Source organism: Equus quagga, chromosome 6, assembly GCF_021613505.1.
Source record: "Equus quagga isolate Etosha38 chromosome 6, UCLA_HA_Equagga_1.0, whole genome shotgun sequence".
In the NCBI taxonomy this organism is placed as follows: domain Eukaryota; kingdom Metazoa; phylum Chordata; class Mammalia; order Perissodactyla; family Equidae; genus Equus; species Equus quagga.
In genome coordinates, this window is record NC_060272.1 from 26,825,436 (window position 1) to 26,897,524 (window position 72,089).

Sequence of the window (72,089 nt, forward strand, 5' to 3'; positions counted from 1 at the left end):
GTAAACTATATCCTAAAAGAAGATAGATAGCAATAAATGTCTCTTTAATGTCAGAGAATAGAAAGTTAGATTGTTCCTCTTGTTTCTACCATAAAAATGTATTTCTTAAAAAGGATAAAAAGTTACATCAGCAAAACATAAGTTTAATATGAATATAAATTAAGTATCAATATAATCTTTAAATTAGATAAGAACATAATATTTTTCCATTTTTGAAAATACAAAAAATGCTTATTATAATCACAGGGGTTGTGACTTAAAAAGGTGATTATTATATAGGTAAAGCTAATACTACTCAGTATTCATGCATCAAAGAATAAGCTGTCATAAAGATGTCATTTTTGCTCATGCTATGTTTTTATGACTCAACTGTTTGTCTTGTTTCGTTTCTTTAAGGACTAACCATTGCTTTTCCCAGCAGGGAGAAGAAAGCCCACCCACTAGGTCCCCTCCAAATTTCACTGATGAGATCTTGGGGCTGTTTACATTAGCCATGCAAATTTGAAAAACCCCAACTGTCTCCTGGTGTTTAATCTCACAACCCAATTTGTTTCTGGGGCTGGTGTGCTTAGCAGCTGTGCTTTGCCTGTCCCAAAGACAAAAGATAAGAAATTAGAACGTTAAAGAATAGGCAAAATACTCCGATATCTTAGACAGATCACTACATTGAAGGAGGTAATTAACGACCCTGAACAGTCACAGCCAACCTATTTTCAGTTATAATTGAAAAGAAAATGTGTGTCTCAGGTATTTTCTGGAACTGGACCATATGTATAACAGTCACTCACAAGCACACTTTGAAAAGTTGGTAATGACAAAATTGTCAACGCAAATAATCCATAACCAATCTATAAATAGAAATTGGGGTGAGTTTATTATGAGCCAGATCTGAGGACTAGCCTGGGGCCTTCCTTCCACTAAGGAAGGAAGGGCACCAAAGAAGTGAAGTATGCAGAGTGCTCATATATCACCTTGGAACAAAGAGCTTACATCACATATGTTAGGAATGTCCCTTTTATAATTGTCAGGGTATGCTTAGCTGGTACAGCAGATCGGTGGTCAGCAGGTCAGTGGTCACAAGGTAAGTGGTGACAAGGTGAGCACAGCAGGTCACTAATTAATCTTTAGTTTAGGGAGAGATGCTTATCCTAAAGGAAATGCCAATATGTGGGAAGTTATATCCCTATCTTTAGGGGCATCATTATTGTCTTTGGGGCATAGTAAATGCTTAAAGCAAATGTATAATGCATGCTCAACAGGCCACATCAGACCCTTTTGGAAAAACAAGGTCAGGCCAAATTAATTTTAAACCAAATGGCTTCCTCATATATGCCTATTTGCCTGTCATTTATTTATCAAAATGTATGTGAGTAAGCAATTTCTCCTTCCCATCAACAATAGCTTTTCTTTACAGTTTATTTAAAAACACCCGTTTCTGGCAGACTTAGGAAAATATGAGTTTGGGTTACAGAATCCTGCTGCTGTTAAAAAAAAAAAGTATATATTTATGTATTTGGGCTCAAAATGTCTCTCAGTTGAGCCATTTCTGAAGAAAAGTGCCTGTAATACTGGTCTCTGAGACTGTGGAGTGTAAATAAAGACCTCAGAAAATAAGTATTTCTGAGGTTTAAATCTGGAAGTGAGCTGGAACTGACCCTGCTATTTCAAGGAAATAAAGGACTTCGAATTTCGGATTCTAGTGTTCCATTCTTCATTTGGCACAGTATTTTTTTGTATATAAAAAGGTTTACTAGCTTAACTATACAAATGTATTAACATTGTCTGTAAGGCCCTTCATAATCTGGCCTTGACCTACTTCTGCCTTTCCTAACCAAATTTTTTTTTTTTAACAGTGACAGACTTCTCAGTGTTTCCTAAAAACATATACTCCTTTGTATCCCTACACCATTATTCATGACAATGATATTGCCTTCACTGCCCTCCCCATTGCTTACCTGTTAAAATCTTACCACAGTTCAAGATCCTTCTCCAATTTCATCAGCTCTTCCAGCCTTCCCCCACCCTAGCAGGTGATATTAATACTTACCTCTTCGCTGCTTTAGCAATAGCATTAATATTAAACTTATCACATAATGTTATGGTTACTCATATAATAATACATTCCCCTCTGAAATAGAAATTCCATAAAGTTGTCTCTGTGTAAAAGTCACTCATGTATCCTCAAGGACTCAACAGTTGAGAATCGAAAGAGTTTTATTTACTGAGTTCTCTATCTGACCACTTCTTTTACCATCAAGAATTAGCTAACATATTCATTTGTGCATTTCAAATTTATAGCACTGCACTTGAAATTCCTTCAAATAATTTTTAAACATATTTTTGAACATATGAATCAGATACAAAGCTTTCTTGAGGCTCATGTTGGAAGTAAGTGGCTTTCGTGGCATGGATGATGACACTTCTCCACCACTTGTCCCCTCTGTAACTTTTCTATTTTAGCAAATGGCCAATATTTTCTTGATTTCAGGAATGGTGCTTGGCGTAAGGTTGCCTTTGAGAGATAAAGTATGCCATCAATGGCCTAATTAATTACGTCCTTTGCAGCAAGGTTCTGCTTACAACTGTCTCCTACATCATGGCACTTCAATACTAACTGAAAATTTAATCAAGCAGGAGCAATGTAGTTTAAGCAGGGTAATGTTTTAGATAAGAGTAAATAGAACTTAAAAAGAAGACAAACACACCATTCTAATTGAAAAAATAAGGTGTCTCTATATTGTTAGAAGGAAATGGAAAAAGCACTCTTGTGAGTTAATGTAGCATACTTACACTTTAAAATGGGAAAAAATAAAAAAGATAAGGCGGCTTTTCACATGAGAGTCTCCTCTACACTTCAAGCATTATCTGTTATGAAATGCTGGGAAGACAAGCTCCTAGAGTACGATTCAGCCTCTTGTGTGTCATCGCTTCCTGGAGATAGATTCTATGTGAAGCCCTAGGAGAAAAATTGCAAAAGGAGCCACAACTTGCTTCCCACTCTTGATGAATTGTTTTTCTTGAACCCATCCTTTCATTCACAACTGATAAATACTCAAGTAAGGCTAGTTTCAAATTACAATAAGATTATTTTTCCTTGGTCACAAAAGGAGGATTACAAGCTCATGAGCCTTTGCACCATTGCAAATATTAAGCTTAGGAATTTAACCCAATGAGTCCCTAAAGTGAAAGGATACACATCTCGATCTGAGTACCTCTGGTCCCTGCCCTCCAAAGAGATTGAGCCCATAAAGTCAATCAAATTTAAGCTGTGCCAGCAAAGACCATGAAAAAAATGTATTCCACCTATTATGCAAATGACATTTATTTACATGTGTTATAATTTATATCTAATTTCTGTCTTTATCTGCTCACGTTCTTTCCATAGCTCATCAATACAGTCTTCCCAAAATGTAAATTACATTATCTAGCTGGTATTTGCATTAAAATTTTAGAAATAAAAGTGCATTACTTTTCATAAGATTAACCCCTCCTAATTGAAATACCATCTCTGAAAAACTAGAAAATGTGTAGTTAATCTATCTTTAAATGTTCCCATGATATCCTACATTTCATGTCTCTAGAGAAAGCTTCAGGGACAATTCCCAAGATACTTTGCAAACTACCCTCTAACTCTGGAAACAATTTATTTGATGAAACTCATCTAGGTTCCTATTAAGCAGCTGGAGACATTCATGACCCAACATTTTTCTCCCTTGAGAAAATTCTCTTTCATATCAGGGGTGACAATGGTTCATAACACTCATTTATTTGGATAAGTGAGACAAAATAGACATCGAAAGCAAAAGACAGGTTCAATTTAGATTCCTCCACTTGCTAGCTTTGGGGATTTGGGGAATTTTTGTTACTTCTCTGTGCCTCAATTGATACCAGGATTAACTACTTTAAAAAAATATTTCATATAAAAAGTGCTTGCTAAAATATTAATACATTCTAAAATAATGTAGTTGTCTAATCTTGGCTTCTGCCCTTTTTCTAGATACCACTAGGAAGATAGTTTTAACTTAAATCTGGAGGTCTGGATACTCTGGTTTTACAGACTCAATTCAGTCATTCAGTAGAAATTAGGGAACTAGAGCGTTCACTGGTTCTACTTTTCCATTGGCTTTAAAATTATACTTTTCAGACATTATTCTCAAAATGTATTCTATTTACAAAACAGATATCCTACCTTCCTAGGTCTTCTGTATACAGTATTAGAGTATTCCCAGACTCCCAAAATTAGCATTACTTTGCAAATTTTGAAAGTGCTTCCTAATGCTGAGGAAATAGCCCAGGCCAGAAAAAAAGTGTTGGTGTCCAGTAACTTTCAGTTTTTCATGGTCACGTGCTTGCTTTTGTACCATATACATCTGAACATTGCTTTACCACGATGGTGACAGAGACTTCAAATGAACTCACCAGTCTTTCTTACAATCTAATCTTGGTTTTCATTCCTATTTCTCAAAATTATGGAATGACAATAGAATTTTCCACCATTTTTATTTATGAAACCCCAGTGACCCTGCTCTCTGCCTGCCTTTCCATTCTCACAGATGTAGGGCTTTTCTCACCTGCAGAGCAATCACACAGGTTGGCCTTACTGTTTCTCTGCCACATTCTTCCCATGGCTTTCTAGGTTGTACATCTGCCAGTTGCCAGACATAATCATGATAAAAATCAAATTATTATCCACACAAAGAGAGGACTCCTTGAAGAAGATATAGCAGAACATACCTTGTTTCCTTTGCCACCTTGCTCCTAACACATTAATAATAGTGTGTCCTCAAGTAGAAATTTCAATCCAGAAGACATAAAAGTTGAAATTCCAATTTCCAAGGACTTCCCTTGCATAGTCTTCCCATAATGTGTGAGACACGTCAATCTTGAGGGCACCACTTGCAAGTTTCCATATGAACACTCCTACCAACCCAGGCCTGGCTCTGCTGCCCTCAGGTTTACACCAGAATCCCGACCGTACCTCTTGTAAGCTCTCTCTGCCTGATACTCCACCTTCCTTTCAGGAAAGTTCAAATCTTTCAACAGGTTGGATTTCATTCTCTGTCTCTGACCTATGTCTTATAAACATTAATAGTGCCCTGGCCTTATTGTTATAAATATTGATGCCAATAAGTGAAATAAGTTAGACAGGGAAAGACAAATGCTGCATGTTCTCACTTATAGTGGAATCTAAAAAAGTTGAACTCATAAAAACAGAAAGTAGGTTGGTGGTTGCCAGGGGCTGGAAGTTGGGGAAAATGGAGAGATGTTGGTCAAAGGGGAGAAATTTTGAATGATAAGATAAATAAGTTCTGGGAATCTTATGTACAGCATGATGATTATGGTTAGTAACACTGTATTGCTTAGTTAAAATTGCTAAGAGAGTAGATCTCAAACATTCTCACCACACAGACAATAATTATGTGAGGTGGTGGATGTCATAACTAACCCTACTGTGGTAATCATTTCACACTACATATGTATACCAAATCATTATGTTGTACACCTTAAATTCACACAACGTTAATTTGTCAATTATGTTGCAATAAAGCAGAAAAACAATGAAAATAAAGACACACGTAAAAAAATATTGATGTCAGTCGCTGTTTTAAGATTTAGATTCAAGAGTCTACAGCTCACAGAGTAGAATTGAAAATGATTCTCTGTTTCTAATAGATTTCCACCAATGAAAACTTTGGCCTTAATTATGTACATTTTTCAAAAACATAGGTTTATTTGTAAAATAAGATTATTTCCAGATCATTGAAGCACCCTTATTGGAAATAACCTCAAACTGCAAACAACCCGAGTATCTATCAACGTAAGAATAGATAAACTAATTGTGATATATCATATAAAGTGGAATACTATTCAGCAATAAAACGAACGCTTTCTGAAGCATGCAAAAAACATAGACGACTCTCAAAAATATAACATGGAGCGAAAGAAATCAGTCACAAAAGAGTATACTCTGAGTGTATCTATTTATAGGAAGTTCTAGAACAGGAAAACTATTCTTCTTAGAAATCAGAATAGTGGTTGCCTGGGGCAGGAGGTCATGATTGACTGAAAGGGGCAAATGGAACTATCTGGGGTTACAGCAGTGTTAACCAATATCTCCATCTGGGTGACATTTTAGTAATGTACACAGGTGCAAAAATTCATAAATCTGTACCCTTACATTTGTGCATTTACAGGATGTAAATTATACATCAACAAAGTACTGATTATTTTATTCTTATAGACAATAAGGTAGAATTCAAAATTGAATAAAGATGATTGCTATTAGCAGGGCTCTCACCCTCCTCTTTAGGAACAATTGATCTCATTTTTGCCCTGAGAGGTGCTGTATCCTTTAACATTCTCCCCAAAGTCGGCAGTAAAATGGAAGAGCCACGATGGTATAAGAACTTGGGACAATTCTAACAAATGGGATTGAGTTTGCCAGGGCACCTTATTTTAGTTTTTCTAGTCATTCTTGTCAAACATTCTTTTCCACTAACTTCAGAGTAAACAAAATTACAAGCTAGTTTTTGACAACTAATTTTAATAACTACGAGAACATTTCAAAATGTATGGAGGTGTGATTGGCAGCACTCTTCCTGCCCCAAATCCGTTCATTCATTCGTCCATTCGTTTATATGCATCAGGTTTATTGAACAAGAATTTGGATTTTTGCTCTTGGAGGACAATCTTTCACCATCTACGGATATTAATAATTATTTTTAAATCACAACATATAGTAATATGCTAGGGAGAGAAAATATTACTAATTCCATCTCATAATAATGGTTTTATTATATGCCTCTTTTTTATGGCAAGAGACAAAATCTTCAGAAATACTGAGCTGGAATCTCCATGGAGATATATTCAAATATTTCATCAAAATATTTTCAGTACTTTCTTTATACAGGCATAGTAATATACATTCTATACCTTCCAATAAAATATAAGTATGACTCATCGTTTTATATATGAAGATAGTAAATTCTAAAATGTTAAATTCAAGAGCTGGGAATAAACATGCTAATATTCATATGTTACTTATTCATTATCTCTATTTCCTTTCCTCTTCTAGTTCTTTTGTTATCTTTGTCAGTCTTAATCAGTTTTAGCCAAAAAATTATTACGGCAAAACTTTCCTGGTATTTTGATTATCTGAATATGGCTGATGCAATTTGGAGTTGATTGACGTGTTCAAAGATGAAACTCAAAAACTGGAGCAGAGCTGTCTCTTTTTAAAAAAATTTCAGATTATTTGAGTATGATTGTCAAATGCAACTTTATGCACTGAGTTGTAAATACCAACTAGTATGATTTTAAAAAATAAATAGTAAAGCTCCAGAGGAAATGTAGCTGCCAGTGATAGAAAGGGCAGATGACCAATTTGAAAGACAATGATGGATGCCTTCCACATTTTGAAAAGAAGCTGTTTATGTACTTAACTATAGTTATGTCTTTTATCTCTAGTCAGCCTGATAACCTATCAATTGGAAGAATACGTAATACTTATTCATAGCGTTAATATGGCTTATTGAGTTTCAGCACTGTGGGATGCTTAGATGTAATCAATCGAGATCACACTTTGTTTTCCTATTTTATAAATGGACTCATCACATTTTTTAAAATTAACATCTTCTGTAAGAAGAATAAGGCTGCAATTGTGTGTGTGTGTGTGCATGTGTGTCTGTGTGAACCCTCAGTAAGGGATGTGTAAAACATTTCCAAATAAATATTCAAATTAGAAGCATTTCAAAACAATGTTGGTTTAGCATGTACTTTGAAGGAAAATTAGGTGCAATGTTCATGAAAGAGAACAGTTCTATGCAGTTTCAAAAAGGTGAAGAAGAGTACCTAAAATGACATTAATAAAGACAGCCGCAATTACCAAAATAGAGAGAAATAATCACTTCAAACTATTTATGAATATCGTTAAAGAGAAGTGAGAAGTCCCACGTACATCAATAGAAATTAAAGTAAGATACGGACAGCGACAGTTCACACAGGAAAGCTACAATTAATCACTTCCTTCTTCTATTTAAAATACTTCAGTAACTCTCCTTGGCTTCATGTTGTTGCCGCTGATAATCCCTCCAATTTTCTCTCTTGTCTCTTTCAAGAGTACCCTTTCCTCTTGTCATTCCAGGCTGTTTATAGTTCTCTAAAGTTCTAGATTATTTTTCTTTTGAGTCAAGATTTATCTTCTGCCTCCTGGAGTCTGCATCTTTCATGTAATCCTTCTTTAGCACTATTGTTGCGTCTATTAACACTTAAAGCATAATTCTAACTATTTACATCTCTGTTTATCCAGAAGAATATAAACTGCCAATTTCAGGAAACATACTCCATTATATCTACAAACTTAGGATCTACTATAAAGTCTGTATATAGTAAATGTTTAATAATATGTTAATTAAAAAATAGCCATTTAAAAGGTTCTGTTTTACAAAAGTCTAGCCAAAGGGAATGGAAGACCTCATTAAAGTAAGAAAATATTCAGAGATATTCATACATTCCTTATTCTTATTATTGAGAGTAAAAAACCCTGCATTCACAATAGATAGCAAACATACATTTTATTTGTGCCTTAAATCTGAACATTATCTTTCAATATTTGAACATCATTCAAAAAATCTAATAAAATTGCACCTTTATAAAAAAAATCTTCAGATGCCTTCATCACCCAACTCTACCCCTAAACAACCTTCTCCAAAATCTTTTATTTATTTATTTTATTTTTGCATCTCCAAAATTTAATCAATTTTAGATATTAACATTAACTTATAATTATGGAATATGTCTCATCATCTTACTGTCTTCCTTCCAATTTTATATCCCAAATTTTGGTTAAATCAAAATTGTGTGATTATCTTATTAGGGCTATAATACTGTTTACTTCTGAACCATGCAGTTTTCCCTTTTTTTATCTTCATTAGTTTTTAATATTTTGTTCTTCCTTAACTTAATATCTGCTCTGTTTTTAACTGCTTAATGCTATGTATTAAATGCATAAGTGAATCATAATCATTGCTATTATGTTGCTTCATCCAGGAAGACATCCCCATCTTCAATTTAATACTGATAATATTGAAATGATCACATTCCTAGATAGGTATGTCTGCCACATCTTCCAAGTTTTGTTAATGCTTGCTTCATTCCACATGGCCGTGTGACTTGAAACTTATTTTTATTCCTTGTGTCATATAGAAGGCTTTCTATTGAAAGTAACAGAAACTCTTTCCAACTGGCTTAAGCAATACTAAAACTTAACAATCCTCATAAGAGGAAATTGCAAAGCTGGGCCGCCATAGCGTTGGTTGCTACAGTGGTAGAGTAGATCATCTTGTTAACAAAAGTGGTTGACATTCACTGATGTCTTTGTCAAGTTTTAGTAATGCTTCCAAATCTTCTGGACTACTCAGACATGAGTTCACAAGAGGCTGGGCTATGAGATACATCATAGCGACAAATACTGTGCTGTGCTCAAAATCATCTCCTCTTTCTGGGTCAAAGCTTTTCTAGTTGGATTATATTATTTTTATTTTCTATTAAAATAATAACTCTTCAAATTTCTCCGTAAAACACTTTTTGATCCCTTACACAGTTTTACCAGAAATACTTAAACTTAGCTGAATCCAAGGGTAATAAAAAAATATAAAACATCTTTGGTTGCATTTGGACTAACTATACCTACCCTTACCTGTGAACATCTTTGAGAAGCATTCTTGTATCTTTTGTCATGAATGAAAAATATTAGAGATGTAATAAATATTTATTAAAAATGGGATGAAAACAAAACTCTCAAATTGAAACAGCTGGCCAATCATTTTCACATGTCTGACAACTCCAGTTCATCCTTCACATACACGCCAGACATTCTGTGCGTGTTGATCATACAGTATCATCGCTTGAACAAACATCCTGTAATTGCTGTGGGCTTAATATATCTAGTAATGTCATCTCAAGATCCTAATAGCTTCTCTCAAAGATCATTTCTACTTTCTTAGAAAGTCAAGAGAACTTCCGATGTGCCATTTATATTACAATGATATATTGCTTTGTGTGATATTTATTTGGGTCTTTTTTTTTTTCTTTCAAACTCAGTTGTAAATTTCCTCAGGTAGGGCAACACATTTTATAAACCTTTGTATTCCCTATGGAATCCAGCACAGTACCTTGCATACATCAAATATTTAATATTTGTTGAATAAATGCATTTTGAGCATGAAAGAATGCAGGCACTATCTAATAAGTAGATAAAGTTTTGGGAAACCACTGACTTTTTAAAATCTTAAAGGTCATATTTCCCTGCACTATTTTTTTGTAATTTATCAATGTTTACTGACATCATACAGCTAATGTGATTTTTGAAAAAGTGGACTATAGCGAACTTCACATGGGAGTTAATTCAAATGTTTTAGGTATCAAGCTATATTGAATGTAAATTAATTTTCTTAGCTTATTTTAATTTAGTGTGAAATAGCTGCACATTTACCAACACTACAACTGTCAATGATTGACAGCCTTTTCTTTTTGGTGCAGTCACATCCTGTGCAGCATCACCTATGGGTTATCAACTTTAGGAATCGTATACTAAAACTACAGAGGCAGATGAAAACATATTAAGTTTATTCTTAGGCTGTATTAATTCGGTTTTATTTTTATGTTTCTTTGTTTTATTGCATGATGTATATGAACTTTTGTTTTATTTTTGGAATCTCCAATTTTTTTGTTGTTTTTCTTTGTGTTTTTGTTTTGTTGTTGTTTTCGTGAAGAAGATTGGCCCTGAGCTAACATCTGTGCCAGTCTGTCTCTATTTTATGTGAGATGCCATCACAGCATGGCTTGATGAGTAGGGCTATGTCCATGCCCGGGATCTGAACCTGCAAACTCTGGGCCTCCGAAGCAGAGTACGAGAACTTAACCACTACACCACTGGGCCGGCTCCAGTTTTTTTTTTTTTTTTATTGAATTAAAATTGACATACAATACCATATTAGTTTCAGGTGTACAACATAGTGACTTGATACTTGTATACATTACAAAATGATCACCATGGTAAATCCAGCCACCACCTGTCTCCATACCAAGTTATTACAGACTTCTACTTATAAAATAAACATATTCTGGAGATGTGCTGTATGGCACAGGGAATATAGTCAATAAAATGAAACTTCGTTTTAATCAATATGACTTCGTCTATGTCTTTCTGATTTAAACCCTGAAATGATTCACGTATCTAAGCTTAGAAGTGCACACTCTTTCCCCCTCCCCCTCTCCTGTCCCCTTCTCCTTTCCTCTCTCTCTCTTCTTATTCCCAGCACTTCAAAAATATAGTACTGGGTAAAAATTTATGTAAAATTGACCCAAATAAAATTAAAGAGATCCACCAAAACTATGGTCAGCCACCACAGAGATTTAGAAATCTAAAGTAAAACCACCTATGACTCCAAGTTATGGGAAGGAGACGCAGTCCAGCATAAGGCACATCTTTGAACATTACACACTACTCATAAGCATACATGCATAATTCTTTTCCGCATATAAATTCTTCCAAAAAAGAATGTGTATATATGTAAAACGAAGCACCTAAGTGAAAATTTAAAAGACCATTAATATAACGTTGAAGATGTGGCATTTGTCTACTTGGTGATTCTAGTCCCATGTCCAGTTCAAAAATTTATTCTACTTTCTGTTATCTATTTTTAAGGCATCCAAACAGATTCTGAATAATAGATACATTGAGAAACAAAATGCTTGTCTTGACAATATGGTGTGTTCTTTTAGAATTCAGCAAATTATTGCCTTCCTTTATAATCACCTAAGAAATACCACTGTACATCCAAGTTTGTGAAATTCTCTGCCTCTTGAAGTCTGCCTGTGCCTTTGCCCCGACATCTGGGAATTCAGTAAAGATGAAAGGGCCTCTTTTGGCACTGGCCTTTGAACAGTGGTGCTAATCCCCTCACTTTGGCTTCAGAGCACTGTGCAGTTTAAGATAATAAGGGCATTCTTTCACATTTTATTGGCAATATTGTCAAAGATCCTGAGGATTTCTATAGTACGTATTACATATATACATATGCAGATAAATTAAATATAGAACTTACAATGCCAAAAAGCCTGTGTCTTCTGAATATAAAGTTTATTATATTCATAGTAATCAGTGACGACTTTTATATTGCTAGCTGTCCTTAAATTTTGTAATAATATTAACAAAGCCTTTGTAATGAATAGAATGTTTGGTGTGACTGAGAGATGTGATTTGACAGAGAGCACTTCTAAATTATGTGACTGGAAAAACCGAACTTGACTCTTTTGATGGGCCATGAATATTAATGATATTTTCATTAAGTAGGACGCTAAATTTTATGTACTTCTAGTAGGTGACACCTGTATGGAATAAACTATAGCAAGTGTTTATAAATTTCTAAAGTCACCATGCATGCTAAATTTTCCAAAAAAATCTCACGAGAGATAATTGAAAATCCTCAAGTTGAAAACATTGCAAGAGTGAAATGGAAGACATCTTTCAAAAATGAAGGTTCCCCTTATAATAATAGAAACTCCTTCTAGTTTAGGAAAAAAAATTGAAAGTTTATGCTGTGATAATTTAGGAGGGTACAAATTCTTTGTTGAAGTGTTTCTCTTTATCACCAATATCACAGATCACATTAGTGTCTACTGTGTGCCTGGTACTGTTTTACATGTTTACATGTTTTACATGAATTGTTCTTATTTAATTTTGCAACATTCCTATTACCACTTTAATTCACATGAAAACATTACGGCTTAGGGAGGCTAGGTAACTGGTCTAATTTCACACAGCCAGTAATAGGACAGGCTGACTCAACACAGAGTGTCCTGGATTCCTTCATAAATCTTAAGTTTTTGACTACTACTCCATATTTCTATGTTTACCCCAGCAACAACCACAATGCCACCCACAGGATAGTTACTAAGGAAATTCTGTTTATATTTTAACTGAACAAAATGGTGAAAATAAAAATTAATCTGCTTAATGTAAAAAAAAAATATGGATAATGTGGGACTGAGCTAGAAGGATGATTTGTAGGTGATTTTAAGCCAGAAAATCTAACAAATAGTCCAGAACTCGAGATTAATTTGGTAATAAATTCCTTCTAAAAATACGGATAAGTTCTTCCTCTCAAAGGTTTACGACCTGAGGTAAAGTTTCTGAGATATTCATACTTAGGTCTGATAATTAGATTGCTTAACACTTAGGATAAATTGAGACTCTTATGGAATGAAGGAAACGAAGAGTGAGTTTTGGTGGGGCGAGGGCAAGAAGTGTTAATTGCACAGATTGTTTCAAGTAAGATGCCACTGTGGGGGACTTTAATCAAATTAATGTAATATTCATATACTCCCCTCCCCTCATTCCTTCTACAAATGTTTAAATATGCCATATTATAAATTTCTTTCAATTTAAATAATCACTAATTCATTTTGGTTTGGCTATATGTATATTATTTACATGTTTTTATAGGTGAAATAGTAGAAATAATTCTACTTCAAATGTTATAGGAAATCATAAAATGAAAATATTTACAATATTTTCAGTTCTTCATCCTGAAATTGCAAACCTTCTTGGACCATCTAATCTAAAGCCTGTATTTTTCATAAAAGGAACAATATGAGACTGGATTACACAACTAACATAGCTAATCAAACTGCATTTGTATTTAGTTAGCACTTTTCATTTGGAAATAAGTCTTCATAATTTTTAGAGCTATAGCCTTATCTGTTTTCTCCTATTCGCAAATTTCTTGCAAAGAGTATACTTAGGAAGAGTCACTCTTTAACCCATTAGAAAATAATTTTGCCCCTAGATTTTCCACCACTGAGTTACCAACTACACTAGTCACCTCTCTATGGCAACATCCAACAGGCACATTTGTTATCATCTTTCTTAGTCTCTCTACAGCATCTGGACACATGTTTACTCACTTCTGCATGACAAACTGCTACCCTGTCCTCTGCAACAGTACCTGCTTTCCTCTTCCTCACTCACTCACAGCTGTTCTTGCCACCTCCCCTTCTTCTACCTGTTTTTTAAATAGTACCATAATTTTTTTTTCTATGCTACATTCTTTCTTCCTAAACTCATATTCATCCAAGGCTTAATTACTACCAATATGTGAATAATTTCCAAATGTTTTTCCCCAAACTGTAGTTGTCCTGGGAGTTCCAGATATCAATATCCAACCACTTAGTCCAGATCTATCTATCTATCTATCTATCTATCTATCTATCTATCTATCTATATGAAAGCGAGGGAGAAAAAGGGAAGAGAGGAAGAGAGGGAAAGAAATTCATATACCATAAAATTCACTCTGTAAAACATAAAAATCAGTGTGGTTCGGTATATTCACAGAGCTGTGCAACTATCACCAGCTAGCACCACTACTTAGATTTATCTATCCAATACCCCCAAAAGAAAACCCATACCCATTTACAGTAACTCCCCTCTCCTTTCCTTTCCTTCAGCTCCAGGAAATTACTACTATGCGTTTTGTCTGTATAGATTTACCTATTCGGGATAGTCTATATAAAAAGAATTACACAATATCTGACTTCTTATATCTGGCTTCTTTCACACAGCACTATGTTTTCAAGAATCACCCATGTGGTTGCATGTATCATTCTTTTTCATGGCTGAATAGTATGCCATTGCACAGATATAGTGCATTTGTTTATCTATCTGTTAATGGCCATTGGAATGTTTTCCTTTTTTACCTACTGTGAATAATGCTAATATAAACACTTGCACAAATTTTGGTGTGTTTTTAGTTCTGTTGGGCATGTACCTAGGAGTGGAATTTCTGAGTCATATGGTAACACTATGTTTAACTTTTTGAGAAATAGCCAAACTATTCTATAAAGCATCCTCACCATTTTATATTCACAGCAGCAATGTATGAGGATTCCAATTTGTCCGCGACTTCACTAACACTTCTTACTTTCTGTTATTTATTATATTCATCCCAGTGGGTGTTATGTGCTCACTCAGTGAGGTTTTAATTGGCATTTTGTAATACCTGATCATGTTCAGCATGTTTTCATGTGCTTACTATCCATTTGTATATCTTCTTTGGAGAAAAATATATTTAAAATCTTTTCCCATTTTTAAATTGGGTAATTTGTCCATATAGTTGAGTTGTATGAGTTCTTTATTTATTCTTGACACTATACTCTTATCAAATATATGATTTTTAAATATTTTCTCGTGTCCTCTGGGTTATCTTTTCACTTTCTTGATAGTGTCCTTTGAAGCCGAGAGTTTTTAACTTTAATAAAGTCCAATTTATCTTTTTCCTTTTTCACTTGTGCGTTTGGTGTCATGTTTAAGAAACCATTGCCTAATCCGAGATGACAAAGACTTTCCTCTATGTTTTCTTCTGAGTTTATACTTTTAGTTCCTATGCTTATTTCTATGACTCATTTTATGTTAATATTTGTATATGGTGTGGATTTGATGTCCAACTGTACATGTGGACCCTGCTATCCTCCCACTATTTGTGAGATACACTTACAAATATCTTACAAAAAAGATACTCTTTCCTCATTGGATATATTTGGCATCCTGTGGAAAATCAATTGGCGTAAATGTAACGGTTTGTTTCTGGACTCTCAATTCTATACTCCTGGTTTGTACATCTTCCCTTATGCCAGTACCACACAGTCTTAATTACTGCAGTTTTTTAGTCAGTTTTAAAGTCTAAAATTGTGAGTCCTCCAACACTGTTCTTCTACGAGATTGTTTGGATTATTCTTGATCCCTTGCATTTCCAAATGAATTAGTTTGCCGTTTCACAATGGATATATATATATTAAATCATCACATTGTACACCTTTAAAAAATCACATTGCACAATCTAAATATATACAATTTTTATTTCTCAATCAAACCTGAATTAAACTAGAAAGAAAAAGCACACCGTAGAATTAGTTTGTCAGTTTCCATAATGAAGCCAGCTGGTAATTTGTTAGGCATTTTTTTTCTACCTATAGATAAATTTGTGGATCATTGCCGTACTAATAGTATTTGTCTTCCAATTCATGAATGTCTGATAGTTTTCCATTTCTTTGAGTCTCCTTTAATTTCTTTCAATGTTTTGTAGTTTTTGGTGTACCAGTCCTATTTCTTTTGTTACATTTATTCCTAAATGTTTTCTTCTTTTCAATGCTATTGTAAATATAATTGTTTTCTGAATTTTGTTTTGACTGTTTATTGTAATGCATAGAAATACAATTGATTTTTTTATATTGATCTGTATCCTACAACCTTGCTCAGTTCATTTCTTAACTTTAATTGTCTTTTGGCAGGGGGAGGGGAGGTGGTGCGTAGATTCTTCAGAATTTTATATACACAATATCATGTCGTCTACAAATAGAAATTGTTTAATTTCTTCCCTTTCAATCCGTATGCCTTTTATTTCTTTTTCTTGCTTAACTGCACTTGTTATACCCTTTAGTACAATGTTTAAAAGAAATGGCGCAACTAGACATCTTGTCTTGTTTCTAATCTTATGGTGAAATCATTCAGTCTTTCCCAGTTAAGTGTACTCTTAACTAAGGATTTTCTTAGATGCTCTTTACCAGGTTGAGGAAAATCTCTTCTATTCTTAGTTTGGTGAATATTTTTATTGTAGAAGAGGTTTCTATTCTGTCAAGTGCTTTTTTCTGCATTTATTGAAATGACAGTGTAGCTTTTGTCTTTTACTCTATTATTATGATGTAATACATTGATAAGTTTTTGGATTTTTTTGTGTGTGTGAGGAAGATTGGCCCTGCGCTAAAATATGTGCCAATCTTCCCCTATTTTGTATGTGGGACACCCCCACAGCATGGCTTGATGAGCAGTGCACAGGTCTGCACCCAGGATCCAAACCCACAAACACCGGGCCACCAAAGTGGAGCACATGAGCTCGACCACCACACCACCAGGCAACCCCAATTTTTGTATTTTGAGCAACTCTTGCATTCCTGAGATGATTGCACTTTGGTCATGATATCTATTCCTCTTTATGTTTTGGTAGGTTTAGTTTGCTAGTATATTGTTGAGCAAATTTGTGTTCCTATGCATAAGGTATATTGGCCCATAATTTTCTTTTCTTATAGTATCTTGGTCTAAAACTGACATCAGAGTAATACTAACTGCATAGAATGTGTTGGGAAATCTTCCCTTCTTCTTTTTTCAGGGGAAGAATTTAAAAAAGATTGATGTTCATTTTTCTTTAAATATTTGGTAGGATTCACCAGTGAAGCCATCTGGTTTTGAGATCTTTCTGGGAAATTTTCTGATTCCTAACTCATCTCTTTAGTTCTTTTTTTTTTTTTTGAGGAAGATTAGCCCTGAACTAACTACTGTCAATCCTCCTCTTTTTGCTGAGGAAGACTGGCCCTGAGCTAACATATATGCCCATCTTCCTCTTCATTATATGTGGGACATACAGCACAGCGTGGCTTTTTCCAAATGGTGCCATGTCTGCACCTGGGATCCGAACTGGCAAAGCCGGGGCTGCCAAGAATCGGAACGTGCGAACTTAACCACTGCACCACCTGGCCAGCCCCTCTTTACTTCTTATAACTTATTTGGATTTTCTATTACTTCTTAAGTCATTTTCAGTAGTTTTCCTCTTCCCAGGATTTTTCCCATTTCCTCTACATTGCCTAATTGGTTGGCATGGACCTATTCATGTATTCCTTTATGATCACTTTTATTTCTACCAGGCAGGTAGTAATGTCCCCTCATTCCTTATTTTAGTAATTTGAGTTTTCTCTTATTTTCTTGGTTAATCTAGCTATTGATTTGTCAATGTTATCTTTTTAAAAATCAACTTTTGGTTTTATTGATTTTCTTTATTGTTTTACTATTCTTTATTTCATTTTTTTCTACTTAAATCTTTATTATTATCCCCAGATTTTTGCAAAGCTTTGGTTGATTTTCAGATTTATGAAAAACTGAATTTTTCACAATTTTTGCCTGTGTTTTCATTACTTTTATGGAGAAGATATTTTTTACAAGTGCTTACTCTGCCATTTTCATTACCTTTTTTTTTCTTAACTGTTAAGATAAGTTAGTATTGCTTTCTTAGAAAACTCATTCCTACCCCTCAGGTTTAAAATAAGTTCTAAGAGTCAACCCTGAGGCTGAATGGTTAAAGTTATGCATGTTCCACTTCTGTGGCCCAGGTTGGTGGGTTTGGATCCTGGGTGCAGACCTACTCCACTCACCAGCCATGCTGTGGATGCATCCCATATGCAAAGTGGAAGAAGACTGGCAGAGATGTTAGCTCAGGGCTAATCTTCCTCAAGCAAACAAAAAAAAGAAGAGGATTGGCAACAGTTGTTAGCTCATGGTGAATCTTTCTCATGAAAATAAAATATAATAAAATAAGTCCTCAAAACATATTCTTCCAGAACTCATAGTAATTATTATGCTCATAATATTTGTAATTAATTGTGGAGTTAAGGCCTAATATCTGTATCTTCCATGGCTATAAGCTAGATAAAGACATTACCTTTCTTGTTCATTGATGTCTTACCGGTATAAGTACAGTGTCATTCATGTAATAGGATGGTAGAAAATATTTTTGAATGAATAAGTAATAGGGTGAATAAATACATTTGAATTTCCTTAAAAGTACATTAGTACGCTCTATTTGAATGGCTATGACACATCAAGAGTTAAAACAACTTGGGATCAATTCAACAAAAATTTACAAAATTGGAAGGATAATTTAAAGATAATACTCAGCATAGGCTAAATCTTGTAGTAGTAACTAACAATCCCAGATCTTAGTGCGTATACAACAATAAAGGGTTTTCTCACCCATGCTAAATGTCCATCGATGTTCAGTAGTCCTGATCCATTTCACCTTCATGTTAGAACTCAGGCTGACAAAGGAGCTGCTATCTTCAACTTTGCTACTGTGTATGGAGGAGGGAAAAAGACAATGCTAACCATGCCTGACCTTAAAGCTACTCTTAGAAATGCCATTGTCACCTCTGCTCACATTTGATTGACAAAGGTAAGTCACATAGGCAATACCAATTCAAGTGGACAGGTGTGCATAATCCTCCAATAAGGAGGGGTACACAAGTCACATGGGCAAGCTGGCTTTCAATAATCTTCTTCAGAGAGGAAGAACAAATATGTATGCAAAATAATATAATCTACCACAATGACATTGGTCCTCACTCTAATGTCAATCATGCTGAACCACACTAGACCTGATCTTGCTATTTTTGAAAGTAGATAAAGAAAATTAAGCTTCACTGGAATTTTGTTTTATGATGGTAGCATGTTAAAAATTGGCCTATATAATGCAAGTTCCATCAGTAGTAATGTTTGATAACAGCTTTAAAGTAGGTATATACACAGTGACTCTACTATATATAAAAACAATTTACTGCACAGATCTGTTCACAGTTCATTAAATAGCTGCTCCAAACTGGTTTGAAACTTTCCAAAGCATGTTTAAGATCTGTAGAATGACACCTTGGATATAAAAGTGAAATAAAATGTTACTTTGACTCCTGACACATCTGGAATGGAAACACATCAATCACCCACAGCCTGAAGTACAAGATAATGTTTAGTGCTGAGAAAGTCTGCTTAAAAATATTGTCTGGGAGGCATATTATGATTTTTTTATTTTTTAAAAAAATTTTCCAAAATTAACATTCACAGAGACCTTACTCAACAACACTTAAAAAAACATCTGTACCCTCTTCCTTAGAGTACATTTTTTACTGCAGTCAGATTAAAAAAAATAGAGTAGGACACACTCTGGACAATAACATAGAATGCTTCATCTATAAATAACAGTTTTTTGTATAAGCATTTTCTAAGCCTCATTTTTCATGTTCTTGGCAAAAGGAAAGAGATCAATCAAAAATTTCTCTTGGATCTTGCATTGTGCTAGGTGATTTGAAGAACACAATTGAAATATATAAAATAGTTCCTGCCCTGGAGAGGATTACAGGTAAAATGGTAATTTAAAGCAAAATTAAACAACTTAGAATAAATAAATTCTAAAAATCATAGTGCAAAATTTTGGTTGGAGATAACAGTTTCAATTCAAATTTCAAAATCTTTCTACTCCAAGCTTAAAGATGGAAAAACAAGCAAAGAGGTTAAATTAAAAAAAAATACACACATATATATAGTAATATATAATATTATATATTATATATTATATGTAATATATAAATATATGTGTATATACACTACATATATGCATATACAAAAAATACCATCAATGAAACACAATAATGGCAAAGACTTTATAGTTTCTGACACTTCAGAAGCTTCTGTTTCATCCTCAGAATTCTAGCAAGCAAGAGGAATAAGCATTTAACTTCCAACTTGAGACAGGAAACCAAAGTAAGAGAATAACTTGAAAATGAATAAAATAGTACATAACAAATTGGATGTACTGAAAGCATGCTTAGAGCAAACTTACATTGCACTAGAAGAAAAACTGAAAAGTAATGAGCTAATGATCAAGTTCAGAAAGTTATAAAAAAAAACAACAGAATAAGGCCATGGAAAGAAGAAAGAGAATAATAAAGATCAGAGCAAAGCACAATGATATCCAACAGAGAGAGACCAAACATAACCCAAAGTTGATGTTTATAAAACGTCAACAAATTTGACTAACCTTAGATTCATTAAGGAGGAAATAAGACACAGATAAAAAATATTAGTAGTAAAAAGAGATATATAATATAGATTTTAATGATATAAAAATTAGGAAGAAGATATGGTGTGTATATTTATGCGAAAAATTTTAAATTAAGAATAATTGTGAATTCTAGAAAATGCATTACTGAAAATTGATTCAAGAGATTAGAGAACCCACATAATTCTAGAACTACTAATGGAAAGAGTGAGTAGGATTTTCTTTTTCCAAAATAGAACACTCCAGGCCCCAAATCCTTGATTAGCCAAATATTCAAAGAATCAATAATTCCAACTTTATGAAAATTATTCCACTGTATGGTAAAGGAGCGAACATTATTCAACTTATTTTAGTAAGCTACTATAAGATTGATACTAGCACATTACAAGAGCCATACATAAGAGTGATAGAATTTCAAAAATAGATTAAAGGATTAAAATCATATAATGACCTCAACACATGCAGAAAAGCAATTGATAAATGTTCCCATCCATTAACAAGGATTCTTAACAAACCAGAAATATTAGATTTCCTTAACTTGATAAACAGAAATCTCAAAACTCTATTGCAAATAGTAAGGTTAGTTATGAAACAATAAAAACATGCTCTTTAAAAAGAGCAATAGATAGGGGCCCGCTATAGTCAATGTTATTCAATATTGTATGCAAGTACTAGTTAAAAGAATAGGTTGGAAGAAAAGAGAAAAGAAGAGATAAAAAGGAAAAGCCAAAAGGGTTGAGAGGGAAAAAATTCTGTCATTATTCCAAGTGATTTTATTGCACTTTGAAAAAGCAAAAACTCCACTGATAATTTATCAGAGTGAACAAGACAATTTCTCAAGATAGTTGAAAAAAAATTCAATATACAAAATTAAGTTGAATTTGTGCATATCAGCAACAGATAAAAATATAATGTACAAAGATACGTAACGTAAAAATATAGCATCTAACAATAATTATAAGAAGAAACGTACAAGCATTTATGAAATGAGCTATGAAACTTTGTCAAAAGATATTAAAGACGTCTGAAATAAATATACAAATATATGATGGTCATGGATTGGAATACAACGTTGTAAAGATATTGAATCTCTCCAAGTGAATCTACTGTGTTGCTGAAATTCCAGTCACAACACAAAAAGTGTCTGTGTATGTAACACTCTATTTGCAGACTCTAAAATTTCTATTAGTATTGAATTTTCAAGGAGCAGCAAAGATCCTATTGGATACAGAAAAGCTTTGTAGACTTATAGAGAATTATCTTAAAGTACTATTAAAGAACTAGACACATAAATGGAATAGATGGCCCAGTAAGTAGACCCACTTTTAAACGCACACTCATAGAAGGATAGATCAGGGCCCCCAACATGGAATATTTGAATAAATTATGCTGGGATCATTGATTATCCATGTCAAAAAGAGAGCGAGAAAGGAAGGGAGAGGAGGGAGGAAGGAACAGAAAAAATCGATCTTGACTTACGCATATCATAAGCAAAAGAAATTCTAAACATATTGATGGGCTACATATGAAAGGTGAATCTATAAAACTTTTAGAAGACAATTTGGTAAACGCATTTATGACTCAAATGTGACACTTTGTGTTTTAAGTAAGATATCAAATGCAAAAAAAAAGTAAAATTTACAAATTTGACTACATTACAAATGAACTACATCTGTTTATCAAAATATATTTGCCACAGAGGTAATATGTAAAATAATAGGATTCAGGACATAAAAAGAATTCCTGTAATTCAACAGGATAGAGGGAAAAAACCTCAGTAGAAACTAGGCAAAAGTAACATACAGAAATTTCACAGGGAGGGGGGAGAAAAATGGCACATATAAATGCAAAAATATATTCTTTCTCCATAGTAATGAGGAAAATAAAAATTAGAATACTTTGAGATACAATTTTACATCCCCACTTGGCAAATATTAAAAAGTCAACACGAGGTTCTGTGAGGATGATTCATCCATTGCTGCCTGGATTGTTCATTGGTTCAACCACTTTGGAAAACAATTTGGTATTCTCCAGTTTGTCGAAAATTTTCATGACCTCTGACCCAGAGATACAATTATTAGATATATTCCTTAAGTGATGCTTTAATCTATGCACAAAGAAAATACAGAACTGCTAACAGTAACTTTGTACCTAAAAGCAAAAAGCTGGAAATAGCCCAAATGTCCATCACAGTAGAATAGATAAATGTTTCGATATATTTGTACAATAGGACAAAGAAGTGAAGCTAAGTGAATTGCAGCTTCTATCATCAATATTAATAGTTCTTAGAAACATAACACTGAGGGAAAGAAGGAAGGAAGTCATCAAGAAATGAATATTGTTCTCTTCTAATTATTTAACAGGCTGGTGGTTACCTATGGTATAGGGGCTAGAGGATGTGGTTGGTGAGGGCAAAAACCAGGGCAACTGGGTTAAGATAATTCTATTTTTTTAACTTAGTTTTTAACATATGCACACATGCACATAAAGGTGTATGTGGTCATTTTATTACTGATTTTTAACATACGTATACTGTTCATAAACCCTTTTGAATACTATCTTATATTAATATTTTACTAGTAAATAATTAAAAGTGAAGGAAAAAACACAAAGTATTTAGAAGACTGGAGGAAAATATCTTAATAAACTTGAAGTAGGAAAAGATGTCTTAATACAGAGCATAGAATAAAAAGGAAAAAATTTATACAGTTACATTATACTTAAGAACTAATGCTCCTCAAAAATACTATTAAAAATTGACACAAACCGCAAGAAGATATTTAAAAACTGTATCTAAAGAGGAGTCAGTATATAGAATAGATAAATAGTATCTAAATCTATTTTAAAAATAGGCAAACAACTAAATATAAAAATTGGCAAGGATGCATAGTCCCTTCTGAAGAGGATATAATGCAGCCAATAAACAAATTCTTTGTAAGTGTTCCTCAAGAAAGGAAATGGAAGAAAGCTCTAAGCATTCATTGTTAAAAAGACTATGTAAAACAAAACAAAAGAAATTCCGAGAATATTTTGCCATACTCTGTATTAAAATACTTGGAAATTCTGATTATATCATAATTTTCCAGGAAGTAGTAAACATGTAGCAACAAAAATGATATAAAAACATAAACAATCAAAAATAATAAAAAATGATACAACAAGATAACATTAGAAAGGAAAAAATAATGAAAAATTTATCAAAACATCCGTTTGTGACAACACAGATGGACCTTGAGGGCATTATGCTGAGTGAAATTAGTCAGAGGCAGAAAGTCAAATACTGTATGATCTCACTCATAAGTAGAAGATAAAAGCAACAACAAACAAACACATGGGAATGGAGATTGGATTGGTGGTTACCATAGGGGAAGGAGGGGGAAAGGGCAAAAGGGGTGATTAGGCTCAGATGTGAGGGGTTGGACTATAATTAGTTTTTGGGTGGTGCACATGATGTAATCTACACAGAATTCGAAATATATTATGATGTACATCTGAAAGCTATATAATGTTATAATCCAATGTTACTGCAATTAAAAAAATTAAAAAATTTAAGAAAAAACAAGGTTGTAACCAATAAAATATACTTTCAAATAAAAATTATATGAAATTTTCAAGGTATGAAACTCTAATTCTATTTAAACTATTTCAGATCTTTAAAAATAATCTTTCAAGTTACTTTCTCAAAGAAGGAATCATACTATTAGTATAAATGTAGCAATATGAGTGGATCAGAACACATGACCCAATTATATGTTTTCTAAAGGAACCAACATTAAATATAAAGATTCAGGTATATTACAAATAAATGTACAGGTAAAAATATGCCAAGGTAAAACTAATCAAAAGGAAACAGGAGTAAGTGTATTAATTTCAGACAGAGCATACCTCAAAGCAAGAAAAATTATCAGACATAAAGAAGGGCATTACATAATGATAAAGGAGTCAATTCTCCAATAACACATAATAGTCCTTATGTGCCTAACAGTGGACTGTCAAACTACATAAGGCAAAACTGATAGAACTACAGGAAAAACAGATTAATCCATTATAATATTAGAAAATTAAATCCCTCTTTCAGAAAGGGAGAGAGCCAGCAAGCAGAAAATCAATAAGGACATAGTTAACTCAATAACATTATCAATCAACTGAATGTGGAGTTGACATCTACAGACTTTATCCAACAGTAGAAGAATACTCATTCTTTTCAAGCTCACGTGGAACATTTACCAAAATAGAAATATTCTTGGCCCTGAAACACACCATAACAAGTTTAAAAGAATAGAAATTATATAATATCTATTCTCAGGCCTCAATGGAATTAAATTAGAAATGGATAACAGAAAGATAACTGAAAAATCCCCAAATACATGCAGATTAAAAAAAAAAAAAACACTTCTAAATTGCACATGGGTCAAAAGGAAATCTGAAGAGAAATTTAAAAATATTTTAAACTAAATTAAAATAAAAATAACTTATCAAAACTTGAGAGATGCAGCAAATGCAATGCTTAGAGGAAAAGTTTTAGCATTGAGTGCATATATTTGAAAAGAAGAAAGATCTAAAATCAATGATCTAAGTTTCTACATTAAGAAATTAGAAAAAGAATAGAAAATAAATCCAAAGTAAGTAGGAGAAAAGAAATAATAAAAATTGGAGCAGAAATCCAGGAAATCAATTTAAAAATACCAACCAAACCAAAGCTGGTTTTTTGAAAAGATCAATAAAATTGATGATAAGTCAGGTTAACTAAGAAAAAGAAAGAAGACACACACTACTAATATCAGAAATGAAAGCGGGGACAATACTACTGATCTTATGGATATTAGAAGGATAATAAAGGCATACTATAGACAACTCCTTGCACACTAATTATATAACCTAAAGGAAACGGACCAATTCCTTGAAAGACACAAGTTGTCAAGACTGACAAAGAAGAAACAGACAATCTAAATAGGCCTACATCTATTAAAGATATTTAATCTCTAATTAGGAAACTCTGGTGAAAATACCAGGCCCAGATGGATTCACTGGCAAATTTGACCAAATATTTAAGCAAGAAATTATATCAATTCTCTACAATCTCTTTCAGAAGAGAGAATCAGAGGGAATACTTCCTAATTCATTCTAGTGTCATAGAAGAAGTCTCTATGAGACTAGCTTTACCCTAATACCAAAACTAGACAAAGACATTACAAGAAAAAAGAAAACTATAAACCATATCTCTCACAAACATAGATGTAAAAATCTGCAATAAAATATTAGCAAGTCAAATCCAACATGTATAAAAATTTGTACATCAAACCAAGTAGGATTTATCCTAGGTATACAAGGCTCTTTCAACATTTGAAAATCAAATAATATAATCCATCACATCAACATACTAAAAAAGAAAAATCACATGATCTTATCAATAGATCCAGAAAAATATATCTATATCAGTAAAGATATATATATATCAGTAAAGTGGGAATAGAGGGAATCTTTCTCAACTTGATAAAGAGCATCTATTAAAAACTTACAGTTAATAACAGTGGTGAGAAATGTGATGCTTTCCCACTAAGATCAGATACAAAGCAAGAATGTCCCTCTCACCAGTCCTTTTCAACATCATACGGAAGTCCATGCTAATGGATTAAGACAATAAAAAGAATAAAAGGAATACAGATTGAGAAGAGAAGTAATAAAGCCAGTTTTGGTCATTGATGACATGATCATCTATGTAGAAAATCTGAAAGAATCAACAAAAAAATTCCTGGAACATAATTCATTATAGCAAGTTGCAGGATACAAGGTTAATATACAAAACTCAATTGCTTTCCTATATACCATCAATGAACAAGTATAATTTTAAATTAAGAACACAATACTATTTACATTGGCGTCCACTAGAATGAAATACTTAAATGTACATCTAATAAAATATGTACAAGATTTATAAAACAAAATCTGCAAAACTCTGATGAGAGGAATCAAATGAGAACTAAATAAATGGAGTTATATTTCATGTTCATGGATAGGGAGACTCAAAATTATCAAGATATCAGTTCTTCCCAACTTGATGTGTAGATTCAATGGTATCCCAATCAAAATCTCAGAAAGTTATATTGTATATTCAACAAACTGATTCTAAAGTTTATATGGAGAGGCAGAAGATCCAGAATAGGCAACATGATATTACAGGAGAAGAACAAAATTGGAAGACTGATACTAAATGATATCAAGACCTACTATAAATCTACATTTATCAAGACAATGTGATATTGGCTAAAGAGACAAGTAGATCAATGGAACAGAACAGAGTCCAGAAATAGACCCACGTAAATATAGTCAACTGATCTTTGACAAGAGCAAAGGCAATACTATAGCGCAACAATAGTCTTTTCAACAAATGATGCTGGAACATTTGGGTATCCACATGCATAAAAATGAGTCTAGACACAGATCTTACATCCTTCACAAGAATTAATTCAAAATGGATCACAGACCTAAATGTAAAATACAAAAGTATAAAACTCCTTGAAGATGACATATGAGAAAACCTAGATGGCCTTGGGTATGGCAAGGACTTTTTAGATACAACATCAAAGGCATGATCCATGAAAGAAAGAATTGATAAGCTGGACTTCATTAAAATTAAAAACTCTGCTCTGTGAAAGGCAATGTCAAGGGAGAGAGAAGACAAGCCACAGATTAGGAGAAAATACCTGTGAAAGACACATCTGCTAAAGGACTGTTATCCAAAACAGGCAAAGAATTCTTAAAATTCAGCAATGAGAAAACAAATGACTGGGGCCAGCCTGGTGGCATAGTGGTTAAGTTTATGCTGTCTGCATTGGCAGGCAGGGGTTCACGGGTTCAGATCCTGGGCGTGGACCTCACACTGCTCATTAAGCCATGCTGTGGTGGCATCCTACATAAAACAAAGATTGGCATAGATGTTAGCTCAGTGACAATCTTCCTCAAAATAAAAAAAAAAGGAAAGAAAACAAATGACCAGATTAAAAAATAGCCCAAAGACCTTAACATATGACTGGCAAAGAAGATATACAGATAACAAGGAAGCATATGAAAATGCTCCACATTATATGTCATCAGGGAAATGAAAATCAAAACAACAAGATACCACTACACACCTATTAAGATAGCCAAAATTCAGAACGCTGACAACACCAAATGTTAGTGAGAATTTGGAGCTACAGAAACTCTCATTCCTTGCTGGTGGGAAGGCAAATTGGTGCATACACTTTAGAAAACAGTTTGGTGAGTTCTTGTAAAACTAAACATACTCTTACCATGTGATCCAGCAATCACACTCCTTGGTATTTACCCAAAGGAACTGAAAATTTATGTCCTCAAAAACTCTGCATATAGATGCTTATAGTAGATTTATTCATAAGTATCAAACTGTGAAAACAACCAAGTTGTCCTTCAGTAGGTGAATGGATAAATAAACTGGTACATCCGGACACTTTGGCACTGAATGATATGTTATTATAATATGATATTATTCAGTGCCAAAAGGAAATAAAATACCAAGCCACGTAAAGATGTAGAGGAACCTAAACTGGATATTATTAAGTGACAGAAGTCAATCTGAAAAGGCTATGTTGTGTGATTCCAGCCTTCTGACATTCTGGAAAAGGCAAACCATGAAGACAATAAAAAGATCAGTAGTTGCCAAGGGTTGGGGATGAGGGAGGAATAAATAGGTGGAAGACAGAGGATTTTTAGGGCAGTGAAAGTACTCTGTATGATACTATAATGATGGGTATATGTTATTATATATTTGTCCCAACCCACAGAACATACATCGAGAGTGAACCTTAAGATAAACTATGGATTCTAGGCGATTATGACATGTCAATGTAGGTTTATCAATTATAACAAATGTACCACTCTTGTGGGAGATATTAATAATGGGAGAAGCTATGTTTGCTTGGGGGCAGGGATATATGGGAAATCTCTCTACCCTCCTCTCAATTTTGCAGTGAACATAACTACTCTAAAAAATAAAATCTTAAAAAAGAGCAATTGACTAATTCAACATTCATATCTAATTTTTAAAAATTGAGAAAGGAATATAGATACATATATATTGAACATGTGTGTGTGTGTGTATATATATATATATATATCTCCATTAATTTGAGTAATATGATTATCACCATATTATATGTAAATGTAGTCATGCTTAAAGAAAAACATAGGAAGCCATACTACTATAGTCATAAACTAGACAAGTCAGTCTTGCCCAATGCAACCAGTTATTTTACTTATTTTAGCAGTGCTAGCCAATTTGATTAGACAAACTTAAAATATCAGCTTAATAGACTAGAAATAAAAGAATTGAAGATGATTTGATTACATGCCAGCAAAACACATGAGAATCATCCAAAAAACTCTTAAAAAGTAAAAGAATTCACTACAATGTCATGTTATAAAATTCATATGCAAAAATAATTTTTAAAATTTTTTTGTAAATAAAACTAGCTTCAAATATATGTCAGAAAACAAATTTGTTTTTAGTAAGGCAACCAAAGAAGTACATATAAAATTTATAGGAATTGCGTAGCATCTAAATCTACATCTGTATCTGTGTATATTTATATATACAGAGAGACCAGAGCAAGGGAGAAACAGGAAGGGAGAAAAGTAAAATATCTACTGAAAGACATAAAAAAAGATTAAAATAAATGGAAAAGCATAATGTTTCTGGACAAGAAAACTCATATTGTAAAAATATAAAATTCCCCTTCATTAATCTATAAATTTAATTGAAATCTAATTATAGTAGCAGCAGGACAAAGAGGGGGGTTTACTTAATAAAATGAAACAAATTTATCTGATAAAATAAATATGGTAGACTAGTCAGGAAAAAGTATTTCAAAAAGTCTAATGAGATAAAATAGTCTTAATGGATATTAAAAGATGGAAGCTAGAATAATTAACACAATTTATTGCTGTCATCAAAATCTACAGATCAAAGTACAAACAGGAGTTCAGAAATAACACCAAAATATGCATGAAATTTAGTCTACAGTAAAGACGGCATTCAAGTCAGAGAGTGAATGAAAGTGAACTTGGAACAGGTTGCGTGTGTGTGTGTGTGTGTGTGTAAGCTGTATTTAGCCCTCATTACAGAAATAATTTCCACGTAGATCAAGTTTTAGTGGTGAAAATGAGAACATAAAAGTTATTAGAGTAGATTGTGTTTGTTAGAATACCTTTCATTGGGAAACCTTTTCCAAGAGAGATTCACTTCTTTTTATCCAGTTCCTGATTAATTCTTGGCTTAATTTTAGAGAGAGACAATACATAAAACATACAGAGAAAAATATTAGTCAGAGGTTTTTCAACAGAGACTTTTACTTTTAATCAGAATATTATATACATTAGATATTATTCTGTTGTGTTCACAGTCGTGAAAGTGAGTGTTCCTTAGTTGTGCTTTTTGTTGCACCATGCATAAATACCTTTTAGGGTATAAATATTAAGCCTTAGAGCACCCAGTTATAGGGAAAAAAATTTATAGTTTATTAACTTCAGTTTGCCTTAGTTTTTTTTGTTTCCTTGAAGTAAGGAAGAATTATCATCTGGGAAATAAATCTGAGCCTCAGGACAAGACTGTGAGGTTCTCCTGGTTCACTTGGTTTAAGGAAATTTTCTAAGGAGCATATGCTCCACACTTCATAAGTCATAAATGAAATATTGGTATATCTGACCATATAAAAATTTTAAATGCTAGATGAAAATAATTCATCAGAATACAACAAAATGAGAGAAATACGGCAGTGAGAATTCTCATTTTTAATTTAATACAACTCTCATTTAATCAGAAAATACACCACAAAAACTCATTTGGAAAACAAAGATAAAAATAGCTAAAGAACAAAGAGTAAAAAAAATTTAAATACTGTGAGAGATTTTGGATATATAAGTTTAAGAAGAGAAATTGTCTTAGTTAGGGCAGCTACAACAAATTACTATGGGCTGAGTGGCTTAAACAACAAACATTTATTCTGCACAGTTCTGGAGGCAGAAAATCCCAGATCAGAGTGCCAGTATAGTCAAGTTCTCGGTGAGGGACCTGGGTTACTGGTGTACAGACAGACAGCCGTCTTTTTGCTGTGTTTTCACATGGCTGAAAGAAAGCTGGCTAGCTCCCTGGCCTCTTCTTATAGGGGCGTTAATCCCGTTCCTGAGGGCTCTGCCCTCAAGACCCACCTACCTTCCAAAGGCCCCACGACCAAATACCATCTCATTGCGATTAAGATTTCAACATATGAGTTTGCGGGAAGGACTCAAACATTCAGTTCATAACAGAAATAAAAAACCTTTTTTCATTTATGTTATTAAAAGTATTAATTTGACAAACTAATTCATTGAGTGTATATGTCTTTGTAAGCTTAGTTGCTTAATTCAAGTTAACTGTAGGTAGTGTTATTGTTTGTAGTGGCCAAAAACTGCAATCAACCAAAGTGACTGTCAGCAAAGGACTGATAAAACAAATTATGGTACATTCACGTGATGAAAAGTTATTATAAAGAATGGCCTTGCTGTGGAAAGATTATCAAGATATTTAAACAGAGAAAAAAATTAAGCAAGGAACAAAACAACGCATATATTATCACCTATTACATTTAGATCAGATTGCTGGATATTCGATTTATGGCTGGATAAGTAGACACATAAATAGATAAGAGATAGATAAAAAGTGCCCTCCTTGCAGAAGCCATCACAATAATTTTTAAAAATGAAATCATATTTGGAGAGAAATATTGGGGTGGCACAGGGATATAAGGCAGGAAGAAGAGGCTTTCACTCTTCATTTTGTCTTTTTATAGTAAAAAAATTTTAACCATGTTGCATGGAGTAAGTTACGTGAACGACTTATTGAACATTTTATTGAATACAACATACAGAGAGAAGTGCATAAATCATACGGGTGCAGCATAGTGACCATGAGTATACACATTTAACCAGCACCTAGATTTTCACCAGCACCCTGGAAATACCCTTCATGACTTCCACAGGCCTGTTTTTGATTTTTACATTATTGATAGTATTTAATGCTAGGCTAAAGTTGCAAAACCACTGTTTTTATTTGTTAAAAGAATATAAATTTAGTTTATAAGGAATTGAACATTTTTATGGAGTAACTCTCTTAAAAGCAACTAATTATCATTTTATTATTTCACAGGTGGCAAATTGTCACCACTGGTTCTCCAGAAACCAGAAAAGTTAAAATGAGTGTTCTTGGTTTTTGTCTTTAGATTTTTTCCTCTAGAAAAAGAAGGGATGGCCCATCTCTGCTCCGTGATGTTTGAGACCTCAGCTAGAATTCCCTGGGTGATTGGAGATGGCTAGTCCAGCTGGGCTTGGCTGTACGTCTAGGGACTTGGTTCTTTACATATGTGTCCTGGGGCTGGAATGTCCAAGATGGCTTCTTCACTCACATGTTTGGTGCCAGGGCTGGTATGACTGGAACAGCTAATGAATACCCAGAATTTCTCTCCCTGCGGCCTCTCCAAGTAGCTAGACTGAGCTTCCCCACAGCTTGGTGGACATAGTACAAGGTGGCTGGATTCCCACAGAGTAAGCATTCAAAAAGGCTCAGGAAAAAGCTGCAAAGCTTTTTGTTATCTAGCTCCAGAACTCCCAACATGGGATTGGTCTCATGTTGGATTATTCAGACTAGTTAGTAGAGCCAGCTCAGATTTAAGAGGAGGAAAATAAGCTCCACCTCTCCGTGGAGGATTAGCATAGAATCTGAAGCCATTTTTAAACTAGCATGCTGGGTTTGAGAAAAAAAACACAAAAATATCTTACCTTTGCAAATTCTACATTAACATATGACCAGAGGAACACGTTGCCACGAACAGTCATAAGACCCCATACAAGTGAGGGGCCTCCTTCATAGCTTAAGAGTACTTCTGATTCTGCTAGAAGCCAGATGCGTTAAAACATGTGATAGGAAAAGCCTCTGGACACTGACTCAATATCTTTGGTAAAAAAACAAGTGTTTGTTAAATACTGTAATATATCTCCCCTATTTTTTGCCTCTCTTTTTATATTAAACTGCTGAATGTGAAAATGTATTTTCTATAGTTTTAATTAGAGACTTCACATTTCTTAATGTACTGATAAGGGGTAAGAATGGCAATCTATTCATGCCTTCCAATTATGATTTTATCTCTCTTATTCACACAATGGGATTTACATGACGGGATAATAGGTAAAATATATCAAATTGTCTTTTTATGTTTTTTTGGAGGATTTTTTTGGTGAGGAAGATTGGCCCTGAGCTAACATCCATTGCCAATCTTCATCTTTTCCTTGAGGAAGAGTGTCTTCAAGCCAACATCTGTGCCAATCTTCCTCTTATTTTGTATGTGGGACATGGCCACAGCATGGCTTGATAAGTGGTGTATAGGTCTCTGCCCAGGACCTGAATCCATGAATTCCAGGCCACCAAAGTGGCGTGCACAAACTTAACCACTACACCACCAGGCTGGTCCCTCAAATTGTCTTCTGTCTTTGCATTTGTGTATTCACAATTTGTATCTAGTCAATTTAAGGCATCTGTCTGCCCTGGGATGAGTAGAGAGCATTGGAAAGGGATAAGGATTGTTCTAGCAAGTTACAAAGAGAAGAGTTACAATTTCTGACATTCACAAAGAATATCTCAATTATGCAGAAATACAATAGGCTTTAAAATAGGATTTTTGAGATAAAATTCTTATTCTGATTTTTTACCACATTGCAAAATATCACAAAACAAATTTGTCAGAAGATGTAAAGGGAATATCATGGAGATAAAATATAAAACCTCTAATCCATCATTTCTGGATTAGAGACTTGTGTCAGAGAGAAAGCAAAGAGTGGTAGAGGAGGCAGGCCCTCGCAGAGAAACCTCCCAGAAGAAACTCCAAGTTTCTCCTTCCTGTGTCCAAACTTGGTGGACTGTCACATAGATTTAGCTCAAGCTACTCTTTCTTTTCTTATGTCATGGAAGGGATTTAAAAATTCCATATACCTGGAGAGTGATGCAGAAAATATCCAAATTGAGAGCATGGTGAGGGTCAAGTTAACTGAAGCCATGGTCCAAATGGACAATAAGGCAAAACTCAAGAAGTCTCAGAACCATATAGAGGTATGATGAGGCCAATCAGCCAGAGAGCACCATAGATCCAAGAAAAATGAGTCATCAAAACAGGTGTATATGTGTTACATCAGTCACAGATTTCAGCAGCAGATGCAAGGTGAATGCCCAAGGATGGGACTAGTTGCACATCAGAACTGTCCCTAAATAAAGATTCCACATCAGAGGCCAAAAGGATCTCTGGGTACATCACACAGATCCAGTGATGATGGGCCTCATAAATTGTTTAAATCCATACCCTTTCTCCAGACAAGGAGATACTTTTAGAAAGGCTCATTTAAGAGACCTAAAATTTTTACCTAAAGAGATTGAGAATTCAGTCTGAAATCTCAATCTCTGATTGAAATTGAGTCTGAAAAGACTGAGTTACTATACAGATAGGACTAAAATTCAGTTCTCCCCACTACCTAGAGGAAAGTGGCTCGTGACGTTGTTTATATCAATTTTAGAGAAAATAAAGCATGATTTTGCATATATAAAATTTTCTAAATATGTTATTCCATTATTGATACATTATCTTATTATTCTTCACACTCTATTATCTGTTTTTCTGTTGTTTTTACCATGTTATTTCCAGAGCTCAGCTACTTGTAAAGTTAAGTCACTTAATTTTGATGGCTTTTGTTGAATCTCTTAGAACAATGGTTTTCAAAGTGTGGCCTCTAGATGAGTAGTATGGGCATCACCTAGGAGCTGGGTGAACGTGCAAAATATTAGGCTGCCTTTTGTACCCCTGAGTCAGAAACTCGTTGTGGCGGGAACCCAGGTCTCTGTGTTTAACGTGTCCTCCAGACGATTCCCATATCTGTTCAAGTTTGAGAACCACGACCTTAGGAAAAGTGAAATTTCATTTCGGTACAGTATCTTCAAAGTTTCCATAATTAGGGTCTCCTTCAGTGACTGTCATGTGTACCTGCTTTGCTAAAATATGAAAATTAACTTTTAACATTCACATTTTGGAGTTTCAAATGTGCTACTATCCCTTAGCTGATTTAATTACCATTCTTCAAATTAGCCTATGCTTGACTAATTTGGGAGAAAATGCCAAGCGGCTAATTTCTGTTTTCTCAGATGTCTCTTTCAGTTGCTGTTTTGCTCCTTTCCGTATAACCCTGCTCAAGTTCTTTTCCTATTTTTTTTACACTGAGGCTTCTTAATAAATGGTAGCTTGTGTTTTCGTCCTATTTCTTTGTCCTATTATCTTTGTCCTATTTCTATCCTCTCCTAAACACCCTGAAATCCCAACTCTGACTCCATCATGCCACATAATCTTTTAAATTTTCTGGCTTCTTACTTAAATGATAAACTGACATAAAAATTTTTGCCCATATTTAATCAGCTCCTATATGGCATTTGATATTTTTCCCATACTGTTGAAGGGAGTACTTTTCCTAGCCTTTCCCTTACAGTTTGGGTCTCAGGGTCTCAGATTGGTTCTCTTTCTTGCTCCACTCATGAAATGGCATTTCTTCAGTCTATCTTCTTAGCTTCCTCGTTTTCTTCTTTTATACTAACACCACTGAGTCATCTCTTAAACCTATAGTTTTATATTTATGCAGTGATGACTCCAAAGTCTGTATTTCTGAAACTGATCCCACCTCTAAGATTCTAAGATTCAGATCCAAATATCCAAAGCCTACATTTTCTTGTGAAATATCCATAGATTTTCTCAGACTAAAAATATTCATGTACTATTTCTGATTATAAGAGTATCTAATAGTTATTATAGAAATATATTTCTTAAAATAACACAAAACTGAAAACATGTCACTCATAATACTATCACCCAGAAATAACCAGTATGTATACACACACACCCCCCTCCATATTCCTTGCTTTGAAAGCATAATGTTATATTTTCCTCACCTGAAATAGGATTATTCAGAGTATTTTTTGTTACCTACATGCAAAATGCTGTAACTACTCATGCATAAGCTTTAAACCAAGTAAATTAGACCATTTTTGCATAAGAATCTAACTCGTTGACTGTCATACGCAGTTGGTTGCATTTAAATTACAAAGGGGAATGTGCAGCCAGATAGGGATCTTTCAGGTTAAAAGCCAGCACAACATTACCCTTGAATTACTGGGTATGGTTTTCCATAAATATATTTTTCTTCTGGGAACCAATATACTCACTCTAGGAAAACAACAGAGAGCTGCACTGTGACATTTAGTGAAAATTCAGTTTTGAAATGGACATGTGGTTTCACTATTATGTGACTTCCATGCATCTTAGATCAAGAGCATTGAAAAACTGTTTATTCAAAAGTCCAAATGTCAGCATAAAGTGTTCTGGGATTAATGTTATACTGAGGGGTACGTGTGAGTGTGTGTGTGTCTGTGTGTTTATATTTTTTAAAAAACTGCAAAAATATTTTTTTGACTATGAAGTAGGCATTTTTATTACTTCTAAGTTTTTGACTTAGTAGAATATTTAGGTCCAAATATAAATCATCTCAATGTAATAAATGATTTCAAAAACAAAAAGCCAACATGAATAACTTGAGATATGAAAGTAAATGCCAAAAGAATCAGCTAAATGAGGTGTGAGTCATTGAAGAAGGAGAGGTGTTCTGGAGACCACTGTTTGTTTTAAAAAGCTTTGTAGAAGTAGGTACTTCTTAAAAGTATGTGCATAAGTAACTTCGATTTAAAATTAAAGTCATCCTCTAAATAGTGCAAAATTTTAAATAGGGAGCATTGATAGCATGTAATCTCTATGTCTCCTACCTAATTCAGTACAAAGTTGTTTTTTGCATGCTTCTTGAAGAGCAGGCAAAGTGCAAAGCAGAAAGATAAATGTCTGGTCACTGTCCTAAAGAAGTTGCGTACTCTCTGAAGAAGTTGAGACAATGTGTAAGGCAAATACAGTGACAGATACATGATAGAATGTAAGCGACAAGAGAACAAGAGCAGCTCCTCTCTGTCCCATGACTCTGTGTTGCATGAAGAGGCAGCCATCTCTGAGTGAAGTCTGGGTGTATAACTCTCCTGAATGCTGCTATTACATAGGGTAAATCATTAGCACCCACAGAACCAGAGCTGACCACCCAGCTTCAATGGAGACCAGGCCTGATCCCAAGAAGTTGCATATTCCTGTTTCCCCATTCTTCAAGACGTTCGTTATGACCCCAGTTCTCGTCTCACAACTTTCCTCTACCTGCCCTAATCTGACCCAGTTCCTAATCCCTACCTCCTAAACTATGGTCTTTTGTTCTATGAAATTTAATATCAGTGATAAGCAAACTTCCTGGCATCCTGAAACTCTTCTCAGAATGTTTACTTTACCTCTTTGCCCTTAGAGAACCTTGAGCGTGCCCTGAATTCTCTATGTCTTTTGTGGCCATCTCAATCTGGTGGTGTTTATTTTATTTTCTTTCATGCCGCAATTCCACAGGAAACCATAGTAAAACCATTTTACTCAATTATAATTATCAGATGATTAAGTCCCTTCTATCTTCCAAAGCTAAAACATATTTGTTTCTTTAAGACATACACCCTTCAGACGAAGTACTTACTCATCTAATGTTTCAATGATATACCAATCTCTTGCTGACTTCATTCATTTGGTGAAAATTTAGCCCTTGATTCAAAGTTTTACTTTCCCACAGTTGCTGTTAGAATTCTTGGCAACATCAATCTCCACCTAGATAATTACTTCAGATAACAGTTAATCTTTCTGTTTCTTCACTTTCTTGTCTCTCATAAAATTTTCTCCACCTATCTTTTCTTATAAAAACACTCAGAACAAATATAATCCTCAAAAGCTTGACCTCATTTTCAAAATTTTAAACGCCAAAATCTAGCCTTCAAAAAAAACCCCTCTTTCCTTTTAGTTTGCTGTTTCAAGTACTCTCGGTTCAGCTCTTCCATGGCTCTGCCACAGTATATCCTTCCATCCATTATCATACCACTCGCTGATAATCCATTTCCTCACTTTACTTTCTTGATTGAGCAGCTTAGAGTATATGGCGCATAAATATAATTACTCCTGAATGAGTGTTTTGAATTGATCCCCTGTCCCCACCCCATCCTCCTGTCTTCATAATATTTGCCTTCCAAGATTCCAACTCTGAATGGACTTGAAAGAAACAAGAATATTTCACAAAACATGCCACTTTAGCATATTGATTATTTTGAATTAAAGGCAATGAAGAAACAAAAGTTGCAAGAAAGACACTCTGACCCTCCTTTTTTTTTTCCTGAAAGCAGAAAATAAAAGTCCCATGTGAAAAGTACCCTCCTTCTACCAGGAGGAAGACATTCTTGTCACCAGAGATGGGGAATCTGGAGCCCAAAACTCTGTAAAAATACCTTGTTAAACTAACCCTTATCTTCCTAGTTACTTCTTCATCATTTACTACTCCTAGCCTAAACCAATTTTTCTTATCAATTCATCACAAATTTATTGTTCCTTTTTCTAAAAATTACAAAAGCTTCCTGCTCTGGTCACTTCTTCAGGTCTTCATCTGCTTGTGAAGGCTCCTATGTACATGTAAAAATTAATAAAATGTGTGTGTTTTACTGTTAATCTGTCTTATGTCAGTTTAATTCTTAGGCCCAGCTGGAGACCTTAAAAGGGTGGAGGAGAATTTTTTCCCCCTCACATACTCAAAACATGCCTTCCCTGGGCCTAGGACAAAGCACCTGAATCCTACATCCAAGCAAACACACTGGTTTTATTTAACGTCCAATATCTCCGGATTCAAACAGGCTGCAACACTGTCTGATCATTCTACTATTCCAGTAGTATACTCACTTTCTCACTCCTGAGATTATATCATATCTTCTTCTTTCTCCATGTACTTGTTATCCTACCATGCTCCTGCCATCTCAGCTGATGAGCTTTCCTCACACATGATTGAGAAAAGAGAAATTATTAGATGCTAAACCTTTACCTTTTACCTACAAAAAACCATCCAGGCAAGGAAACCAGTGATTTTCCAGTTGCCAAATCCAGAGTTCTCCTTTCTCCCTACACATTACACAGATGCATTGTTCAATCTTGTTGACCAATTCCTCCTGAAAACATATCTTCTGTCTTGAATTCTGTACCAACAGACTCTCCTTGTTGTTCTTCTCTGAGTCTTTTCCCTCTCTTTTTATAAGCTTTATATATTAAAATTCTCTAGGGTTCTGTCCCATATCACAGCATACTTTTCATTTTCTTCATAGCACACAGTTTTCAAACATCCTTTGGATTTTGACCTGTTCGCTGTCTGTCACCATAATGTCAGACACTAGTGTTGCATGCACCTCACTTAAAGTGGTTCTCATGTTCTTATATTTTCTGATCACTTCGTTTCTATTTGCATTTCATTGCATAGGGCATTACTATAGAATATATATTTGTTTGTTAAATGCATGAATAAACAGAACTACTGTGACCTTATTACAACAGTAAAATTTGTATCTGCAGGGACAAAAGCATAGAGGAGAGGTCAATAATTTGTTATCTCCTCCGTGTTTTCACAATTTTTAGAAACAGCAGGTTTTCAGCTGTTCCTTTCTCTCATCGAAAGTAATCATAACCTGCTATTACACTCTTGTTCCTGCTTGAAAGCTGTCACTGACAGCTTTTTCTTGTCTTTTTGAGATATTGTGCCTATGCTACAGCTAAAGAGGTCTTTACCTGCTTGCAGCTACAAGTGGGAGGCTCTGCTCCAAGGGAGAACCTGCTTTCACTTTGGTGCCTACAGGGCATCTGCCATCATTCATTTTGATCAGGCTACTTTCTACCTTATTAGTGATGCTGCATGCTTCACGGTGCAGGTTAATTTCCTCTTACAAATCTGCATAAATTGTCAACGTTATCCTATATCTCAGCTACATATTCCTTCAGGGAATTGATCAGCATACCTTCTCCCTCTTGAATACTATATTTAAATTCCTCACATATCTGCATTGGAATATGCCCGAAAAAAAATACAGTATCTAGAGTATGTCTGATTATAGACATTACCTGAATTATAGTTAAGCAATGTGATTTGATATATCAACAGTTGAAATATTGACCTAGTTTATCTACTATTTTTGAAGAAAATGTTGACAGCTTTCTATTTATTTAGGCAGGATCTCCCTTTTCTATATCTTCGCTGTCACTTTTAAATACACCATGTAGAGTCAGAGACAGATAAATATGAATTAATTTAATTTAATTTATAATTTTATGTCCTAGACATTTGAGATTTTAGGCACTAAACTCTATGTTAATATAAAAAAGAATGTATCTGTTGTTTGGTAAGGCATGCAGAGTCTGGCATAACCACTCTCTAAGAAATGGAGAAAATAAAAGATGGATCAACTAAAATGAAATGATTCACTGCGATAAACAAGCTCCCAGATTCATAACTTAAACTAATTTCGCCTCCAGGTAGAACCACATTAAATGTGTTTTGTTTGTCTCTGTTATTGATCTTCATTTGAACTGGTGTGTGCGAATAGTTTACTCAAGGAATTGTTTCCTAGGTCTTGGTTTACAGCAGTATACTGGGTTGAATTCATGTGGAAAACAGAAACCACTGTAAGTTATTTTAAGAAGAGAGTATTTTCATATGGATTATTATATGCTTATGAAACTGTTGGACGGGCTGGAAGAAATGATAGAAGAATAGCCTTCTCAGATGGACACTAAGGAAAGATCCTGCTTTCCAGGAGAGCTACAACCTCTGTCCAGGAAGAACATAGGTTATTAGGAAGTTGCCATTGGATTTACTGTTTTCCAAAGCACGTCTTCTATGTACTCATGGGGAAGCTGGGATCAGAAAGCCACTGACACCACAGCAGTGGTGTGGTGTCTCTTGACACACACAAGCTGGTGATAGACACTGGACACTGACTCTGGCCCACTGACATGATCACCTCTTAACACTGAAAACCTAGCCACAATACATTGGAAAACAACTTTAGACAAAACCAACTCCACATTCTTGCTTTCCAGGAGAAAATATCTAAGCTACAGGAAGATGGCTTCTGTTCCATTTCTGCCTTCCAAAGCCCAAGTGGCAATGTTGGGTTTAACGTTACGACATTCAGAGTAGGAAATGTGAGTAGATTCTAAGTGACATTGACCAAATCCACCTTAAATATTTTTGTGAAGAAAACCAATACTAAAAGGGAGAGGGTGTGAGAAATCCATTAAACAAGTTAATCACAAATATCCCACTTCACAGATAGTAGGATTTTGAAATAATTCATACACCATGCAAAGTAGAGAACTGGTTCTCTATTCTTTGAACTCCTCCTATACTGGAATATTTGAATTTCCTGAACTTCCTAGGCTTTCTCTTGTCTCTTACCTTGCACATTAAACTCTTAATACAGGCACCATCATTCTCTCCCTGCATTCTGTTTATGGGCCTACCTATCTGCTTCAGAAAGCCTTATTTTATCTCCAGATTCACTTGCATTTACTCCCTACTATATGCTCCCAAAGCTCGTGATGCAAATCTTTATTATAAAATGATCATCTATTAACCTACCTATATATTCCAACAGATCATAAAGTTTTAAGGATAGTCTTCTTCTGTACCCAATGTTCATAGCAGGTGCCCCATAAAGTTATTTGAATTTATGTTCAAATGGCATATTCAGGCTTCCTACTCTTTGAGGAAATTGCAACAAAATCATTTTACTTTGTATGTACTAAAACTCCAATGATTTTTTTTCTCATGATGAGATATTCTTAATAAAATTATAGACTGAAAAGTTTCTGATATGGATGGTAGGTTTTATAGGCTGAGTTTTCAAAGCAAAGATATTATTTATAGTGAACTGCTTATATTTAGGAATTACTTATCTCTATTTTTCCAAAAATTTAAATTCCAAAAACTGCAGAAGAAAATTTAAGAAGATCAGTAATATAGAGTTGGTATCTGGAGAAAGAGACACAATCATAATAATTATGATATTATCATTATGGTTTTGTATATTAAAATCTCAAAAATAAGTGTTGGTACAGGGAACCAAAATCAAGATGCGATAGCAAACATCCTTATAGCAGAGAATAGACCAAAAAATATACAACCATTCTATCAGCTACTTACATCTAAATATAGTGATTGTTAATAATTGCAGGGCATTAGGAAAGAGAAAAAACTGTGAATTATCCCTCTGTCTGCTTTTAATAACCAAGTCATTAAAATAGCAAAAAATTTTCTTCAGGTACTGAAAATGAGAATTTGGCACGGGGGAGGGATGAGGAAAAGGAAAAGAAAACAGAATACACATGGATGAAAGTCGGGTGGGAGTAAGTTTTTTTTAAGTAAATTCCAATAATTGCTTTCCAGTTTAAATAAATGAAAACGAGAACTTCATCATAAATAAAACAATGTCATTAAGTGGTCTAAATTATACAAAGACTGTAAAAATTCCCGAAGTATACCTTTCAGAGTAAACGGACAGAGGCCAGCCTCCGGGAATTGGCACTGTGGACACATCACAAAAGTCCACTTGGATCCTCTTTGAAAAATGTAAACATAAGTTTTTAAAAAAGAAATGCAGAGGGTCCCATGATAATTATGAATTTATGGTGTTATCTATACTGGCGATTGTTTTTTAAGTCACAGATTTCTTTGATTAAGACAAAAAAAGAGTGAGATTCCATGAACCTAAGTGTTGCACAACAAATTAACATCCCTTATATACAAATAAAATGGTCTTTAGTTATCTCACTTTTATTCTTTTTTTCTTCTCTTCCTAAAACTCCCTTCCCCACCTCTTTTCTTCCCTTTTTTATTATTAATCTGCATTAATAATGCAATGAAATAATGAAAGTAAATGGCATTTTTGAAGAAGTAAATGCTACTGATGCAAATTGCTGGTATTATACTTAATCTATATCCTAATTCCGCAGATTTCAGGAATTTGGATTATGTTTCCTATTCCCTTGCTTCCAGTACCAAGTGACAGCACTGTGCAACTGTGCCTCTCCTACTGCTTTCAATGAAACTTATTGATTGAATAAATGAGCATGTGTTCATCAAGAAACAACGGCCTCTTTTCCTTGTGAAGCTTTCTCATTGTATTCGTTTCTTTCTTTCTTTTTTTCTTTGCTGCCTTAGCAATTTCCCACAAATTGAGCATCTTAAAACAATGCAAATTTATTATCTTACAGGACTGGAGACCAGAAGTTCAACACAGGCCTCAATGGGCTAAAGTCAAGTTATTAGTAAGGCTGTATTTATTACTGGAGGCTTTGGGAAAAAAGTCTACTTCCAGACTCACTCAAGTTGTCTGACAAATCCAGTTCCTTGCAGTTGGAGGACTTAAGCCCTTGTTTTCTGAATGGCTGTCAGCTGGCAGCTGTCCTTAGCTCCTGGAGGCCTCTCTCTGTCCTTGCGTGTGGACCCCTTCATCTCAAAGCCAGCAGCAGTGCGCTGAATCCTTTTGTTCTACTGCATCTCTCTTCTGCTTGCAAATGGAGACGGTTACTTACTTTTAACAACTCATGCGATTATTCTGAACCCACTTGGATGATCCAGGGTAACCTCCCTATTTTAAGATCTGTAAGCTTAATTGCACAACAAAGTCCCGTTGCCATGTAATGTAACATATTCGCAGATTCCAGAGATTGGAGCATGCACATCTCTGAGGCGCTATTATTCTGCCAACCATACTCATGTTTTCTTTACTACTCATTTGATTATTTAAGTGACCAATGTCAAAACAATAAATAGCTCAAACTTTGTGTGTTTTAGAATATTTTAAACAAAGCCAAAATGACCCTTAGAATCTTGGGAGGAGATTCTTTGCTCCTCAAGCATTTTATTTGCTGATAGGTACAGTAAATATCTATCTAACTTGCAGTAAGAAAATAAGTGCTTCACAGTCACTTCTTAAAGTCACATAAATGTGTCCCTTTGACATTGTTTCTTCCCTGAAATTTTGTGGGAATACTACACAGAGAAATGGGAATAACCAAGCTCAAGTATCAGAATAGTCTACAAACAAGACTTAACATTGATAAGACATAGCATGGAGCTCCCTGTGAAGAGTGGGTTTCAATAAATGGTGAATCAACTTGTGAGTAACTAGCAAGATCATCTCTAGTTGATTGATACGTGATTGTTGTAGTCCATGGCTTGGTTTGCATACATTAAAGTGGATAAATATACCATCGTAAACATAAGAGACTAGTATAAACATTGTAATTTCATGAGCTTATGTTTAGTAAATACAACTTTAATAACAATGCCTTATATTTATACTGAGCTTTATAGTTCAGAAAAGGTTTTTCTTTATATTAACAAATATAGTCCTCACAACTCTCTAAATTTGTTATGACAAAGTATATAATCTCTATTCAATGACATGTTCACCATGTGGCCATGATCATAAACTGGATTTTTCAGTTTCTAATTTTTCGTGTGTTTGTATGTATGTGTTAGTAAAAATGTTATTCAAAGAGAAGATATAAGACTGCATCGTGATAAAAATAACATAAAATCCTCCTAAAAGCAAAAGGATGGTATAAATGGATTCTGGAAGGTCTCTCCCTCCAGCTCTGTTTTTCAGATCTCTATTGGGGGTTAGGGAGAAGCTAAGCGTATTTTAGGTAAGATGTTGGTCACTTCAAACTTTAGTTACTTAACACTATTACCAACATCTGACGATTTAAAAAGTTTTATTTGTTTTATTTCAAGGTAATGTTTATTTATTTGATGCCTATATCCACACAAGTTGTATAACTTCACCACAAAAACAGTTAAAATAATTAAAGTCAATAACATACTCAAAGGTAATCATTTGTCAGCCACTATATGTCATAGTCCTGTATATGAGTTATTGCTTATTTACTTACAGCAGCCTGAATTCCTTGAATTATGGCTACCCAAACTCTAAAAATTCTAATTATTTTTATTTGCTCAACCTAAGCAGTGAAAGAACAGTTAGATAAAAAAATAAAAATATCAAGAGCTCCCCAGAACATTCCTCTAACATAGAAGTGGTAGATCTATTCCAAATCTAAAAATCTTTAAATAATTTTGTGTCAACTGTATATCCTATTTTATTTTACAAAAATTAATCTCTTATGCCATTTAAATTTTAATTTATATTGCACAAATGAACTGTCTTAATAGTCCACTAAATATTTGAAATTTAATGTGATAATTATTTCCTATTGTATGTTTGTTTAGTAATTCGCAATCCTTGAGATTCTGATTGATATTGAACATGCATCCCATCATAATTTACTAGATCTTTTCAATAGCAAAGAATCGTGACAGCCCATAAAATTCTCTGCATAACCTTGTTTATTTCAAAAACGTTTTTCAGATTCAGAACAAAAGGAAATCAAATGAAGACAAGCCAAACTTTAGAGAATGCTATTTGATTTTGTGAACTGCATTGTGTGAGAGGTGCAAATAAAATGACTGTCCAGAGTATAACAAATATAATGAATTAGAAAAGATGTCTGAGTCTTTAGGATTTCCTACGAAATAATTTCTTTAATCACTAAAGACTGACCTGGTCTAGGAAGGAAGTTAATGAAATGTAGCTGGAAATCTATTGCACCTGACCAAAACGGCCTTGACATTCCCCTGAGCTTGACTAAACTCTAGACAAGCTTCTTCCTGATTTTTAGCCCCTGACCTTCCTTTACTTAAAGCACTTACTAATTTAGAAAACTTGTAATTGTCAATCCTTTCTCTGCCCCTTTGTGATATAGATCTTTTGAAAAACCTCTTGCCAGTTTTACAACCCAGGACTGTATTTTTCATGGACCTGGGAGCCATTCTTTTGAAATATAAACTCACGGGAGGTAGCACCTCTATTTCTCTGATTCTGTGCGAGGACAGTGGCCTAAATTTTGGATGGATCTTAATCCATTACTTCAATTCATGACTTCCTGTCAAGAAGACAGCAGAAAGTTTACTTTTCTTTTGGGTAAAGCCATTAGCAAGCATAGATGGCCTGTGACCCCATTCCCCACCCCAGTTCTTAAAATCTTTCCCACCTTTTGTTTTAGCAGGATTGTGTTCAGACTCAGCGCTGGCCTTACTCCCCTATTGCGATGGGCTTGAATAAAGTCTTCCTTCCCTGTTTAACTGTTTTCAGTGCAATGTTTGCTTTGAAACACTCTGGGAGAGAACTTATCCATGAACATCAGAAAATGAGAAAGGAAAATTCTCTTTGAGTTACAACATATAGCATTAAAATTAGGTATAGTAAAGCATTTTTAGCTGCTGGCAAAGGTTAAGCACATTTAAGCATACGTATTTGCCTTCCTACTTACTGAAAACTGCACTAAAATGAAATTTTAAGGTGTAGAAAGAAAGATATTACTAATCATGTAGAGAAGATATTGACTGGATGGGGGGGCGATGTTAGTCAACAATTTGAGAGAATTCAGCAAATTTCATGAAGCGTGTAGATGGCAGAGGGATGTGAAAAACTACAAAGCTGAGATTCCCAGTATATCCTTTGAGTATCCCTGGAGTATATGGCAGTAAACATCAATGGGGCTCTGGCTCGCATCAGAAATGTCTTCAGAGCACTGAGCTGAGAACCAGGGCTGCACAGTGAGAGCTCATGGAAGGATGCAAACCCAGGTAACTGAATCGTTCTGCTCTCCCATCCTTCCCTCGTCCCCAAGCAGAACAGAGGTTATATATGCAGACCAAGCAAAACTTAGATATCTTTTCTCCACACTGAAAAACAAAAAACAACAACTCTCCCGACAACCAAACAAGAGCAACAACAATCCAAGAGGCTTCGTTCCATACTAAGGTTCCTGAGAAAACTCTTCCCAGTCAAACATTCAGAGAGTCCTCAGTTCTGGAGGGAAGCCTGTCCTCTCCGGCCTTCCCTTTTTTAGACAGTGAATAGACAATTAAATATCACCAGATATACAAGAAGAACTAAAAGCATAAAAATTGAAACAATAAATAAATAATCTCCTTTAAAAAAATCTATATAAAACTCATGGTCCAAATATGAAACAAAACAATTGATAGACTGTAAGAGAAGAAAATCCATTGTCTACATTTCATGTTTAGTTCTTCTTTGTTACTTTTGCTGACTCTTGTGAAAATTCTGTATACCTGTTGGCATTAAATATGTTTTTAATTGTTCATCTGCTGGGTATGTTACTTTTTTTTATAAACTTTTTTTTTTTTAAAGATTGGCACCTGGGCTAACAACTGTTGCCAATCATTTTTTTTTTTTTTCTGCTTTACCTCCCCAAACCCCCCATGTACACAGTTGTATATCTTAGTTGCCGGTCCTTCCAGTTGTGGGATGTGGGACACCGCCTCAACGTGGCCTGACGAGCGGTGCCATGTCTGCGCCCAGGATCCGAACCCTGGGCCGCCACAGTGCAGTGCGTGAACTTAACCACTCGGCCACGGAGCCAGCCCCTATGTTAATTTTTTATGGAGTCCTACATGTACAGAACCGTTTAAAATTCTTAAGTGTCTGGAGTGAATTCACATTTGCCTCTGCCAAGAACTTTATTCTGTGGACAGAAACAAAGACCACCCAAATGAGAACAAGCAAAGGCTACGTACTCAGGGCTTGGTGTTGCAAAGGAGTCAGCCACCATCTCTTGCATTTGGCAAAGACTCAAAGGCAGACGGGAGAGTGGGAAAGCTTTAGAGTGAAAAAAGGCAAAGCTTCAGGTTTGCCCTGAGTGGACATTGTTTGCAGGGACAACCTGGAGGCTGGCCATCTCACATCATTGGTTTGGGGAATATATTTGGCTTGCTCTAGTTGGTTCTGAGTTGTAAACGGAGGAACAAAAATTCTGAAAGCTGGTAATTATTGACCAAATCTTGACTGTTTGGGGATGACTGGGATGGTTGCTGCAAATGTTGTGGGTGGAGTTCTAATTTTCTATTTGTTCTGGCCATGGTCCTTTTGTACACTCTGTCAAGGATTTTACTTCCCCCTCATGCATGAGTCTTGCAGTTTTGACACCACTCCCTCTCCCTAAGCACACACACACACACAATGAAAGCATTAACACTCCGAAACACAAGATGGACTGCCTGTTGTGGTGTTGCCGTGGACTGATCAGTTTACTTGTGCTTACCATGCTGGCTTTGTGTTGTTATCGGTGTCTTCTCCTCCTCTGCCTCCTCTTCCTCCTCTTCCTCCTCTTCCTCCTCCTCCTCCTCCCTCTTTTGCTTCTTTCCCTTTGATGTCTAAGGATTTTCATTTATTTTCTTTCTTATTTTTAAATTTTATTCTTTTATGCTCAGTTGTGTAGTTAATTTTCTTGTTACATTTCAAACTGCCTTTCTATGAATTTGGAGTAGAAGTACTTTGCATATTAGCTCATCCTTCCACTTTACCCAGAAGTGTTTGCTTATTATATTTTTGAAAATAAGAATTAAAAGATGAGGACACTTAGGAAGAAAGTAATTAAAAAAAAGAGGCATAGTCTGACACTGATGTTTAACTTTAAGAAGTGGGAAATCCGGGAAGTAGTATGTCTCTGAAGAGCAGTATTAAGCTGCAATCTCTAAGTGTTAATTATGAAAGTGCAATTGATAGGGCTAGTGCTGTGGGAGAAATATGGTAAAGAGCTTTCTCTTTGGGACACCACATCCTCAGTTTTCTGTAATTATTCACCATTATGGGGATCTTTTAGCTCTAAAGTGTTCAGTTTTTAGATGTTGTCCTCTACATAATTATGACCTCTTTCCACTGAACAGCTCATTCTGCCCCCTTCAAAAATCGTCTATTTACTACACTTGCTCACAAAAAAATACACAGTTTTTATTCAATATTGTTCTACTTTTCCTTTTTCAAAACTTACCCTGTAAGGGCGAATGCAAATTAAAAGTAAGAGGCTTAGCTTCCATGTTGAAAATAAAAAAAAAAAAACCTCCCATTTTCTTAGAACATTTACATTAGAAAACTTTTGTCATTTGAAGTGCTTTCTCTCTTTGAAATGTATGCAAGTATTTTTAAGAGCTAAATAAACCTCTTGCCAGGACCAAGAAATGTGTTTTTCAGGAACCCAAGAATCATCTCTTTCAAATGTGATTAATGGGAAGAATCTCCCCTTACCTGGAAGATTCTGTGGGAAGCTAGGAGCCTAACTTAGGTGGGCCTCTCCCTCAAGTTGTAAACTACCTATTATCATAAAGACATGAGAAGTTGATTTTTTTCCTTTGAATGAAGACAGTTAACAGACATAGATAGGCACCTGAATAAGTAGGTGAATCTGGGATGGATATGTGTGACAAATGGTGCTGCCAATCCTCTTACTTGAGAAGTAGCTGTTATTTGAGAACATATGTGTAATGGCTTGTGTCTCCTTGGCTATATAAAAGGGTGAGATTTCTTACTACCTGTGCAATCTCTTAGTGGATTGCCTGTGATGAGTGTCACATTCTGGCTGACTGATTATTCAGTAATGAAATTGTTTTCTTCCACCTTTGTGGAGGGTTTTCTGGATTGGCAGGAGATTTCTGTTTTTATCTCCTCAATAACTTCCTCTGGATTTAAGTTTCTACTTCTGGATGAAAAGTTTCAGAATATACATTATGTAAAACTCAGAAAATGTTGCAACTTGGGGCCGGCCCTGTGGCTCAGTGGTTAAGTTCACACGTTCCGCTCCTCAGCAGGCGGGGGGTTTGCCAGTTCGGATCCCGGGTGCAGACATGGCACTGCTTGGCAAGCCATGCTGTGGTAGACATCCCACGTATAAAGTAGAGAAAAATGGGCACAGATGTTAGCTCAGGGCCAGTCTTCTTCAGCAAAAAGAGAAGGATTGGCAGCAGATGTTAGCTCAGGGCTAATCTTCCTCAAAAAAAAAAAGAAAAAATATTTTATTTGGCTTTTTCATTGTATACTCTTTTAGTAATAATATTTGGTCAGAGTAACTAATATGTTGTCCCTATACATCCTTGGCATCATGATTGTTTTCTCATTCTGGCAGCTTGAGATTCAGATCTGTTGACTCAGAGGTTGGATAACACCTCAAAAAGGAATGCCTATTAAAAAGCTAGGGTTTGGGTGCCAGCCCAGTGGCATAGTAGTTAAGTTCACGTGCTTCACTTCAGCAGCCTGGGGTTCATGGGTTCAGATCCCAGGCAGAGACCTACACACTGCTTGTCAAACCATGCTGTGGCAGCATCACGCACACAAAATAGAGGGAGATTGGCACAGATGTTAGCTCAGGACCAATCTTCCTCACCAAAAAAAAAAGAAAGGGATTGATTTGGACTGGTAGACAAAGCTTCCTTTAGGGTTATTGGTAATGCTTTATCTTTTTACAAGGAGAAGATACTATGAATTAATTTTAGTGACTAAAATTAATTTTACATGTTATAGAAAAAATACATTTGTGACCAGTACAAATTTTGGGAACTCTTTATTTACCTTTTGCTTATCTCGCTTAACTTTGTGACAGGAAACGACCCTGAAGTCAAAGCACAGAACACTGAAACACTTAATTAGTGAGATAAGGTTAACCCAGAAAACTGCCAGCCCCCTGATCCTCCAAAATAAAAAACAAAACAAAAGAAAAAGAAACACAGACATTGTGTTGGATTATTTTGAAGAAATGCTTATTGTAATACAAAATCAAAAAATTGATTTTAGTTTGCTTGTTTTTCATCTTTAAGCCTTTAAAGGATCAATTACTTTCATTGTAATTTTTATGGTAGCATGGTTATTTTTAAATGTATACATGTAAGTAATGAAAATCCCAAATGTGCTGCCTAAGTAGGGTTATCGAGGGGCATCTTATCCAGAGCCTGCAACGATCAAATCTTCCCTTAATGATCGAGCCTTGCCTTTGAGGTCTGAGTCAGTCTCCCACAATCAAACAGGGGATGTTTAATTGCAATTTAGAAAGTCACCTCTAAGTTAAAAATATTTGTCATGCATCCTTCCTTCTCTTTCTAAATGTATTGCTCATATTTTTAATCCCTGTTTTGTCTAGTTTATAATTTAAACATATTACGCGGTACCTATTTTGTTTAAATGTATAAAATCAATTGAGAAACAGTTTTCATCCTTTTAGACTTGCTCTTTAGTCTCAAAAAGTGCAATATAGAGCTTGTGTTTGGTTGCTGCCAGCCTGTTATATCAATGATTAACTCCTACAATTTATATTTTCATCCTCCCAAAGCTTTTCATTGTAAGGAAAATATCTGGGGGTAAAAAACACTCACAATTGTCTGCTGATTAGCAGTAGTGAAACTTGACATTAAAATGACAAGAGCATTTGTTGATGTGGGATAAAAATCTCATTTTGATGATATTATATCCTATCTTCCCCAAAGTGTTTCTTCTTTATATCACTGAATGAAAAAATAGGTCAAATTCATTCATGTGAAGGTCTAAATAATAACTCCACTGTAATATGAATATATTATACATATCTGTATGAATATCTTCTAATCCCCATATCAATATATTTGTATGGCTATAGAATTCACATAATAAATTCAAAGTAATATAATTAATTCATATATACTATCCCTTGTACCATCTGCCCCAGCGAAAATTCTGAGTAAGAAATGTCATGGTTAACTTTCTGAATCTATTTCACCCACCACCCCAATTGGCTAGTGACAATGTGGTTTCTGGAACTGTACCCAGTTCCAGACTGACTCTGATTAGGTTAAGCCAGAAGTTAGCCAACTTCTTTTGCAAAGAACCAAGTAGTAAGTATGTTAGGCTTTGTTAGCCACGTGGCAAAATCAAAGATATTACATAGGTACTTATAAAACAAGAGAGAAAACAATTTTTCATATATTTTATATTGCCAAAATTGAAAATTTTATTTGTGAATACTGAAATTTGAAGTTCCTACACTTTTAATGGGTCAAAAATATTATTCTCTTTTTGATTTTCTTTGAAACATTTCAAAATATAAAATTAATTCCTAGCTCCTGAGGAGTGCAAATGCAGGTTGTGGGCCCGATTTGGTCTGAGGGTGCAGTTTCCTGAGCCTGGATTGAAGGAACCTTAACCCTTTTCCCCCTCGCTTACTGATTGCTGGGCGCTTAGGGAATCCAGGAGTAAACTAATCAGCACAGTTTTAAATTTCATCCAAATATATAAACTTCCTTGTTCACCTCCCATTTTAATCACAGTAGTCTCTCCTCTTTTTTCACTCTTTGGGTGTTTTGTCCATTTCAAATTACCATAGCTAAAATATTAGTTCTTATTATACGCGTAGGATTAACTCTGAACTTTCTGTTACAGACCACAACACACTTTGCTTCGTCTTAACAACACCACCTGTAAGTCTTCTGCTCGTTCCTCTCACCCCAGACAAATGTGTAATTCTTCCTCCTGACATCTCTCTCTTCAAAGGCCTCCTTTACTTATTTCTCATACTATACATCTATCGCTACACCTATTTGGAAAAAGAAAATCCCCCTCCTTTAAAGCAAAGCTTGTGATTGTATAAGATGAATTAAAGGGTAGGATTATATGGCCACAGAACTCTGAGTAGATCATGAGATGGCATAACTTCATGCTGAAATTATAGAAATTACTGCCATAGCTTTCTCTCTGAGCTCCTGAAAAAAAAATGCCAACACTGCGGTTCTCCCACAAGGCCCTCAGGCAACTATATTAACAACTGCTTGCTAGCATGGCAACTATAAGCAGATAGCATGGGAGAAAGAGAATTAAGATGTGGACACAGAGGAGTACCTGGTGAGTCAGGGGGTTTGATTACATAAAGAAATAGGGTAACAACTTATTTATATACTAACTTGCTGAAGATTGCCACATAAGGTAATTGTTTTGGAAGGAGACCTATTTTCATCAATAAGTTTTAAACAGAGAAGGAAAGATGCTCTTGTAAGTGTCTGTATGTGAAAAAGCCTGATTGTTCATAATCTTTTCTGAATTCGTTATCAAAATCACTACCTCTGTTTTCAGCACCCAAGGCTGATGTTAAATATAGAAACTCAAGTTAATATCCAGCCAAGATTAGAAACATCAAGAGGGATGCATCATGGGAAGAGAACTGAGAAGACATTGACCATCAGGGCAGGCTTATTCAGAGATGAACCCAAAAGTCCTTGAGTGAAATAAGTTGGGTTGAAAGTCTGGTTCATAGCTGAGCGAGCTGTGTGATTTTGGACAAGTCACTTACCTTTCATGTGACTTAACTACGCATCTGTGAGGTAATGGACTTGTTTAGAGAATAATTGAGATAATTTATGTGTGTACCGTTCGAACATAATGCATGTATTTGTTCAATATATGTTCATTATATTGTTAGACAAGTCCTAGCTACTGAGTGCTCACAGTTTCTGAATTTCAGAAAGGGTAAGACAATAGCAAGAAAAATAGGCACGCATAATAAAGAAGCCCTTTCCTTTCACACCCATGGTTGGATTTGGCAGACAGGTTTAAGCAAACAAGCAACCTCCTCTAAAAGTCCTCCCCTCTTGATAACATGGGAGCTTTGCAATATGATTACAAATAAAGCCACATGTTTTTATTTAAATTGAGTTTAACTCTGATTTAAATTGCAACAAATGCCTAACACAAGGAGAAGTCTAAATGAGGAAAATGATTATAGAATAACTTTTGTGGAGGCTGGCCCAGTGGCAGAGTGGTTAAGTTCTCACGTTCCACTTCAGGCAGCCCAGGGTTCACAGGTTTGGATCCCGGGTGCAAACCTAGCACCATTCATCAGGCCATGCTGTGGTGGCGTCCCACACAAAGTAGAGGAAGATTGGCACACAAGTTAGCTCAGCAACAATCTTTCTCAAGCCAAAAGAAGAAGATTGGCAACAGATGTTAGCTCAGGGCCAATCGTCCTCCTAAAAAAATAAATAAATAAATAAAATAACTTCTGTATCTGTTTTTAGATTTGAAAGTAACAGTTATTTATACTTGATTGAAAAGTTCCATGAGCAGAGAAAAAATGTCCCCTAATCAAGGAAATTAAATGACCTTTACAAATTTTCATAATCAGAATTTTTTCAGTTCTTCATTTGAAATTATTGTCTAATCAATAATGCATTTATCAAACTGTTTTGCTCAAAATATTTGTGTTCACTTAGTGAATGGTTCTCCAGCACACCCTGTTGTACAATGATTCTTCTTACACGTATGGCAGATTTTCTTGATAATTTCCTGCCATTGTCATTTGCCCTTCCCAATTGTCATTACTGCCGTGAGACATTTCCACTGCTTCTGAGCATATTCCTCCAGGAAGAATCATTCCTCAATATTCACATCTAGAATTTAAAGTTCATTATGTTCATAGTAGGCCATTTTGTATCTTACATGCAGAAAGGTCTGTTTTTAATTGCAAAGTGTTTTGACAATTTAAGGGAAAGATAATTTAATTTTTTGCAGAAAAATTTAAATAGAGAGGGAGATAGAGAGGAGTCAGTGGAATGCTGTATTGTACAAGTCATCATGATAATTAGGGAATATTTGGAAAATATACAGAAAGAGCTAAGAGCAACATTTTGTTTGTATTTTAAACCCTGTTTAATATTTTAAAAAACAAGTGTAAAATGTAAAAATGAATAGTATTTTACCATTTGCAAGTTTTTGTTTGTTTATGTAAAAGCAACTTTTGAAAATTTAATTTTATGAAACCCAAAGTAGCCACTGCAGCTTTCTCAACATTATATAAGAGTGCGCAATAAGGCAAGGCCAATACTAGGAAACAGTGACATTTGTGATTCCTCGTCTGGGCATCTACAAATGTTAACTATTCCTGAGAGTACATTAATGCTGCTGCAGAGTGTGTCCTACTGATGGATTCACGGAATGACTTTCGCAGTTAGGTGTGCTATTTCTGATTTTGACTGTTTGTGCCAAAATGCATTAATTTTTGGAAAGATGCCTTTAAAAAATAAATTGTAAAATGTCTATCTGCAGAACCTATAAAAAAGGTAGAAAATTTGTATATTAAAATTAAGAGATGCTTGGTGTTGATCTTTGGAAAAACAAAATAAGAAGATAAATTTATATTTTAGTTATTTGGAACAACTTTCTATACTGATGCCAGGATTTGTTATAACATTGAGACATATGATTTCAAAGTTTCCTTGAAATATATACCCAGATTATACTGCAAAAAAAAAGAAGACAATATATAACAAAATTATTTATATTTAAAAATTGATTGATCTTTCTGTTCCTGCATGTTTATAGTTAAAAACCGTTTGAAATTATCCTGCTACTCTTAGGTGACATTTGGCACAGGTTTTGAATTGTGATACAAAAGAGCAGGAATAACTACTTTAGGAGAAAAGAAAAATATATAGATGGAAGGGGCAGAGATGATGGAGATGTGCTATTTTGGCAGAAAATTCTGACATTAATAGAACTGGGCTACATACTTACAAATACAGCATTCAGTAAGAAAAGCAAGTGTTAGCTCAAAGTAGTTAGAAATATTGGCATGGACAATTGTGTGAAAAAGTCGGATTACCTTTTAAAGAAGATTTAGAGTAACTAAGCAAAAGTCTATGTAAATTCAGACAATTCACTGAGATTAAGAAGAAGAAAATGAAGAAGAAGACTATCTTTATTTCAAAGGTGTGGAAGTCTCCTGTCTGTAACTTTGGAGCAGACAATGCACCTGTATAAACTACGACGTCAACTCACTCTTATGATCTATGTGACCTCGAAGAAGTTGGTTAAACTTGCTACCCTCAGCTTTTTCACCAGTCAGGTAAGAATTACATGAGATTTTATAAACCTGGTGCCTGGAACAGCATGTACTCAATGAATTAAAATCGTTATTCTACTAGAGAATAGGCTAATTTAGCTACTCAAATATTCTGGCTAATTGGGAAATATCACATATCCCATACACAGGATTCATTTTTATGTAAAATAGATTTTAATGAGAAGTCACAAAATAAATTAGAAGAGAAGCACAAATAAAAATTCAGTGTTTCAGTTCAACATTATCATTATTAATATAAATTAACATTTTACTCTAGAGATTTAGATGTTTCATTTAATCATCTTTATGCTTTATTTTGGATATTATAGTCTTTGTCTATATTTAGTAAATTATTAAATTCTTCCATGATATAATCCCTCTTTGAAAACGTGTTAATCAACATGTCAACTTGATCAATTTGTGTCTTGAACTTTCTGTACATATTATTCCATAACGCAGTTAATAGGTAGAATGTACAGACATTAATTATTTTCCAGATTTATTAGAATTCCTACTGGAATGTAAGCTGCATGTGGTCAGGCAGTGGATCTACATTATACTTTTTTGTACCTTCAATGACACAACACAATTTTGAAATATAAATGTTTAATACATAATTGACAACCTATCGCTGTATGTAAATATACATACATATTCATATGTATGATATGTTGTCAAATTGCAATCAAATCAAGGTTAATGTGAAAAAAAATCTTGCCTTTCTATGCTATTTTCTATTATTATCAGACTTTACCTTTCCTGTGTACCATTGGAAAACATGAAATTGAGGTGTTTCTGGGAGGTAATCCACATAGAGAATGAAGGGACTAGGGATCTGGAGCTTGTCCCAAATTTGTTAAATGCTGGAGATGAGGTGCCAGCAGGAAGGATTAATGGGATCTTTCCTTCAAATCTCTGGAAGGACATTCTTAAAGAATATGAGAATTCATTTGGAGCCAAGAAAGAGTGCAGCATAAGGACCAGATCCAAATATCTTTCAAGTGGGTAGTATTTTTCCTCTGAAAGAACTTGAAGATATTTATACTTTCCTTTTATAGAGAGCCATGAATCACTGTAACTGATAGGCCTGAGCTCACTAGCAGAAGTCTTCTATGAAAAGCACTTTGCATATAATATAGAATAAACTGGGGTAGCAATCACTGAATCATAGAGCTTATTTGTGAAGACTGAAGCTGATACGAAGATAAAGCTTGTGGGAATGGAAACTGTCTTCAACAGATAAAATATAATTATAGGAAAGTCTTTTTACAAGAAGAACAGCGAGATCTTCAGTCCATCATACCATTGACATGTAAGACACGTTAGAGAGAAAAAGATAATCAGATACTCACTTTCCACATGATACCCGGAAAAAAGGACAAGAGCAATGATATTTCTCATTGAAAAAAGAGAATAAAATATCATGGCAGGGACACTAAGCAAAGCGAATGATCCAGAAACTGGAAGTAAGAGCCAGAGGCAGCTATATAGCCCCCAATCAAGACTTATTTTCTGATTTCAGTAAAGGAAATGGCAGCGGGAAACATCTTAATTACTGAACTGGCTGATAGGCCTGTATGTATGCTCTGCTTAGCCAGATGCTTTACATGAAGGTTTTTTCCATTTATTTTCTACAGGTTTAATATAGAAATAATGACGTTTGATGTATCTTCAATTTTAACTCAACTTCTCATTTCTCCACATGACCTTCTGAGGAAATACGCTGCATTTTCAATTACCGTAACATTAGTTGTCAGTCAAATATACATATTTTCATTTTTATACAGATGAAAAATAAAGTCCTTTCCTTTAAATGATAGCATTTGTTTGGCCTTTATCATCTCCCTCCTTTTTTTAAACAACCCATCGTTTGGATTTACTCTATATATGCCCTTTGATATCTCTTCTGTTTTAGCTCATAGGAAGGAAAGATGGGAGACAGTCTCTATAATATTAATAGGGTCTCTCTGGGCATAGCTATAACATACATTTTTTCTTCTTTTTTTCTATTTCTAATCAATAGGGAAAATATTATTGGCTTTAAGCATGAACTCAAGGTTGGTCATCATCATTTCTTTCTCTCTAACTTAAAGCCTTATTTCGAAATATGCTTTTCTCGATGATCTTTTTTACTTAACTGTTAAATTCCTTGGATAGGGGTTGTTTTTGCCAATATTCTTTCTTTTCCTTCTCTGAGTACATATTTCAAGCAATCATGGAAAACAATCTATTAAATATTTATTTTTCTCTCTGTTTTCCACAATTTTTATTGAATAACCGTTATCCTAGATGGTTAAGAACCCAATAGATAAAATTTTAGGTAAAATTTCATGTTTAAAAAAAACCCCAGCAAACTCATACATTTGGCTTAATCAAAACATTTCTCTAAAATAATGTTTATTGAAATAGTCAGTCGACTAGGAAAAACATCACCAAATGTCTGTGAGGATTGCTTTGTTGTCAGTTTTCTGGAGACCTCAAACTCAACCAAGTTTGATTTAAATCATAACAAATCCAAAATGTGTGGCTATCACATGTCATAATAGATCATGTTAAACCAGTGATTTCTGGACAGCAAATGATTTGTAAATCATTTGAATGAACTTCTTAATATATCAGTATATACAGTCGGCCTACAGCCTCTAATGAAAGTGTAGCAGCTCTTCTAGATTTATATTCCCAGGAGAATGATTGAGAATTTTTTAAAATTTAATCAGTGAATATAATCAGTTGGCAGCCAGACTGTTTGGTTACCATTATTTCCCAATGTATTCACATTTATCTACATCTAAAAGAGGACTGAAAAAGGTTCATTTAAGTTAGTGATGTTAGCATGCCCCCCCTTTTGTAATTCAATTCTAAAAGTAGGCCAGAAATTTCACACTTGAGTAGATATATGAATTCTCTATTTTATTTAGGCAATATTTTTGTGGGTTGATTATGTTTTAGAAACTGTTATAAGTATTTAGGCCCAAACAAATAGCATGTTTTTAAATGGTCTCTTCACTGCCCTAAAAGAATTCACAGTACAGTAACATGTAACATGCTCTTCAAACTTGATATTGACATTTTCTGGAAAGTTTTAGAAACTACTGATGCCTGGGTTCCACTGCTGATGCCCAAGATTCTGATATAATTGGCATGGATATGGTCTCAGCTTCAAGCTTTTTAAAATCTCCAAATGATTCTAATGTGAAGGTAAGATTGAGAACCACTGATAATGAAAGATATATAAGCAATACAGAGCTCTCATAGAAGAAATTACAATTGAAAAATAAGGCAATTTCTCCTGAGAGAATTGAAAAGGACTTCAGCAAAGAGGTTGATTTGGATCTCAAGAAAGGGGTAGTCACCACTAGTCAGCTTACAGTGGAAGATTGAGAGGATATTCCATGAGAGGAGACAGCAGATGCATTAAAGAGTGTGTTGCGTTGAGTGTACTTGAACAGACTGTGTACTTGAACAGAGGGTAAACATGAAGTTGGAAAACCAGATTGAAATCAGATAATAGAGTCATATCAGAGTACATATCCTGATATGACAAGTAAAGGGCTTCTCATGTTTATATTTTCTTTGTAAAACTTGCCATATTAAAAGTAGGTCATCACATTTATATATTTTCTTTTAATAACAGCAAGCATGATAGCAGGTGAAATAGAGGAAAGAATCAGACAAAAGTAGTTAATCTAACCTGAAGTGACCTGCTAATTGCCTGAATATGGTCAGAGACAGAAAATGTTTCAGAAAATAAACCATTCATTGGTTTAATAACAAAATATTCATTGAAGGACGCTGTTCGCTGAGTAATGTGCCTGGAGATACACCAGCGAATAAAACACAGTATCTACTAATGAGGAAATTACTGTGTAATGGGAGAGATAGACTCCTTCAGTGCTGTGTGAAGACTTCTATGTTAGTTCATAAGAGGTGGATGGCTTTTTTAAGCTGTTTAAAAAGATTCAAAGTTACTGGTTGGAATAAAGGGCAGTGGAAATATAATAGCCAATATTCATTCAGTGTTGCTTATATTCTTACCCACTTACATGTCATGTTGACCATTTTGTTTGTTCTCAGATCCTTTCCTGTCCTTTCTTGCTCTCTCTGTATTGCAGTGGGCTGCCCCCTGACAATTACATTTCCCAGGCTCTCTTGTCAACTGGTTTCTAGTTAGATTCAGGTGAGGGAGACTTCAAGGGAGATGGAAGAGCCAGAAAAGGAGCCAAGTCAGTGCCTCTCCCCTCCTTTCCTTTTCTAATCTGGCAATGTCTCTCTCTAGGGCAGGTTTAGCATACTGATATCAAGTTCCTGCCTGGAATCTCCTCCCTCTGTGTTTCCAACTCCAGATAGGTAGTCCCAGCTCCTGAAGGACCACACCTACCCTCTGTCCTTTAGCTTTAGGGGAGATACTGTCTACTCTATATTGATCTCTGGGTTATTTTACCATCTTGTTTATCCCTTCAACTCTTATAACACTTTTGTAATCAGTGCACCATCTTAAATTCCTCCGTTGTTCTACTTGGGTTAGTTTTTATTTTTTTTCTAGAACTTCAAGTGATATGCATGCACTAAGTAATTTGATTCCTGCAACAACCTTAAGAAATAGGTCCTATTCTATTTCCACTAATAGATGAGATAAGTGAGGTATAGAGAGTTAAGTAACTTGCCCAAGGTCACACCACTAGCAAGAGTGTTAATAATAGAACCCAGGTTGTATAGCTCCAAATTCTGGCTCTTCACTACTACTCTAAAGGCTTCTACTTTTTTACCAAGATCCTCAGAAAGAAATAGATTTTATATCATTCACCAGGACCACTGCACCCACCCACACATACATACTTTTAAAATGAAAGTTTCACTAAAGAATATTTCTTCTTATGTGTAAGTCACTGTATGTGATACTAGATGCTGTAACAACTAGATTCCGTAACACAAGAAAGGTTTATTTTTTACTTTCATTATTCTGCTCCAAGTAGTCATTTAGGGCTCTAATAGCTGAACATCTTGTAGGACCTCCATCCATCATTGGATCCTTCTATTCAATCCAGGGCCAAAGATAGACTACAGTATAAGGGCATACATTATATTTTTAAGCTTTAGTTTGCAGGGAACAATTATTTCCACTTACATTCCACCAACCCAGAAGTAATTGCCATCCCACCTAAATGGCTGTTTTGTGTGCCCAGGGTGAAAATGAAATGGATTTGGGGCACTCATATATTGTCTTAGACAGAGTGGGCTCTGTTGATAACCTGTGTGGATTAAAGAGAACCATAAGTTCTTTGCCACTCCTCCACTTAAGAAGTGTAGTGTATTTTCCCATCTTTGTGTCTAAATTAGCCTTAGGGTTTGCTTTGACTAATAGAATGCAGGGGATTTGATTTCTTGCCATACAGTCTTTAAGAGGAAGTAAGGAGTTTATTCTTCTAGAGGGAAAGACCACATAGGGAACCCAAGGAAAGTGAGACATCATGAGAAAGAAGAAAACACATGGAGCCCCAGCCTACAGCCAACACCAAGGACCCAGTGATATGAAAAGCCACCTAAATGCAACTGAATTGGTGCAGTCCAGTTAATGTCATGTAGAATAGAACTGTCCTTTGAACCCATAGAATGATAAGTAATACATTGTTGCTTTTTAAGCCATAAAATTTAGAAATAGTCTGCTATGCAGCCACAGAAAACTGAAACATCACCAAATATGGATTTCACTTTTTTCCGCACACACAGAACATTCACTGCTTCCCTGAGGCAGAAAAAGCCCCATCCGAACATTGCCTCCAGCTAAAAGTCCATGATCTCCAGATAATACAGAACACTCTCCATCTTGTCCATATATGGCTCCTTGTGGTTCAGCGTTGGTCTCCAAGACCCTGCATTTGCCATGAGTTTAGTAATTGTCTGCGCCGTGTTATCTTTTCTTCTACCCCATTATAGTCTATTAAATTTCATTTTATTAAAATTGCGGGTCACATGACCCACTAAATTGATTTCATGACCCACTAATATTAGATCATAAAGCTCAGCTTGAAAAACACTGCATAACACTACACTGCCTCTCATAAAACTGATTAGTTAAGTTTTGCATGTGTCTGGAAGGACAAGCGAATAGAAAGGTTACAGAATGATTTTAAGTGGGGGAATGACACAAACAGATTTTCATTTTGGAATAATCACTCTAGCAGCACTTTGGAGAACTGATCAGAAAGAGGTAGGACTGGTAGAAGTTTTCTCAGGAAAGAGGCAACAGAGATGTTTAGGTGATAATTTTCATGAGAGTGAGGAAAAAGGCATAGATGTGGATGATTTCATAATTTTGAGGTCCTTTCTTGGATGTGTGCCATTAACCAGGAAGAAGAAGACAAACATATGACTGCTCTTACCAAAAGAAATGAAGGGATTCTGAAGAAATGCAGCACATCCTCTTTAGATATGTTTTTATGAGAAGACATAAACTATTTCTTATAATATTCTGAAGTACCTATATAGGCAATGGAGGCCCATGAAGATAATTCATAAAGGAATGATGATGACAAATATGAAATGAAAATAAGCAAACCAATAAACTGTCAAGTATATTTTGAGGTTGTAAGTGAAGCATCAAACAGTTGTGCGAGCCTTTAACATCTGTGTATGCCTATATAGTAGGCTTTCAATAAGAAATCTGAGCTTATCAAAATCTTCGGAGAACTTCCTCTTTTCGTCTAGGTTATCCTTTTCGGAGAAAAAAACAAATGAAATAAATTCCTTGGGTTCTAGAGGATTTGGGTACAGTCTCCTTTACTTCGACCAAATACTCTGCTGTTCAATGAGAATTAGATTTCCTAATCCTGACTTTAGGGGCAAAATCACATAGTCACCAAAGAACTAAGAAATATGCCATCCACACTATATGTTTTTAAAGAAGGTGTGGCGCATAGTTATATTTTTAAAAATATTTTTAACAAGGATTCTTTCCCCTAAACCTCCTTTACTCAAAGAATCATGCTTCTGGAATTTCATTTAATCAAGATTTTATGGTAGCATGATGAGAATAGCAGAATTTTATGAAGGGAAATGGGCTAGGCAATAATAACATTTTTAAATAGAATGCATCATTTAAGGTAGAATGAAAATGATGTGATTAATCCATTCAAACTCTGCACACTACGCTGAGCTACAGCGTACTTTCTGCGTAAGATAGTCAACATTATCATACCGCCTTGTTATTGCTATCATGATGATTTATGTACTGGCAACTGCTAGGCTTAGTTTGCTGTATTTGCTTTTCAAAAAGAGGTATGCTATGAATCATTTAAATACTTGGCAATGTATTTTACAATAAATGGTTGCCTTAATTCTTTTCTGTATTTTGAAGAGGCAGAAGATAGAAAGTTAAATTTTGTTAAGTTTTCCAAGATGATGGAGTGAATGACATGTCAAGTGAGTTGGTAGAAATGAGAAGTGGATCACATGTTATTTTAGCAATCTACTTGATGAGTGTGGAGATTTATTTTTGCTATGATTCCTTAAAGTGACTTCTTTTAGCTTTAATCCTTTTTCTCTCATGAAGTTTTCCACATTTACATGAGTCCTATATAAGTTTTACTTTAAATATCATGTTATTAAGTGATTTAATTGAATGTATATTTCTATAAAACATCAAATACAATGCATACTTAATTTACTTATTTAATTTTGAATAGTCTGATTTCAGTCTTTTGCAAATTTCATGGCAGATACGATCTGGGATACTTGCTGATCCTGAGTGCAACCTGATACTATGATCAAAAGTTCAGTAACAATTTATTCTACATTTACAAAAAATCCTTTCTAAATTATCTCAAAACAGAAATCTATTGGGATTTATAATGAAATTCACGGACCTATTTCTTAATTTGGATATTATATGGAGCACAGAGATTGCAAAGAGGTCATACTCACCATTATTAAGTATCAGAAAATTGTGTAGAGGAATTAGAGTAATTTGAAGATGGAATTACAATCCAAACAGTCCATCTTTTACTGGGAGAGCTGAATATAAAGCATAGAGCCAAGAAAACTTGGAGATTCGAGAGATGTTAGTTTTAATTTGGGTTAGAAATAAGAAGGACTGAAAATGATAAAAGATATAAAAACTTGTTCCAAGTCTAATGAAAAATTTTGTTGCCATTAAACTTAAACAATATTCTTGGGATGATACGTACGTATGATATATATATATTAAGAAGAATCATAACAGTTAACATTTATTGAGCACCGACCATATGGCTGATAGCACTGTAAGTACTTTTAATGTATTAAATTATTTAATCTTCACAAATACAACCTGAGATAAAGGCTATTATAATGCCTATTCTAGAAATGAATAGATGAAGGATCTAAGAAGTTATTCAGCAATCGCAGATATGACAGAAGGAAAGTAACAGGACCAGATGCAAATCCAGATATTCTGGCTCTCCAAATCACCTTTTAATAGTCCATCTTCAGTTGGCATGCATTAGGTTATAATAAGTCCAATGACCACAAATGACATTCGAAGCATGGCCTGATATTGTTTTTAATGATTTACAATCAAGTTTGAAAGAAAATGATTAACAAATATAGAAAAAAAATATCATGTATGTGTGTGTGTGTGTGTGTGTGTGTGTGTGTGTGTATGTGAGCATCTCAAGAGAAAAATAGACCTAGTTATTTTCCTCAACACACAAACTTTAGGAAAATTCAAGGGAGGAATAGATCAATGTTCTTCAGGCTAGGTGTGTGAAAACCAAGAGCATAACATACTTCCTATGTAAAAAGGAAACAATGTCCACAACCTGAATTCCAAATATATTCTTTCCTAAAAGTCATCTGCATGAAATTAAGCCTTCTGTTAAAGACTCATATTGATTCTCTTTTCCAGCCTCACCCTTAAAATTTATCTCCCAGTTGACATGCTGTAATACTTCTCAAAAACCAAAAAGAAGGGCACTATGGATTATTGGTATCCACATTAAGAAAGTGAATGATACTAATAACTGAGTAATAAATTCTTTTGAAAATCAGGTTGTTTCTAATTTTTTGATTCAAAAACATTGAAGGGTGACCTAATGGTTATAAATGATTAAAAAAAATTTTTAAGTGTTGCTCACCTTGTGATCTTCAGCGTTAAAATTGAAAGAAGTTCCAAGAATTTAGTGACATTGAAAAAATAAAACATTTTCTCTTCCCATGTACTTCTTTTTACAAATAAGCATCATCAAGTTTTATTTCACCAAGAATTAAAAATAAAATTATATTCTAATAATTTGGTAAAATTGTATCTCTTCTAATATGTCATAGTTCATATGGGTACACTAAATAATGGGGAAAGAAGCCTCATCCCTCTCATTTAAATAGGCATTTCCAATAGATCTCACTTATTATATTTAATAATTATTCATCAAAATCTGTAATGTGCTTATAAGTGGTTTTGATAAGTTGTGCACTAATAAAAATTTAACACTTGGGGTCTTGGAGTCTAATCAAATAAAACATAATCTCAATGTGTACACTTATTTTACTGCAGATACACATATTTTAACCTAATTGAGGTAGATATCTCAGAAGAAAATACTCAGATGCCCACTCTTCCCATTGTCTCCAGGCTGATAACCAGAGTCTCAGAAGAGTCGGAGAGAAGTACAGATCCTGCTCTGTGAGGAAAAAATATACACAAAAGAGAATTACAGGATTTGACTATCAATGACCTTCAAGAACCAAGAGAACATCTCGTGAAGCTCAGTGGGGCCATATTCTGTTGTTTGGAGTTAACAGTGAGAGACGCTACACTTGAACTGGGCTTCCTACTATGTATAGGACTGATAGCATCGGTAGAGAATGCAGGGGAGCGTCTAACTAACAGAGGCAGAAGGGATGTAATTACAGAAATGGGAAGCAATGCTGAACTAGCTACCAGTGTTCTCTTGCAATGTAGACTGTAGAGGTCAAACCCTCTGATAGAAAGAGCAAGTTGAAAAATATAGAGAATGGAATGTGGAATGTAGGTGGAGAGTAAATGAGACTAACCAGCAGAGTGGACCACTCTGCTGTTTAGCATCTAATCCTGTCCTTTGGTTACAAGAAGAAACACACCCTAAACACAGGAGAAACACAAATTCCAGCCAGCCACCATTTTCCTGTGGCATGATGTCAATTCTTTTATGTGCCATTTGGAAACTATACTGTCTTATTAACCACCATCATGGCTCTTCATAGAAGGTAGCATGAAAAAAGGAGGAAAATAAGTATTAATTAACCTAAAACAGCATTTATAGTTGCCACTGTGGTAACAAGTTGTATATCTATATTGGATAATCTTTGCTTCCCTTTTGCATCACACAATTCATTTTCCCTTATCCTATGCTAGCACCCAAATTGGTATTTTCATTTAATTATATTTTTTATATCCTCGTAAGATTATCTAAATTGTCATTACCAGATCTGTTTCTATCTTTATAAAGTTGTTGTCATTTTTATTGGTATTACTGTTGAATATGGAGTACTAAGCTCCACTCCTGTGAATCCCTAAAATTCTAGCCTTAGTTCTCCTCGTCCCCACTGTGCAGCAGAAATCCCCATGGATTCCATAATACTGTTGAGTAGGGACAAATCCTCAACAGCTATAGAACCCTTGTCACATGGGACGAATTAAAGGAAGGCAACAGGGCTTCTCAGATCACAGAGAACTAGAAAATAATTCATCAACAAATGTTCTCCCCACACCTTGACAATCCAATGTGAAAATATACTCATGACTTGAAAGGGGAAGGGAAAGGGAAAAAATGATACTGGAGTAGCCTGGGCAATATGTATTCTTTGCTTTGTTACCAACTCTTTCCAAACAAAACTTTATTCCTAGAAGAATCTGCTGAGTGTTGAATCCAAAGTAAGCAGGATAGATACAATAGAGGGAAAAGAAAGAGGAGAGGAGGTGCCCAGAGGATGCAGATTTTTAAAGTAAAAGGAAATATATTTAACTGATCATAAAGGTAACAGAGAAGGAAGTCTGGCCCATAAACCTAGAAAAGCTTCCTAACCAATTGTCCTTTGCAAAAGTATAGAAAATCCAGATCACACAAACATGAGCAACAGAAAAGGGTTTCTGTCAAAGTGTATACAGAGTCTTATAAGAGGAAGAGAATAAGAAATATACTATCATCCCTACAGGCAATAAAATCACACCAAAATTATGCATAAGAGGAGAAAACTATCACCTAATATTTCAAAGTGAGCTAAGATAATTTTAAAATAAAAAGATATGAAAAACAGCATAAATCTGTTTTGGAACACCTGAGAAAAAATATAATTGAAGAAAATTAAATTTTGAAAAAGATGAAAATTCAGTAAAGAATGAGAAATAAAAAAGGAAAATATCTCAAATGAAGAATAAAATGGAAGGAACACAAATGAATAAATATAGTAGATATTGCCTTAAGAGAAAAAGGAAGTGGACAGGACAACTTTTTTAATCAAAAGACAATGAAGAGAGAAATTTTGAAAAATTTGAGAGAAAGAATAGATGTGAAGACAGACAAAAATCCAGCATACGTACTAGAGGACTTCCCAAAAAAGAGAACCAAAGTGATTCAGCAGTACGCATTCTAAACATTATGCTTCAAGAAAACTTTTCTGTAAAAGAAATAAGAAAGTACATATTGGAAAGACACATTGATTCCTCGGAAAATAAACAAGATAAACCAATAAATAATAAACTAATAAATATTAAACTAATAATAAACTAGAATGGCCAACATAAGAATGTATTCTAGTAAAATTATTAAATTTCAAAGAAAAAATATCTATTGGTTATTTAAGTGCAATAATAAAGCCATTTAAAAAGAAAATCAAATTGCCTTAGCTATTCGACAGCAGCGCTTTATGCCAGAAGACAAAGAAGTATCATACTTAAGAAACTCAAGGAAAAAAATATGAACTAAAATGATCTTGAAATGCAAAAGCAACTATTATGAATATGCAAGAACTCAAGGAATGTTATTCCTGTGAATGACTCTTGAGTGGTCAACCTACAAATGAGATATTAGAACAAAAATAATTGGAGAGACAGTAACATAAGGACTGGGGAGAGCATTAAATACATATTTTTCAGGGGAACTAAAAATAAATGATGGCTACAAAACAGAAAGTATGGTCTACAATGGCCATATAATTTCCCAGTGTAGATGCAGTATATTCATCAAGAATATGCCAGAAGTTAGAATATGTAAAATACATTTCAATACCCAGGATATTGCTCCCAAAGGGAAAATATTTGTTCTTAGTGGACAAAAATATTTCACATATAACAATGTTGTTTGGCCCTCCAAAGGAGCACAGTACATAAACAGTTATACAGTGTATCAATGGTAACAAAATTTCATGGAGTGGGGACACAGCTAGAAAAAAAAATGCCTGAAAATTCTCCCTGAGGAGAGAGAATGCTAAACGTTTGAGATACCCTGCCGGATAGATATCAGTTGAGGAGAAAGAACTATTAGTTCAAATTACATGCTGAGAGAAAGCAAGAGGAAGGGGAAGAAGAACCCAACCACTGATTAGATATTTGAACATATTAAGAAATTATTGTTAATTATTTTAGTGTGAAATAGTATTTTGGTCATGTTTACTTAAAAAGAAAGTACTGTTATACATGTATATCCAGAAATATTTATAGATGAAAGTAAATGCTGTCTGGGATGTTTTTAACTTAAACATAATTCATGATATGAGAAGTGTTGTAGACATGATATACTATTTGCCATGATTTGATAATTGGTGAAGTTGTTTGATGGATCCATGGGGGATCCTTATGCTATTCTTTCTTATTTTGTATATGTTAGAAATGTACCATGAAAAAAAAGTACTAAAATTTAAATATATTACCATGGGGGACCAAGACCTACTATCACAGCTGATCCCTTGCCACCCACGGCAACCTCTGATGATGAGATTCAGTAAAATTAATGAAAATCAAATTATACTGCTTAATCCCTGTTATACCTTCTAGGCTATGAGTGAAAAGAGATCTTTCATCTCTCCATTTTGGGGTGATATATTGAAGTTTATAACAGACAATTCTTTTTATTTTTTTTCCTTTTGTTTTTGCTGAGGAAGATTCACTCTGAACTAACATCTGTTGCCAATCTGCCTCTTTTTGTTTGAGGAACATTTGCCCTGAACTAACATCTGTGTTATGTGGGTTGCTGCCACAACATGGCTCCCAACGAATGGGGTGGGTGCAAGCCAGGAAACGAACCTGGAGGTGCAAGCAGAGGGTGCCAAACTTAACCACCAGGCCATGGGGCCAACCCTGGCAATTCATTTTTATCAATGTTTTATGTTGTGCATAGAAGTAAATATAGCAAGTGGTTAAGAAGATAGGCTGAAGACAATTTAGTTCCTGATGATAATCATTATCAGCATGCATCTTCATTTACTCAAGCCTTCATTTACATTATGAAGTAAAGCCAGATGGCCCAAAATTTTTCTTAAATTTATTCCTTGATATTTTAAAATTTTATGATAGTCGTTACTGTATTACTTATTTTCAAGGTACTGCAAAGTGTTTTGCATGTATTATATTATTTAATTTCCAAAATATCCCTATGTATCCCTATTATTTTCAGTTTACTGATAATGTACCTGAGGCTGAGACAGGAAAGTAACTTGTCCAAAGACAACCTATCATGTGACAGAGTCGAATTTTGAGCATATATTAATTTAACTTCAAATATATGCTCTTAATGGCTATACTGTATTTAACTTCTCTAAATCTTTGTATCCTCTACTGAAAAAGCAGGGCATCAAGGTTATTGAAAGGAATAAATGAGGTTATGTACTTAGAGTAAGTTGTTAAATTAGTAACAATATGAAAATTATCTCCATCTGTTTCTGTTGCTATGGCATGTTCAGGTTTAGTAGGTATTGCCAAATAGTTCTTTAAGGTGTTCTATACTCTGCATCCCCGCCCACAGTGTAATAGGGTTCCCATTTCTCCACATCCTTATCAACTCTTGACAGATTCAGTGCTCTCATTTTTAGCTTTTCAATGGCCGTATAGTATTATACCTATATAGTTTTTATCTGTATTTGCCTGATAGATAACGGCATTACGTACCCTTCCTTTGCTTTTTGCTTATTGCTTATTTGAATATCTTCTTTTTGTGAAAGCTCTGTTCACGTTTTTGCCCGTTTTCACAAAATTGGGTTGTTTGCATTTTTCTTACTGATTTGTAAGAATTCTTTATTTTCTGGATGCAAGATTCATGTCACACATATATGAGTATGTGGGAGAAGAATCTACACATTCTCCTCACCCCTACCAAGTTTTAATGCGAAATGAACATGAAAAAGACATTTTATTGTGTTAATTTTTACTGTGTTTAACAGCAGTAATACTGAAACTGACTCATAGACTTTGGACAGATACGCCAGGCAGGTTGTCCACATCATTGCCCCCACAGTGCTGTCTGTTTCCCAGATCACGTGCTTACATCCTCTTTATTTATTCATCTGCATTACTTAATAGATTGATATCCTCAGTAGGTGTTCGCTGCATCTACATACTTCATTTGTTTTATTTTAGTATCTAGGACATAACAGCTACTGTATAAATATTAGTTGGCTTAGTTAATTAAGTTCCCCGAAATTTGTGGTATACAAGGAACATACATCCTTAGCTTCCTGTTATTAGGACATTTTTGTTCCTGTTTATATATTTCATACTTCATTTTAATGTACATTTGGGAAGGAACAGGATAGATATCATTGAAGTATCACTTTGCCCACGAAGCCTTCTGATCCTGACTTTCTTGTGTCCTTCATAATCTTTTTCTGCATACACTCTATATTCAAAAATGTTGACTCATTTCTAGTTCCTATTGCCAACCAGAAATCTCAATTATTAGCACCGCGTAAAATATTCTCATAATCTGATCCCTGCTTATCTTTCGCTAGAGTAACAAGGAAGTGATTAGAGTTTCTCTCCCATCCCGTGCTCTTTCCCACCTTCTTACTTTGGCACATCCTGCTTCCTTCAGGTGGGATGCTTTCCCCTTACCTTACTCAGTCGGCAAACCACTAATCAGAATTCACTTCCTAAGTGTCTCTTCTGTTTTACAACATTTTGCGATCTTTCCATAAAAAGAGGCCAAACCTTCCACTATGCCTTCAGAGGATTTGATATATGCCTTTATTATGGAACATATTGTGCTCAACAAATTGTTATTAAGTATATCAGTCATTTAATGAATGGCTTATAATAATACCTAAAATGTGTTTATCTCATATCTTCTAACTACTTCTCAAAATGAGGGATTTTAATCATTTAAAATATAAAAAACTAATTTTTTACACAGGGAAATTTATCATTATGACTATAATTCTTCAGGAACGTTTTCGTAGGGATAGTGTCATAGAATATGTGAAATTGTGAAAACATACTAAGTTACTTTTATAGAACCTCTGTTCTTGAAAATATATACTCAGTACTCAATTTATATATCCATATATATTTTTAAGATTTTATGTTTTTCCTGCTTGTCCCCAAAGCCCCCTGGTACATAGTTGTATATTTTTAGTTGTGACATGTGGGATGCCACCTCAGCATGGCTTGACAAACAGTGCCATGTCTGCGCCCAGGATCCGAACTGGCGAAACCCTGGGCCGTCGAAGCAGAGCGCGTGAACTTAACCACTTGGTCACAGGGACGGGCCCTCAATTTATTTTTTAAACAATCTTTACATAAAGATGGATAATTACTCTCTGCACTTATCACTGTGATATCTTTAACACCAGCATTTTCTATGTAACCATGTATTAAAATACTGGCAGAGGTATCTTTCTACAGCTAGTATATAATGATTTTGCACATGTTGACATAGTGTCATTGTCTTCCTAATCTCAGAAAAAAATATATATTGGTTAAGGTTATCTAGATTAAATGAAAAGATGGAAAGAAATCTATTCCTTTTCTTTGACTTACACTTTTGTATTATGTTTTAACTCACTAAAACACTGCCAGCACTGTTATTTTACATTTTTCTGGCAAATCCTGGTTTCTCTTACTCCAAATCACTCCACAACTTTTATCTCTTCCACTTATTGCTTGAACAGCATGTTTCCACATTACTCCTTAAAAGATTAGAAACCATAGGTGGTTATAAATTAGGAACGACACCTTCTATCCAATTTACTGGTTTCATAGTTTGTATCAAAGGCTATTTCTTCATAAAACCAGAGAAAAAAACTATTTCATGAACAGAATGACGGTACTGTAAATTAGAGTCCTAAAATCTGCACTGTTTTCTTCAGGCTCAATGGTCTTTTAAGGCAATGATGACTCCCTAAGGAATGCCCGTGTTTATGAGCCACTGACAGTGTTTTTGAAGGGGAAATGCCTCTTTTACCGTGGTAAAAATACTATCAACATGTACTGGAGGCAGCTCTCAACCAGCTCTAAACAGTTTCTTCGCTGACTCTCATTCGCTCTAGTTTAAGAACATTTGGCATTCTGTGAGATATGTGTGATTGCACACATTATTGATGTTGTGTTTTCAGTGACTCTGAGATACCCCATAACGCTTATTCACATTTT